Raw genomic sequence first — 72,089 nt, 5'->3', positions numbered from 1 at the left:
CCCACATCAAGCTCCAGCTGCAGAGAGGACATGCTTGTCAGAGTCTGTTGACCTGCTTAGTTCAGGGCATCAGGTCAGATCTGACAGCAGACCCCAGGGTTCTGCTTCCCTGATGGAGCTTGGTTGCTGTGGGATGGTCTTTCTGTGTGCTGTGAATATGTGTTGCTACCATTGGTTAATAAAGAGGATGCTATGGCCTATGGCAAGGCAGAACAGAGACAGGTGGGGAATCCAAGCAGAGAGACAAGGAGAAGGCGGAGTCGGACAAGACGCTGAGGGCTGCCAGGAGAGCAAGAAGTAATGGAACAGAGGTAATGCCACGTGGCAAAACATAGATGAATAGAAATGGGTTGAATTAAGTTGTAAGAGCTAGTTAATGATAAGCCTGAGCCATAGGACAAGCAGTTTGTAATTAACATAAGCCTCCGTGTGCTTATTTGGGACTGAACAGCTATGGGACCAGGTGGAACAGAAACTTCTGCCTACACTTGGTGGATGAGAACAGGGAGGCTCCAGCACAAACTTGTGTGGTGGCCTTGCAGATTAAAACTTTGAGCTGTGTGTATGTATTGGCCACATTGCTAACATGCCCTGCATGTCCCTCCTCCAGCCTAGGCAGAAGGAAATAGCCTATCACTAAGAACAGGAAATGTCCTGTTTCCACCATTTCCAGGAGAGGGGACACGCAGGTAGAATGGACAGACTGAATGGGACAGCCATGTGCCACTAAGCAGATTCTTAAGCATGACTCTCCTCGGCAACACACTTGGTTGTGTCCTGTTTCCCCGAACCTCTCTACTAGCTCCTGATCTTAAAACTATGTTAAAAAACCTCTTCTCAATAAACTCCAACCATGCTGCACACTGTTTTGTCCTGAAATTCTTTTCTGCACCAAAATCATGAATCTTGGATTCATCCGAGTGGAGTCTATGAAAAGAACTCTTCAGATAGGTGCAGGGAGGAGCTGAGTCTGCCAATGACAGAAAGACCACAGCATATGAACCTATCGGGTGGAACATGCCGGGGATTAAATGTGAGTTACTGGACATGATGCGTACTTAGCAAGTGCAACATCTGGGTTCAATCTCCCAGAATCCTCTGCCTCTCTCTACAGGCCCAATTTTGCTTCTGCAGCACTTCTGAGAGGCTGCAGGACATACCTAGTTCCTAATCACTTCTTAGGAAGCTAACCTCCTACCCAGAGGGTTCCAGCTTCAGGAAGAGGTAAGACATACTGTGAGTGGGTGTGTGCTGGTCTCTACCTTTTCGTTGTTTTTTTTTAGTTTTGTTTTGTTTTTTGTTTTTTGTTTTTACTAAATCCCAATCATTCAATTTTACCAATAAAGACTCAGGAGCCAGATTCTGGGATGAAAGTCTGCTAGCTCAGAGAGGCAGAGAAAGCACCCAGCTGACCTTCCTCTTCAGCCAATGTCCCAGAAGCCTCCTCCTTCTACGATGTCTCAAACTGAATGTCCCTCCCTTCTACTTCCTGTGCATCTCTCTATCCATCCTCCTGATTCCCTCTTACTCTCTATGGTTTGTTTTTTTTTTTATGTTCACATCCTGTCAACAGGATGCTTGCTCCACCTCTTGACCTATGGTTGACTTTATTTAACCTTGTTCTCAGTGTTCAAGCAGAAAGCTCTTGGATTAAAGGTGTGTGCTAGGGCTAAGCCACAACACAACTAGAAACAGATTTGTTTCTCCAGTAAATAACAAAGTCTCGGGGTTCACAGTGTGATCACATAGCCTACAACTCCTTTGCATAGACCATTTCTTTGACAGTCCATCACAGAATGAAAACTCTTACTAAGTAACTGTGTAGTGCGTTTGGTCACATCAAGGTTTTCAATTGTTCCTTGGAGCTTCTCTGACAGCACAGTGTTGAGGTTCTCATTTTCTGGAAGAAGAAAGAAAGTAGTGGGGGTGGTATTCGAACCCCTGTCCCCTTAATGACAAGAGCAATGTCTAAGAGTCTCTAAAGGGGGAGCCTATGGCACTATTATTGTTGGATAAAGGCCATTACAGGATTCCCCCAAGGGATCTCTGCTGGGGAATGTAGGTTTTGATGGCCTGGGTTTGAGCAGTGGCTCAGCAGCTTTCCAGCTATGTGCCCAATAAGTCAACCAACCTCTCTGAAGTAAGGGTCACCATTGGAGACTGTAACCCTGGTTGCTTTATATGGAGAGAAAGCTCTGGGTGCTCAGATTTGGTAATGCAATGGGCTGAGGATGTAGCTCAATGAAAGAGAAAGAGACTTGCCGAGCATATGTATGATCCTGGGGCTTGATTCTCAGCACTGCACTAACTAACTAACTAACTACTAACTAACTAACTAACTAACTAACTAACTAACTAAAACAAACAAACAAACAAAGTTACTTTGTAGGAACAGATCTCACCAGGAGTAGGGTAAACAAAGCATGACTCCAGGTGTTGAAAAGATTGGGGATGACTAGCCCACAGGTGCCAGCCAGAGCCTCTGGCTCACCTTGGGCTGAGAATGGTTACTCTCGGAGGAAAAATGGGATGATCCAAGGACTCCTCATGACAAGCACCCCTGGGAGGATTTCAGCATTCCTTCTGAGGCCCCTCTCTGCCTGTCCATGCACTTCCAGCCACTGAAGTGCCTCTCTTTGGGTCAAGTTTCACATTCTAGATGACACAAACTATTAGAAATCCCTTCTGCAGAGCAGGTTCAGCCTCCTGAGACCTTGCACCTTTGGTCTTGCTCTACTCACATGCTAAATCCAGGCCAATAAAAACCCTCTAGGTATTTGCACACAAGTACTGGAGTCCAGCCAGGGAAGTCTCACATTTGTTTTGAGTCCATGGCCCTGGCACCCATCACGTAACCCTGCTGTGGATATTGCTCTGTGTAAATAAAGTTCTGATTGGCCAGTGGTCAGGCAGGAAGTATAGGTGGGACAAGAGAGAAGAGAATTCTGGGAAGTAGAAGACTGGGGGGAGACACCGCCAGCCGCCGCCATGAGAAGCAACATGTAAAGACACTGGTAAGCCACAAGCCATGTGGCAAAGTATAGATTAACAGAAATAGGTTAATTTAAGATAGAAGAAGTAGATAACAAACAGCCTGCCACAGCCATACAGTTTGTAAGCAATATAAGTTTTTGTGTGCTTTCTTGGTTGGGTCTGAGCAACTGTGGGACTGGCAAGTAAGAGAGATTTGTCCTGACTGTGGGCCAGGCAGGAAAACTCTAACTACAAATGGCACCCAACGTGGGGCAAGAGTTTCCACCTAAAACCTGAGAAAAAAGATTCTAAAATGGAGCTAAAAACAGCTTCCTAGCTGTCCCTCTCAAGTTAGCGGCAGCCTGCCAGTTTGAGCTACTGTGGCGGGTTTCTGGCGTGTGCGTCTGATCTGCAGTGCAGCAGGAATGAGGAATCTACAAGCAGCACTTTACTCTGCTGCATGGTGGATTTAGCCTTTGCTAGTTAAAAAAAAAAAAAGGTTTCTGGGCTATGCACTGCTTTGATAGAACTGCTTCTGATAGTTGATGGTACACATGGCTCCAGACCCAGAGCTGGCGGTAAACTGTACCACCGCCATGTTAAGAAGCTGAGGTGGGCGGAGCCAGCAGCCACAGCGGCATTTCAGTCTTACAAAGATGGATATTACACAGAGAATCTGGTTTATGTTGTCTTTGGGATTTTTAACTAAAAAAAAAGATTTGATCGTAAAAACTGTTGAGTTAAATAAATATGTAAATTTTAAAGGTAACTTGACTTCAAAATTTGGATATAAGGATATGTTGCTTTGGAAAGGAGTCTCTGCTTTTGTTTCCACAGAAAGCCAGAGGCTGTGGATTTGTTCCAGATTAAGATACATCAGGTTTGATCAGCCAAGACCACCTGAAAGGTCTCCGATGACACCATGGCCCAGATGATCCAACATCCAGAATGGTTTCAAGGCAACTGGCTCAGAGGTTTACCCTCACGGACTACTTCATAATCCTAAAATTTTCTTTATGTCCCCATAAGATACAGCGCCCCCCTCCAGCAGAAAGTAGTAAGAGAAACTACGCCCAAATTCCCAGCTGGCTTTGGAGAAGGAATTGGCTCACTCCTTCTCTAAACCCAGACATATTGCTAAAGGAAAAGGTTAAGAGATTCTTGTGTCCCAAATCAGAAGAGCCCTCTGGTGTGGGACAGAGAAAAACCACTATTTTATTTAAAACAGGTTGATTATAAATGCAATCTTTTTCTAAAGATAAAAAGGGGATATGATATAGATATGATAGGATGAAAGGGTAGATTAATGAACTTATTTCTAAAGAGCAACAGCATGTTTAAAATGTTTTACATTGGTATAGATTTTAGTCTATTGATACAAACTTAAAGTTAATTTTGTTATACTGTGTGTATATTTCTACTCGTGTTTAAGGTATTATGCTTGTACAGCTCATTTAAAATTGTAATGGATAATTTAAAATAGATTAATAATTAGTCATCTATGATAATCATACTCATAGCCATGTTAGTTAAGTCTTCTAGGTATACACAGAAATATTTCAGATAGATAGGTAATCTTCAAATACTTCAAAGACCTACAGAATATGGCATTTAAAATATTTTTAAAATTTAGACTTTCTGGACAGTGAGACATGGCTGCTCCTGGCAGCACCAATTTACTTCAGAGAGGAGGATGGGAATCGAAGACACTTCATATGGAGTTTATCTTCACCTTGGCAAAAAGAGCCATTTGGGCAAGAAACTGTTCTTGCCTGGACTGCTCGATCAACTGGACATGCAGGACCCATAGAAAGATGACCACTGAACTTTGCTTGACAAAATGGTCCTCAGGCTCCTGCTTCACAGAGGAAACTGACAGACATTCTACAGGACACTAAGAGAAGTGACCGAGAGACTCTAGCCCTGTGGGCTGAAGACAAATGCCCCAACATTACAAAGGAACATTAGGTGACTGTTCAGGCTGCCAGCTGTCTCTGTCTACCCTGCAAGACTCCCGAAAGTTGCTTGCATCCTTCTCCCGGTTCTCAGGTAATATTATATCCTTCTGAGGTCTTTGATGATAGTTATATTAGATAGTTATAATTTCCTCAGTTATGATAAAAGATACATTAGATATAAAACCTTAGACTCATAAATATAAGATAGATAGAATATCTTCTTTAATATTGTAACTGTAATTCTTGCTTGATAATTGTTTTGTTATATGTAATTGTACTATGTAAAAGTTAAAACCTTCCTTAAAAAAAAAAAGAAAAGGGGAAGTGCTGTGGATATCGCTCTGTGTAAATAAAGTTCTGATTGGCCAGTGGTCAGGCAGGAAGTATAGGTGGGACAAGAGAGAAGAGAATTCTGGGATGTAGAAGGCTGGGGGGAGACACCGCCAGCCGCCGCCATGAGAAGCAACATGTAAAAACACTGGTAAGCCACAAGCCATGTGGCAAAGTATAGATTAACAGAAATAGGTTAATTTAAGATAGAAGAAGTAGATAACAAACAGCCTGCCACGGCCATACAGTTTATAAGCAATATAAGTTTTTGTGTGCTTTTTTGGTTGGGTCTGAGCAACTGTGGGACTGGCAGGAAAACTCTAACTACATAACCCTGCCCCCCCCCCCTTAGACCATGCTGGCAGGGTCTAAAAAAATAAAGTTAATTAATCACGGAGGGATTTCATAACCCCAACCATACTTAAATACCTAAGATGTACTACCTACTGACACCTATCCCCCTACCCGCACAGTATTTCACACTCTTCAATGTGTCCTCCTGTTGTTTAGTTCATGCGTCCTCCCAACACTCAAAGAAGGAGCCATGAGGGGCCGTTATCCCTATGGCACAGGTGGAGAAACAGGCAGGAAAGAGCAGATGATCTGTCCAAAGTCACCTGCAAATGATGGGTTGGGATTGTTAACTCGGGGACTCGTGAATTTCCAGTTCACCTTCTTTCTCATTATCAAAAGCAACACCAAGTTCTTCTTTTAAAAGAAAAAAATGTTTCTGCGCCAGGGACCACAGCTCAGTTGTTTGCCTAGCATACACAAATCCCTGGGTTCGATTCCTAGCAGTGCATAGTGGCTCATGCCCATAATCCCAGCACCCAGTAAATGCAGGAGGATCAGAAGTTCAAGGTTATACTCAACACAGCAAGTTGGAGGCCAGCTTGTGCTACACAAGACAAACAAATCTATTTCTAAGATTGTATGCTGTGGGAACATTTATAAAAGAATGCAGAGTTTTGTGTGTAGAGCAATTGTCTCACCATTGATTATGACTAAATAGCTTGCCAATGGTTGCTTAGATCTGACAGCCCATCAGTGGAGAATTGGTTCAAATGACAGACCAGCCATTAATAGGATTCTGCAGAGCTTTGAAAACAGGGTAGATGGTTCCACGTGAGCTCACAGGAGAAGTGTGCATGCTGTCTGGCTCATCCATGCAAAGTGGTGGAAGGATCCACTCCCTGGCTCCTGTGGTGGCTGGCAGCATTCAGTTCCTGGCAGGCTGTCAGATAAAGGGCTTTGGTTTTTGGCTGGCTGTCCTCTCAGGCTGCGTTCAGTCTCTCACCACCTGGGCCTCTTCCTAGGCCAGCTTGCAACACAGTGGCTGGCTTTGTCAATGCTGTGACAAGACAACCAATTATCAAAACAGAAATTGCAATCATATATAAAACAATCATACAAGTAAATGTTGTTCACTGGATTCTATGGGTCAGAAATCACAGTTTTCTCCACTCAAGGATGGAGATGAGTATCAGGGGTCATGGTGGTCATCTTGAGTTTGTCCCTGTGGGGCTCAGTCAACTTTTCCCATAGAAGATTAGAGAGTACGCAGTGGGGGCTCACAGATCCAAGGGAGTTTGTTCAAATTATTCTGCTCTGCTTTTGTGTTGAGAAAGCAACTGCCAACAGTAGGGGGAAAAGAAAGAAAAAAAAAGAGCCAGTATGGCCCTGTGTCCACCATGTGTGCTCCTGGAGGCCAGAGAACAACTTTTGGAAATTGGTATTCTTCTACCACATAGGCCTGGGGCTCAAACTCAGGTTGTCAGATGTGACGGCATGTGTCTTTATCCACTGAGCCATTTCACTGGCCCTTGATCTTTTTCTTTTCTTTTCTTTTCTTTTTTTAAGATTTATTTATTTATTATGTATACACATGTTTGACTGCAGGCCAGAAGAGGGCACCAGATCTCATTGCAGATGGTTGTGAGCCATCATGTGGTTGCTGGGAATTGAACTCAGGACCTCTGGAAGAGCAGTCAGTGCTCTTAACCTCTAAGCCATCTCTCCAGTCCTCTTTTCTTTTTTTAAACTAATCATTTAAAACCACACACACACACACAAAAAAAAAAAACATTTTTAGCTGGAAGACCACATAGAAGCAGTGAGCCATATCTGCTCCACACCCAGAGTTTACCAGGCCCCTACTCAGTTTCAATTTTTGCATATTGGGCATTCTTAACTGTAGTTACTGCAAAAGCACTGCTCTCTATGATCTATGATTGTTCAGGTGACAGACACGTTGTCTGCGTTAAAGGAGGGAGATTTCCTTTGCCTGAAGAGCTTCACGTCTCTCTTCATTTTCAGCATGGTAGGTGGAACATGAAGAAAGTTATGTCCTTAACTAACTTGTTCTGGGCTAGAAAGTGTCTTCTGGGAGACTGGGGAGATGGTTCAGTCGGTAAAGAGCTTGCCACGCAAGCACAGGGACCTGAGTTCAATCCCAGAATCCACCTTAAAAAAAAAAAGGCAGGAAGAGTGGGACCTGCCTATAATCGTGGCATGGAGACAGGTAGATTCCTGTGGCTTGGTGGCCAGCCAGGCTAGCCAAATTGATGAGTCTCAGATCACAAGAAACCTTGTCTCAAAAAACAAGGTGAAGCCAGTGATATGCTATCCTGATTAAAGGCACTTGTCTGCAAGCCTGATAACATGAGCTCTATCTCAGGGACCCTCGTGAGAGAAGGAGAGAATCAATTCCACAAGTTGTCAACATGCCTGGCCACGAATAGTGTTTAAAGTACTCATAAATGATTATTTCTGTTTTATGAAGAAAAAAAAAAAAACCTTTTTTTTGTTTAGGAAATGTGTGTATGTCTGTGGGTGTGGTGTTATATGTGTGGTGTATGTACGTGTGTGTGTGTGTGTGTGTGTGTGTGTGTGTGTGTGCCTATGCACATGAAGAGGTTGGACATTTCTCTGCTTTATTCCTTTGAGGCAGAGTCTCTCCTCAAACTTGCTGCTTGCCATTTTTAGCTAGGCTAGTGGTCAGTGAGTCCCATAAGTCATTGTGTCTCTCTGTTTCTCAGAAATGGGTTATAGGCACATGTGACCACACCCTGCTTCTTACCTGGGTGCTGGGGATCCAAACTCAGGTCTGTGTGCTTTCACGGTGTTGCAGAAGCATTGAGTGTGATGGGACACAGATGCTGGGTACTCACAGTCATCAAAAACTGACCCCATACAGTGGCTCCAGTTCATTGTCTCATGCCAAAGGGAATTAATGACACAGACCCTTCTGGGGGGTTTCAAAGCAGAACAGGCTCCATTAAAAATTATATAGAAGAGTGTGAAATTAGAGGCAGGCGGATCTCTGTGAGTTCCAGGCCAGCCTAGTCTACAGAGCGAGATCCAGGAAAAGCTCAAAGCTACACAAAGAAAACCCTGTCTCAAAAAACCAAAACCAAAAACAAAACCAAAAACAAAAACAAACAAAAAAACCAACAAAAAACCAAAAAACTGTGAAATTGTGGAAAAGTGTAAAATGTAGGGAAGGTGAAACTCCCATGAATGGCAGAGGTTTCCAAGAGAGGAAAGGACGAGTCTGGGTTTTATAGGGCCAAGGCAGAGACCGGACACAGGCTGAGGTCATCCCTGTTGAGATGGCTGATTCTCTGGTTAGCATAGGCTAAGCCCACACACTCTATCCTATCCCCTCGGGCCAACCAGCTGTGATGGTGTGCTTTTCAGACATTGTTCACCGAGTTAGGGGGTGGTTGAAGACCCACTCTGCTCATCTCTGCCTCTGGTTTCTTAGTTGTTGATCCTGATTACCTGTTGGCCATTAGCTACTAGCTAGTGTCCTTACCTTCACCCTTGCAAGGGTCCCCTGTGCTATCAGTTACATTAAGTTCTTTTTGTTTTCACAGCTACCAAATATCCATAGGATGGTCTGGGGTCTCTTTCCTAAAATGAAGGCCGTCCTTATGTACAACTTAGTCTATCATAATTAGAAACAATGCATTAAAAGCAAGGATATAGAACAGACGTGCCTAGCATGTGTTTCCCTCAGGGGGAAAGCTCTCGTGGAAGCTAGCCAGCCAGCCTGCCATCCCTGGCCTCGCTTCTTAGATCCTGTTTGTCTCTCCTCAGGTCTGCTTGGCTATCTCACACCTAGCTAGCTGCCAGAGTCTTTGTTTACCATCCATAGTGCTCCCGGCTTCAAGGTTTTGAGCTTACATTATCCTTTTGCCTTGCCATCCATTCCCAGTGTAGTGCCCACGGGAAACGTGTACCTTTACCGTGGGGTCTTCCCCCTTACTGCCCACTTAGAGCTAGCTTAGCTCCTCAACAGTAAGCCCTATCTATCTCTCCGGCTCCTGTTTTTCTTCTCTGTTCTTTTGAGCAAGGTCTCATGGAGGCCAGGCAGGCCTCAAATTCACTATGTATCAGAAGATGACTTGGAACTTCTGATGCTCCTGCCTCCACTTCTCAAATGCTGAGGTGACAGGTGTGCACCACGCCAAGTGTATGCACTATTAGGGATTGAATCAGATCTTTGTGCATACTAGGAAACACCCTGCCAACTGAGCAACAGCTACATCCCTTAATGTTTTTCTTTTATAAAGAATAATTGCAACCTAAGTGTCCCACAATGAGTGAATGGCTAAATCAACTGAGTTGCCTCCAGTACGTCAATACTGCTCAACAGTGAAAAGGTACAAGTTTTGATATACATGGTGGCGTGAAATCTCGAAGAAATGAAGCTCAGTGGGAAACACACCCCAAAAGCTTACACATGATGAGTCTACTTATGTAACAGTCATGTTGCCAGGGGCCACGGGTGGTGCTCTGGACCTTGACTGCTGCACAACTACATGCATGATTAAACTGCATAGTTCTGTGTACACAAATGAGTGATGGGATACAAGAAAGCTGAATGCACCCTGTGGCTTGTGTCAAAGTCCGTGTCTTGGTTTTGACGGCAGACTACAGCTAAGCAAGCTGTTCATCCTGGGGAGGTTGAGTGAAGGGAACTCAAGACCTCCCTGTACATCTTCCCAAAAATTACGTCTTTTTCAAAATAAATAGTTTAAATAGTCTGCACATCCCCAAATACAATTTTTTTGTTATTTATATGTGTGCATATGCCTGTGTACATAGATGTGTAACATATGCACATATGTGTGGATGTGCACACATGCCTTGAGTATATCAATTCCAGAGGAGAATGCCAGGTGTCCTGTCTTATCACTTTATACCTTGTTCTGGTTTTTGGTGAATTTTCTTTTGTTCGTTTGGTCTTCTGTCTATTTTTGCATTGCTGGGAACCAAACCCAGAGCCGTGTTCATGCTAGACCAGCACTTCACAACTGGGAAACATCCCCTCTTCATATTCCTCTGAGACAAGGTCTCTAACTGAACCTGGGGCTGGGCTGGCAGCCAGTAATGATCCTCCTGTCCTGTCCTCACCCCCCCCCACACACACACACATGCACAGGGCTAGGGTTACAGACCTGTGTGTGGCCATACCAAGGCTTTCTTCATTGGTGCTAGGGTCTGGGCTCGCCTCCACGTTTGCACAAGTGAGCACTCTTACCCACTAAGCAACACTTTCTTTTGCTTTTGTTTCATTATTCTTCTATAATAGGGGCCCAAACAGACCATGATGATGGTTTTTATTAATTTTTGTGCCCCGTTCTCTTCTTCTTCTCTTTTATTCTAATGCCTGGGGCCTATAACAAAATGCTATCTAAACCCTGAGGTTAAACATCATTGCCTTCTTCCACATAACCACAGTGCCAGATTTTTTTTAATGTGGGTTTTTTTTCCTGCTTCTTTTCTTCCAAAACTATTTCTAATATTACAACTATTTTTATAGGCAGTATTGTTATTGCCACTGTGATATAAAACGTATCTGGTTCTTTTTAAAGCCCCTTTTCAAAAACAATTGGGCTGGGTACGGAAGCACATTCTTATAATCCCAGCTCTTGGAGCCTGGTGCAGGAGGGTTTTAAGATTGAGACCAAGGGGATTTGGCTTAGAGTTAAGAGCCCTTGCTGTCTGGCAGAGGACCTGGGTTCGGTTCCTAGCACCCATCAGGCTGCTCACAAACACCTGCAACTGCAGTTCGGGGATCCAACACCTACTACCTGCCTGCAAGGGCACCTGCACTTGGCACCTAGGATGCAATACATACACTCAGGCGTGCGGGCACACACACACACACACACACACACACACACACACACACACACACATCAAACAGACAAACAAATATTTTTAAAAATTGAAAGATTGAAACCAGCCTCAGCTATGTAGCAAAATCCAGTCTCAAGGGGCAGGGGGGTGAAGGGAAGCGAGTAAACAAGCAAAATAATAATAAGGTTTGCCTCCAACATCAATGAGTGGTTCCTTAGTCTTATTTTGGAAGTGATCTTCCTCCTTGACTAGTTGCTGGTATGGACAGTGCATCATGGATTACACTGGTCGCCACAGGCATCTTTTCACCGGAGACTATTTGTACTGGGGCGGCGCTCCGCTTGACACGTGTTTAGCTTGGTAGAGCATGAATGGTTTCCTGGTTCCAAATTCCTCACCCTCTCCTTTTGCCCCAGTGCCACATGCTTGGGGTAGTTGTTTAGAAATCCTAACTGAAGTTCAATGTACTTCCACATTCAGAGCTGAGTCCCTCACACATTCTCCGGTGCGGTGCCGGAGGACCCAGCCAACCCTGAGACTAATTAGCAGCCCTTTGAAAAAACTCACGGTGGGCTAAGAGAGAAAAGAGGTTCTGTTGGGTGTTGCTCATTTGCGGATGTTTTTCCTGCGAAACCACATCAAAGCAGGGAAGCCCACCATGGATTTGGCTGGAAACCAAAGCTCGCTGGCCAATCTGAGCATCAGCAAGTCCTATCAGGCAGGAAACTATGTTATCTTCTGGGCCCAGATTTCCCGTGAAACGCTGTGGAGGTACAGCATCCTCCAAGCCCCATAGCTCTTCCTGAGAGACCCTCACCCCCACCCCAACTGCTGGGGGTGGGGTGGGGGGCTCACTCCAGGACTCACTTCCTGCAGAGACCTGGCTCCCTTGAGAGTGGAGGCCCAGGCATTGAGTCCTCAGTGGGGGCAGGACATGGTGAAGACTTCAAGGGGTTAGTCGATCGATCGTATACAGCCCAGAACACACTAAAGTGTTTTCCCATCTTGCCAAAAGGTGTCTGCCCTGGTTTACTTCTCTGTTGTTGTGATGAAACACTGACCACAGCCAGTTCAAGAAGGAAGGGGTTTATTTCATCTTACGATTCATCCTGAAGAAAAGTCAGGGCTTGCTCAGTTTGCTTTTATACCACCCAGGACCACCTGCTGAGGAGTGGTACCTCCCACAGTAGGCAGCATCCCATATCAATCGTTATGGGATTACTTATTATTCCAATCTGATGGGATCATTTTCTCAGTAGAGCATCTCTCTTTTCCCAGATGACCCTGGCTGTGTTAAGTTGACCAAATAAAGAAATAAATAAAAAGCCCTAGCCGGCACAGTGCCATCAAGCATGCTTTATAGAGAAACTAGAAGGGGCATCCCTTTTGCGAGTGTTCAGCAGGGCGCCAGAGACAAAACACTGGTCACCACGACCCTTTCCCTGTCTCAGCTTCTTCGGGGATTCCAGCGCTGGACACAGAGAAATATCTGAGTTCTCTCGGTCCAGGATTCTAAACTATGGTTAAAGGAAGCATAAGATATGGGCAAGGGAGTGGGTGGGTGGGGATGCAGTGCAATGGAGAGCCCTTCAACAAGAGGGACCCCAACACCCAGCTACACCTGTTGACGCTAGATGTATTGTGGTCATGGCCATCATACCCAGAATCCCTTGGGGGTAAGGCCCATGGCTGCTTTTCTCTCTCTCCCTCCCTCCCTCCCCCCCCCCCCCCTCTCTCTGTCTCAAGATTTATTTATTATGTATTCAGTGTTCTGCCTGCATGTATGTCTGCACACCAGAAGAGGGCACCAGATCTCATTACAGATGGTTGTGAGCCACCATGTGGTTGCTGGGAATTGAACTCAGGACCTCTGGAAGAGTAGCCCGTGCTACCTCTCCAGCACCATGGCTTGCTTCTTTATGGCCTGAGTGCCTGCCTCTTAACCTGGCATGTATAGGCAACTCATCCTTTGAGTGAGTGAACAAATGAGTGAATGGGTGGATGGATGGATGGCAGCTTGTTCTGATGGTAGTAGAGACTCCCCAGGATTTCTGAACTGTGGAGGCAGCATCACCTTGGCTGCCTTGCATAAGCCTCTGTAGCAGGATGCATCTGGGATTTCAGCTGGGTCTTCTGAATCTTCTCAAAGGTAAGGTAAGACCCATCAGTTCTTCCCCATGCCCCAAACAGACTCCAAACCAGTAATTACAGAACCCATTTACTACGGAGTGAGGATCGTGTTTCTCACACTACCACACCCAGGTTTATGTGGTGCTGAGGATCTAACCTCAGTCTTTGTGCTAGGCAACCACTGTACCAATTGAGCTATATCCCCAGCCCCCTTTCTGGATTTAAATTTAAAAAATTACACTTCTGTGTTGATACTCCATGCATGCATATGCGTGCCACTGCTCATATGTAGAAGTCCTAGGACAATTTGCAGGAGTCAGTGGGTAGGTCCCGGTGATCAAACTCAGGTCATCAGATTCGGTGGCAATTGCCTTCGCCAGCTGAGCCATCTCGATGGCTCTTGACGGACTTTAATGAGTCACCAATCACACCACTCTGCACCTCAGCCGTGAGTTTCCTATAGAGCAAGGGATATCCGGGTAAGGAAGGGATAAGACAGAAAGTAGCCAGTGACACCCAAGCCCACACTCTGTAGGTCCAAGGACTCCTTCCTCCTGTGCAGGATTTGAGTCTGACTCTACCTTTCTCAGCCCAGCTGTGCATGACCTAGTGTCGTCCTAAGCTGCCAGGCATTCAACTGTCACCAAAGGTCAGTCTGAGACAGTGGCTTCAACTTCATTGTCTCACATAGATGAAACCCCGAGGTACAGACCTTCCCAGGGGTGCGCAAAGCAGAAAGCATCAAGCGTTAGTGAAAAAGAATGACAGAAAGGCAAGAAGTTAAGGAAAAGAGAGAGAAACTCTCAAGACTGGGAGGATTTCCAAGAGAGGAAGAAGCTGTGGAACGCTTTGGTCTGGGGTTTTGTTTGTAGCACCATGGCAGACACCAGACGAAGGCTGAGGAAATTTCTGTAGAGATTGGTTCTCAGGGCTAGCAAGGGACAAGTCAATGGAGTCCCCACCCCCACTCTACACATACACCCCAGATCTCACCATGGAGCTAGTCATATCCCGTTTGAAGGGACTCTAGCCAAACATGGCCTGGCAGGCCATGCCCTTCTCCCCTATTCCCTTTGCCTTGCTAAAAATGGTTAGATTACCTTCCTAAAGATAGCCACCAAGCACTCACCAACCTAAGACAGAATGCCTGTGTGGCCTGGACAGGTGTCTCCATGACAGGTAAGGTGACCTGTTGACGTCCCATGCAACCTAAGTCAGAAGCTCATTTTTTTAGTAAAAGGGGGGACCTGTAGGTCCCTGGCCCCTGTATTGGGTAACTGTTGCCTTGCTTGCCGACCTTGACCTTGATATCCTCCCTATTCTAATTCCCTGCAAGATTCCACCCTCCTGAATGCTTAAGGGAATCTCCTTGTCTGTGTACCCAGCATATTGGGCATTAACAGCTTAGATGCAAGATTGTAAAACGTCAGAAGCGGGGCTGGGGATTTAGCTCAGTGGTAGAGCGCTTGCTTAGCAAGCACAAGGCCCTGGGTTTGATCCTCAGCTCCACCAAGTTCTATTCCCTTATTTGGCTACTTTTCCTCCTGATGCTGACTACCAGGGTCCAGCTATCAAAGTATTGAAGTCCAGCAGTCAAAAGCCCCCTTTGGTTCACCTAAATAACATGCCCAATTAAAACGAAACACCACATCCTAACACGGGTTTTCCCCTTTTATCTTTATAAATCACTATTTTCCTATGGGCCATGTCCGTCTCCTCTCTATCCAGAGGCAGTCCTCTGTCCCACTCCTGGACAAATACCCCTGCCCCTTCCTCCCTTCCCCCACTCCCTCAGCCTCTATCTCCTGTCTTTGTCTCTCTCTCTCTCTCTCTCTCTCTCTTTTTTTTTTTTTAGAGCTGAGGACCGAACCCAGGGCCTTGTGCTTGCTAGTCAAGCGTTCAACCACTGAGCTAAATCCCCAGCCCCCTGTCTTTGTCTCTTATTCCCTGACTTTGTCCCTCTGGGGCAAATAAATCTTCTTTGTGCTGAGAACTTGGTCTTGGGGTGTCCTGGGCCAAGACCAGGCCTTTCCCTGTTCATGTGCTAACCACCCAGTTAGGGGTGGTGAAAGCCCCCCTGTCCGTCTCTCACTCCGGCTTTTTTCGTTACAGACCTTGTGTCTGCAGGCTGTCAGTCATTCGGCTAGTGCGGCTTCCTCCTGACCTCTCAGGTGTCTCAAGTGCATTTAATTACACTAAGCTCTCTTCTGTCTCACACTTCCATGATCAGCTTGCAGCTGTACCACGGCAGTGTCTTAACTCTGTCACAGCCACCAAGTTGTAGCTGCCCTCTTCCTTGGTTACCTGTGTTTAGCTTCTCGTCCGTCTGTCGTGGTGTCTGAGATGTCTCTTAGGCAGAACTTCCTTACTTACAGTTTAATCTGTTACAATGACCTGCATTCCAAGTGGGACTATAGGAAAGGACAGTAATGCCTTTCATACATCCTGCAGGGGCATTGGGTGTGTGGTGAGGTGGAGGGAGAGGAGGGTTAGCCATCCAGCTGCCACTGTAGAGCCCTGTTCTCTGTCTAGCCTGCTAACTTCATCCACAATTACAAGCCCTCTTACTTGCCTTCCTCAGTGTTCCAGACCTTGCTGTGTTCTGTAACCTCCTTTTAACCCCAGCCTGTTTTAACTATGCGAGCAACTTGTAGTTTTTAGCATGGGCCTTTTCCTCCTACTACTTAAGGGGAGCTGGCCCCTGTACCAGTAGGTCACAGTAGCCACAGCTTTGCCATAAGGAGAAGCAGAGCAGAGGCAGAGCCTTTGACTGCCAAGGGCATGCCTTGAGTCAGATTTCTGGCTCTAGATGATGCTAGAGGGCAGTGGAGAGGCTATTTCCCCCTTTACCAGGTCCCCCCCCCCATGATCTCATCAGCTCGTTGTGGCCGTTTCCTCTAAGATAAGAGGTTAAAAATCATAACTCAGAAGCTAGAAATAGGAACCCCAGAATCTGACAAGCCGAGTTTGTTTTGGTTTTAAAACCCACTACGATGTGTGACTTGGGCACCTGGCACACAGTGAAATCAGTTCACGGTGTGTGGCTGCTGGTGTCGTCACCAGCTAGGAGACAACTTGAGAAAGAAGGATCATAAGAAAGTAGTGCGGACGGGCTGACTTGAGAACTGCCTCTTGCCTGCTGAGCTGGCCAAACATGGGGAACGGATTCAACATAACTCACAGGGCCCCTGGGGGCAGAGGAAGAAGTGATGGAAGTTTGAAGGTGACATGTTTGGCCTCCTCTGAGACTTTCTAATAATAATCTGAAGGCATGCCAGGGTTGCTCACCAGAGAATAAATCACCCACCCGTAAGGGAGGTGTTTAAGCCAAGGCTGGAGAAATGCATGGCAAGCTGTTAGCCACAGGATTAGACAGATGTAAACTTAAACAACAAAACCTCCTCCTCTTCCCATGAAATACTCTGTCAACCCCTGTCCGCGCTGAGAGGCCCAAAGGCATGCTACACACATGCTTAGAACACCAGCAAAATGGAGAGAGAGAGAGAGAGAGAGAGAGAGAGAGAGAGAGAGAGAGAGAGAGAACACTGTAATAGTTGCCTTGAGGGGAATAGTACGCCATGAACAAATGCCTGGAACAGTCTTCCATCCTACCCTGAAAAGTCATTTAAGAGAACGTAATTGGTCAACAATTCAAGCACAGCGTCAGGAATCACAGCCAGCACACAGAAATGAGGAAGGGTTCTATCACCTGCAGATATGAGGGCACCGAGCTCTTCCCAAACAAAGAAAGGGTGAGGAATTCATTAGGGAGGCCTTTGCACATTTATATGTGGGAGGCACTTTGGGATGGGTAGGTTCCTGCACATGCTCAATTTAAGACACACCTTTTCAACATGCTTGGTTAGGGACATGAGATTTGTCTGAGAATGGCCCTAACAGGCTCTTCTGTTTCAATGTTTGATTCCCAGTTGGTGGACTGATTAGGAAGAATTACGAGGAAGCGTTCTGTGATGGTTAAAGAAACGCCATTTTAGGCTAGGCATCCATCTTGGGACCCACTAGCTGTTGACTCTGACTCTAGTCCCTGGGAGATAAGTTCCCGGGAACTCTGACTCAGTGACCCCCACCCAGAAATGTACAGCAGTGACTATCTCCTGGTTATGATACGACTAACTGCTCTTTTGCTTCTGTAACTTGCTTGCGCAGATACCCAGAGTTTGTTTTGCCACTTAACTTGGCAGAAGAGACCAATTTTTGCTTGCTTGTATAGAAGGTCTTCCTGTGTTGGCCTTTAAAAGACCTTCCCCATACCTCTCTTCCCAACATGCCTGCAATTTGGCTTTAAGGCTGTCGTGCTGCTGGGCAGCTAATCAATACATCTTTTAATTATAATTGGATTGAGTCTATGGTCTTTCCCCAGGAATCACAAACTCCATAACTCACTAGACCTGTCATAGGGATGGGCTTTAAGGTTTCAAAAGCTCATGTTAGGCCCTGAAGCTGTAAGCAAGCCCCCAGTGAACTATTTCCTTTTATAAGTTGCCTTGGTCATAGTGTCTCCTTTTAGCAATAGAACAGTGATTAAGACAAGTCATAATCCAAGAAGAAATGTGGCAGAAAAAAACTCTCATATTCATTGGGGCTCTCCTGTAGAGACAGAGAGGCGATAGACGCCCAATGGGAATAGGAACTCGCCGGTCACTTCCGGCTTCCATAGTTAGTCCACAACCACCGTGGGCTGAGAGAGAAAGCAAAGGCAGACCCTTGGAAGAGACGAAACAAAAGCTGCAGCTGACTCATCCTTGGCTGTCCTCCCCAGCACTCTCAACCTGTAGATGAATTCTAAACGGTCTTATTAAATAAGAAACACAGAACCAAATAAAGACTTAAAAGCCCAGAGATCAGAGCAGTAGCCAAGGACTTCCTTATCACTGCCTGTCTATACAGACCTCTAGGTCTCTATGGTTCATAATGAGATTAAAGGTTTGGGTCACCACTTGGCTGTGTCCTTGAACACAGAATCTGCCTGCCATGTGATCGGATTAAGGACATGTGCCACCACCGCCGGACTTCTGCTAAATGGCTTACTCTTAGCTCTGATCCCCCAGACAACTTTATTTATTAACATACAAATAAAATCACATTTCATCACAAATAAAATATCACCATATCAGCCTGCTTGTGCTCCCCACACTCAGAAACAGTCCTCAAGCTTATTTATGAATTTATGAAAAGAGCGTCCTTGAGGAAGAGTTAACATAGATCGCCCAGATTCCCCATACTTCCATGGATAACAGCACACAAAGGAGCCCTGTGCAGGAAGCAGGCCACAGGCAAACCTCACGCTATAGGCTTTGGAGGCTCTTCATTTGGCTTGAATCAAGAAAGCTATTTTTAGAGAAACCAGGAGACCTGGGATCGATTCCCTGCCTTCCTTGACTCCAGGCCGCAGGAAGCCACAAAGCCCTACCTGAAGAGCCCCAGAGCTGATTCCATCAGGGGTGAGACGCTTTCCACCTTTATGCATTGGCACAAATCAAATCCAAGTGTTGATGCTATTGCAGTTTAATTTGCTCAGCAATTTTAGCATTTCAATTTTCCTTCCATAGCTGTTATTTTAATGTCATGATGCTCTGGGAGTCGGGAGGGGCCTGTTGAAGAGAGAGCCCTTTATTCTTAAGTGACAGATGAGGAAATAACATAAATACCACTTCTAAAAGCCTAGAAAGCTAGAAGGGTCATTAATTTCATAGTTTGGATAGTGAGGTCCAAATTCAGGTGTCCTATTGTTTTGGACTTCAGTGAGGGTGGGAGGTGGCCAATGTCCAGACCACATCACAAAAAGGCACTGATCACAGAGTCACACCGTGAGCCAGAGAGCACCGTGCGAGAGGGGAAAGGGCCACACACGCTTTCTCTTTTCTTTTTTGAAGTGGAGACTTGAATACAAAAAGATCACAAAACAGTATGACAGGTCTAGTGAGATGGCTCCTCAGGCAAAGGCCCCCACGCCAGGCCTGCACACCTGACCTCGATCCTTGGGACTCACAGGGTGGAAGGAGAAAACTGAGTCTTACAAGTTGTCTTCTGACCATGCAAGTGCCCCCCATAAGTTAAATAAATGTAAAACATAAGTAAGTAAATAAATATAAATTTGTATTAAAAAATCATGATCCCAGTAAGGATAACATTTAGAGATCAGTTGTTGTTTTTTTTTTTTTTTTTTTTTTTTTTTTTTTTTTTTTTTTTTTTATCCAAACTCTCTCTTCCTCATATTTATTTGTTGAAAAAACTCAGTAATTTGTCCCGTGCAGTTTTCCTTAATTGGGATTTTGATGATTGAATTCCTTGAGGGTGATTTTTTTGGTTGTGTTTTTGGTTTTTCAAGACAGGGTTTCTCTGTGTAACCCTGGCTGCCCTGAGCTCACTCTGTAGACCAGGCTGGCCTCAAACTCACAAGATCCACCTGCCTCTGCTTCCCTAGTGCTGGGATTAAAGGTGTGTAACACCACTCCACCACAAACTCTTGATCCTCCCAATTACAGGAATTACAGGAGTGTGTGATCACAAATGGCCTCTTCTGGAATATTTAATGTGTTCTTTCCTCCTTTCTTCTCTGTCAGTTAGTATTTGGTTCTAGAAGCTCACATCAGCCTTAGATCACATCATTATTTAAGGAAAATGTGGTGCGGCACGGTGGAGGACAAGCTGTTGGGACCATGCATGACTTCCATCTCTAATGCAGGGCTGTTCTGTTCCTGGGCCATCGCACAACACAAGGAGGTCAAGAGCACACAGAACGCTAGCTTGTAAATTGCACAGGCGTTACAGGTTGAATGTGGAATGTGCCCCACAGGCTCACATATTGGAACACTGGCTCTCTAAACGTGGTGCTGTTGGGGGAGGTTGTGAAGCTCCTAGGAGATAAGACCTACCTGAATGATCTGGGTCAGTGTCAGACAGCTCTTAATGTTTTATATCATAAGCCCTCTTCCTATTCATTCTCTGCTCTCCTGCTCCACTAAGACGTGAAGAGGTGAGGAATCCCAGTCACACACTCTTGCTACTGAGGAGTCACCTGCCTCCATGCCTTGCTCATCATGACGCATCCCTTCAACTGTGAGCTAATGTTTCTTGCTTTGTCGGATGTCATCAGTCAGTCACAGTATTGAGGAAAGTAACTAACCCAGGTGTTGATCCCCATATCCCTAAGTCAGTGTTCCTTTGTGGACCTCAGTGGAGTCAACACAAACACACTCCCTCTGGATCCCTTCACATGGGTCCATCCTCAAGCCTCTTCTCCAAACTGGACTGTGATTTAATCTCACTCTTTCCATGCCACCAAGCAGCCAGCAAAGCCACCCAACACAACCCATTAGTCTCCATTTACTCTTCTCTGGGGTCAGTTTTTCTGTAGCAAGGTGGACTAGGTATAGGAGATACAGGGGGAAAACATGTTCTTACCTTGTCAATATGAAAGGCTTCACCTGTGTGGGAGGTCATCAAAATGTGTGCAGATGTTCTCTTCCCAACACACTAGCCAAGCAATTTTCTTGCTGATACAGTGGGTGTTTTATGATTCGGTTCAGTCCAGTTCTAACACTATCTACTTAGAGGTCAAATCAGATCCCCGTGGAGCAAGTGCTCATTCTCATCACTATTCCCAACTTGAGGTGCTAATCACAAGACCTGGGTTGCTTTATCCGTGTTTCTGACAGAATGTCTTGCGGCACCACATCTTCCTCCTCTTCACATTCAATTGATTTGCTAGAAGGCAGTCCACATATTTCAGGGAGACACTTTCTTCAGTAGCTTGCTGTTTGGTTTGGTTTCATAAACAGATATATGCTGTTTTAGTCAGTGTTCTTCTATTGCTGTGAAGAGACACCATGACCACGGCAATTCTTACAAAAAGAAAGCATTTAATTGGAGCTTGCTTACAGATTCAGAGGGTTAGTCCATTATCCTCATGGCGGGGAGCATGGAGACAGGCAGGCAGACATGATGCTGGAGAAGTAGCTGATAGTTCTACATCTGGACCTGAAGTCAGCAGGAAGTGAAAGCTTACTAAGCCTGGCTTGCCTGCCTTGGGCTTTTGAAAGCCAAAGCCTACCTCCAGTGACACACTTCCTCCAGCAAGGCCACACCTACTCCACAGGACTGCACATCCTAATCCTTTCAAATAGTTCTACCCCCAATAGGCTTATGGAAGCCTGTTTCATTCAAACCACTACACATGTAAACAACCAAATGCAGGAGGTATGTAGTACAAGGTGTCAAGGGAGAGGAGTTTCCATGTCCTTTCCAGCATTTGTAGCGATCCCACCATCCAAGCACACCCACTTCTTCAGCTATCAGGAGTTCTCGAAGCCCTGATCGTTTTGAGTTTTCATGTATGTGCATCTTGAATGGCCCTTGAAGGCCTGCATGTTGAAGATTTGGTCTCCAGCCTGTGACACTTTGGGGGAAGCAATAAAGCCTTCTGAATGTGGCTCTTGACATAAGAAGGCACCTTTCTAAAGAAGCCTATGGGGACGCACACTTGCTATTGGGACTTTGGTCCCTATTCTTCCACCGTCGCTTCCTGGCCACCTTAAGATAAGGAGCTTGCTCATGACGTGCTCCCTCCATGATGTGCTGCCCCACCACAGGCCCAAGGACAATGGAGCCAAGTGCCTGTGGGTTGAAACTATCGGCCAAAATTAACCTGTCTTCCTTGTAAGTGGACCGCTCAGGCAGTCACTGTAGTAACAGCTGCCGAAACGCATACGTGAGATGGACGTATACTGTGCAACGAGGCACCTCGGCATTATCATTTATGTCATAGGCCATGGGTGATCAACCCAACCTTCAGCCCCTCTGCTTTTCTCAGACTTCGGAGAGGAAGGGAGGACTGAAAATCATCTGGTGACCAACTCATTCTGAAGCCACAGGGGAGCCACAGGGGACATGGCTCAGTCAGGAAAGAGTGTGCTGCACAAGCATGAATTTGGTCACCAGAACACACGTAAAAACACCAGGCATTGTGCACACCTGTAATCCCAGTGCTGGAGTGACAGAGGCAGGAGGCTCCCTGGGGCTTGCCGGCCAGGCAGCTGAGCCTACTTGGTGAGTCTCCAGCTAGGGAGAGCCCTTATAAAAACTAAGGTGGATGGTACTTTAGAGGAATACCTGAGGTGGATCCCTGGCCTCCACATGCACCTATGTGTGCACTGCACACACACACACACACACACACACACACACACACACACACATGTGTGCACTGCTCCCCACACAAACTCCACATGCACCTATGTGTGCACTGCCCCCCCCTCCAAAAAAAAACTTGCCAAAGGGAACATTACAGAAAAGGAGCAGAAAAAACTTAAGAGCCAGACGCTGGGGAGGAGAACCATGAACTGATGCCACCCAGGTGTGAGACGACCATCGTAGTAACGAACACACAACAGCTATGGCCACCGGCCCAGACTCAGCCTTCAACAGCCTTCAAGGAGAGACGCTCACGTGACCTCTGCCTTCCTGAGAGCTGTAGTAACTGCGAAGGGTTTTAGGGGGAGGTGGTGCCAGGTTTTTAAAAATGACGTGGCCACTGGGTGGATGAGCCATAACCCCATTCCAAAGCTTAAGGATGGCCAAGAGCAGCGGTTCCGACTTGGAAGGTTTGGGGCTTCCGTCTGTTCTCTTGGATACAGATCCTTATGTAGCCCAGGCTGGCTTAGCCTCCTTGTGCAGCTGAGCGTGATCATGACCTCCTGACTGTCACCTCCCAAGGGCTGGGATTTCAGGTGTGAGGGTCCATGCCTGGTTTATGCTGTGCTGGGCATGAACCCCTGGGCTTCCTGCACGCTAGGCAAACACTTCTACCAGCTGAGCTGTGTCTCCATGCTCATGGTATGGGTTTTAAAGCAAAGTTATTTTATAGATATTGCGAACATGTCTCCAAACCAGTAGACCAGTGGTTGTCAACCTTCCTGGTGCTGTGACCCTTTAATACAGTTCTTCATGTTTTGGTAACTCCCAACCCCCACCCCACAACCATAAAATTATTTCATTGCTACTTCATAACTGTAATTTTGCTACTGTTATTAAAACATAATATAAATATCTGCTATGTGACCCCAAGGGGGTCGTGACCCACAGGTTGGGAACCACTGCAGTCCACCCTTAAAACTTTTATCAATGTAGCCAGTCCTTGAACCTTTTATGGGTTTTCTCCTAGTCTCTAGATGGTATATTTTTGTTTTTTAGATTTGTTTTAGTTTAAAGTATGCATATGAGAGTTATGTACATGTGAATGTTCATGCCCAAAGAGGCAAGAGGCATCAGATTCCCCCTGGAGCTAGAGTTACAGGCAGTTGTGAGCCACCTGACACAGGTACTGGAAACTAAACCTGGGTCCTCTGCAAGAGCAGTAGGTGCTCTTAACTGTTGAGACATCACTACAGCCTGTTTGATTTTTAACAAAGATATCCAAAAATTTTGCTACATTTTTGCATATCAGGCCAAAGTGTAATTATTTTACCAATTCATCATGAAGGCTAAGTATAAGCCCCTCAAGGCACAGGAGTGGCCAGGCCCTGCCCCTGAGGACTTCTGTATGTGTATAGAGTTTGCCCAGCATATGTGAAGCCCTGGGTTCAGTTCACAGAGCCACATAAACAAGGAATGGTGGTTAGTGCCTGTAAGCCCAGACTCTGTAAGTGGAGGCAGAAGGATCAGAGGCCTAAGGTCATCCTTAGCTACATATCAAGCTTGATGCTGGCCTGAATGTTATATGGCAAAACTTTCCCTGGAGAGATACAACACATGTCTACTCACCCCAGATAGGAACCCCACAATAGACCAAAGCATGGATACCACCAAAGTTCAGCTTGGTGAACCAGTAAGTTTCACTGGGGTTACTAACAGGAGTATGGGTGAGGGGTCACTTACAGGAGCAGAAATGACTCAAATACAGCTGCACTACAAAGGCCACCCCGGCATGGGTGACAAAGCTGGGGAAACAAGGATCCCATGGCACAGCATGCAGGAAGCTCAACAGGTTGGAGAGCGGAGAGCGTCCTTTCCAAGTGACTCTGGTCTAAACCTCTGGCAGGCAGCTGGGCTGGTTCCTGTTCTCCCAGGCATCTGGTCTGGTCTTGGAGCGGTCTTTGCAGCTAAACTGATCTGAGAGTCTTCTCAGTAACCTCACTTTGTCTGAGAAGGATGCTCGGCTTTTACTTGCTTACTCTAGTAGACAGGGGCCTAGTGATTCTGTTCGGTTTCAGGGATTTCCTGAAGATATTTTGAGTTGTTTGCTTGACTTCCTGCTTAAGGAACCTTCCCTGCAGAATGGATGTTTCAATATTTGAGGAAACTGTTACCTAACACTGGGATCCATAAGATTCTATCTCAAAACAAAATAAAAAGAAGTGGGGAGAAGGGGTTAGCAATGCAGGCTGTAGCAGAAGGTTTACCTAGAAAGCTCAAAGTCTTTGTCTCCCTCCATTACCAGTAAATATATTTTTTTTAAAAAAAGGAAAGAAGGAAAAAAAGAAAAGGTGAGAAGAACTGCCCTCGATGAAATAAGCTTCTGTGACCACAACAAAGCACTCACAAATGCTGTAAACAGCTGCTGCTCTTCCTTTGTTACTGTGCATTGGAGACCGCATTAAAAATCCACAAATAGACTTGATGTTGAACCTGACAGCAGAGATTAAACCTTCCCCCATTAGGCAAGGAGATAGATTTGAAACAATGTTGAAATAATTACTTCAAAGAGCTGGGGAGATGGATTCTCAACAAAGCACTTCCCCATGGAGATGAAGCCTGGAGTTCAAGTCCCAGCCCCACCAAGATGAGGACTGGAGTTCAAGCACCAGCCCCACCAAGATGAGGACTGGAGTTCAGGCCCCAGTACCCACAGCAAAGAGCCTAGTGTTGGCAGCAGGTGCTTGTAGCACCAGAGCAGAGGAAGCGGGGAAAGGGTGTGTGTGTGGGTGGGGGTGGAACCCATGGCCAGCAGATCTTGCTGAACTGGTAAACACTAGGTAAAAGGCTCTATCCCAGAAATAGTGTGTGCAGGGCTCCAAACCTAGACAAAGAACTACTGGCCACTGGGGAATGTTGGGAGCAGAAGAAATTGTCTTTCCCAGGGAAGAGCTCCCTGACACCAAATAGTTGGCCATGACATCATATACATACAGGTGACATACAAACCGGACAGGTTGTATTTGTATATTTATAATACATATAGATACATATATATGGACAACAATTAAAGAAAGGAGGGCATGGATCTGAAGGAAAGCAAGGAGAGTGCATGGGAGGGATTGGACGAGGAAAGGGAAGGGAAGTTATGTGATCATGTTATAATTTTCAAAAAACAAAAATTATTATTCAAAATACATTGTAGGTATTACGATAGTCTCAAATAATTAAAAAGGTTCATAACTTGAAAAAAATAATGTGGAGGGGCTGGGGAGAAATGGCTCAGTGGTTAAGAGCACTGACTGCTCACACAGAGAAACCAGGTTCGATTCCTGGAACCTACACTGTGGCTCAGAACCATCTGTAACTCCAGTTCTAGGGGATCCAACATCCTTTCTGGCCTCTTTAGGCACCGGAAACACATGTACACAGACATGCATGCAGGGAAACATGCATACACATAAAACAAAATAAACGTCCCAAACAGTAATGTAGAGAACTGAAGAAGAGACCCAATGTTGACCTTCATGTGCAGGAACACAGGCATATGTACACACACATACAGAAAAACAAATATATAAAAATAAAATTTTAATTAAAATGATTTATTATTGCAGGAAGCACATGTAGAGGTCAGAAGACTAAATTATTTTTTTAAGATTTATTTATTTATTATGTATATAGAAGATGACGGGCCACCATGTGTTTGCTGGGAATTGAACTCAGGACCTCTGGAAGAGCAGTCAGTGCTCTTAACCTCTGAGCCATCTCTCCAGGCCCTATTTTTTTTTTCAAAATTACTTATCAAAATGGGCACACACCTATGACCCCAACATTAAGGAGGCTAAAGCAGTTTGAGTTTGAGGCCAGCGTGGGGTACACAGCAAGAGCTGGTCTCTAGATAATGACTTTCGCTATGATTTGAATGTGGATGGCTTTCACAAGCTAGTGAGTAGAACATAGATCCCCAAGAATTGGCCTTATTTTAAGAGGTTCTGGAAATTCTAGATTGTAGAGCCTAATGGGGGAATGGGTCACTGGGGCTGCTCTTAGCCGCATCATTCCCCGGCTCCTTCTAATCTAGGTTTCCTACGTTATTGGTGAAATTATTAAGGCCACTCCACATAGTTAAAAGGAAGGTTTATTTTGTGGGGTAACTTACAAATGAAGGGATAGGTAGGTTGTAGGGTCTGGAAAGGTATGGCGCAGTCCGGCGGTGTTCTCTGGAGAACTCTGCTCGGTCTACCTCCAGTGTCTAGGGTCCTGGCACCAAGAGCTCCCTCTCATTTGGATCCTGGTTCTTCAGTGTCTTCTCTCAGCCCTGCCTTGTAGGCATGACCATTACCAAAGCCTCAATAGGGGTTGGAACTCCCAGGCCAAGGCTGGAATGGCCATCCACTACACTACGTTCTTGGTCAACACTATAAACCACTCTTGTGCATGTCCACCCCGCTCCACCCCCGGCATATGGATTGCCACTTCTGAAACTGCAAGACAAAATAAATAAGAAAATAAAATCCATGTGATTTCAGATATGGCCCACAGCCACAAAACAGGTAGCAGATAGTTTCTCCTTGCGACAGCAAGCAGTACAGGCCTGTTACGTCATTTTCTTAGCAGGCTGAGGCGGGAGATAGCAGGTTGAAGGCAGTATGAGACATGTGAGGTCAAAGGCAGCCTGAGGAACTCAAAGAGTAAAGAGAGGGCTGGGAGTCCAAGGAAAGTGGTTCAGTACGTGGTGGTTTGAAAATGGCCCCCAGAGGTGTGGTCTTGCCGGAGGAAATGTGCCACTGGGGGTGTGGGGGCTTTGAAGTCTCAGAAACTCAAGCCAGGCCTCACAGTCTCTTCCTGCTGCCTGTGGATCCAGATGTAGATCTCTTAGCTACCTCCCCAGCACCATGTCTGCCTGCACGCCACCATGCTTCCCACCATGACGATAATAGATGAAACCTTTCAACTGTAAGCCAGCCCCAACTAATTGCTTTCCTTTATAAGAGTTGCCATGGTCATAGTGTCTATTCACAGAAATAAAACCCTAACTAAGACACAATATTTACCTTGCTTGAGGTCCTAGGTTCAATTCCCAGTGCTACACACATACCCCAGGACTGAGACCACCACAGTCCTTCCACTGTTGGTAATTCTGCCACAGACCCTTCTCCCTCATCCCTTCCTTTTTAAAAATTGCCTCACTGAGCAACATCAGCTGACCCTCACCTCGGTCCCTTGCCTGGGGCCAGCAAACATCCCTGGCATGTCCACATGTCCATCTTCTTCCCGCTCCTTCCCATGGGGCCAGGTATATTCAGTCTCCCTTCCTGTGCTCACTCCACACACACTCAAGACTCTTCCTCTGAGCCCTCCCCCCCACCCCCCTACTCTTCAGCAACACTGGACCTCCACTCAGACCTTTGTGTTTTGTTCTGCCCCCCAAATGTGGTGAAAGAGGAGGCTCCCAGAAGAGAGAAGGGTAAGTTGAGAGGGTGAGAATAATAAAAGTGTGTGTGTGAGTGTGTGTGTGTGTGTGTGTGTGTGTGTGTGTGTGTGTGTGTAGCCCTATCCAGCTGGCAAAGGGATTTTAGCCACACTGTCACAGGAAAGAGGCAGAGATCCTTCTACTATCAGCCCAGAAAACTACAGGTGATCTTTGTTTCTTCTTGTTATTTTGCTGCCTTGTGCTTTCAGAATTTTAATTTTTCAAAATATTTATTTATTTATTTTGTGTGTATAAGTACATGCACTTGATAACACACATTCAGATGTCAGAGGACAACTCACAGGCATTTGCTACTTCCCATCATAATGTGGGTTCCAAGGATTGAACTCAAGTCCTCAGGTTTGGTGGCAAGCACCTTGCCCACTGAGCCATCTCCCTGGCCCATGAATATGCTGGGCTGCTTTCTTTCTTTCTTTCTTTCTTTTTTAATTTACATTTATTTATTTATTCTATGTGCATGTATTTTCAGAACTTTCAAATTTAAATAATAAATTGCAAAAAGCAAATAGTGGGCAGGGGAGATAGTTATTTTTTAAAAGGAAGTGAGGCCCCAGGGCCGGAGAGCTCAGCTATGCTCCGCCCCACCTCCCCACCCCCAGCATCCAGGTCCCAGGGTAGCTGGAGGCAGAGGAAGTGAGGCCAGGGAGCTCCGAGGGAGCTCAAAGCCGGATTTCTGGCCAAACAGATCCTCCCATTCTTTTCTTCCAGCCCCAAATCCCACGCTTACTCACTTCACAGCCCCGACTTTTAACCTGCCAAATGCGCTAAATCTGCAAATTAAACCTCTGATTGCAGAATTCCTTTTGAAGTTTAAAAAAAAAAAGTGGGGATTTTTAAAACGTAATTATTCATACACTAAGATTTTAATTGTACTGCTTTCTCCCTCTCTCGCCTAGTTTTTTTTTCAGGGCAGGGTGATTCCCCTCTGCAGGGCTTGCCCAGGCAACAATGGTCCTGGCTACAGGAAGGAGTCTGCTGCTGCAGATCTAGGCGCTCCATCCTGGAGGAAGCAAGGGTCTGAACAGCAGCTGGTGGTCTGCAGTGCTCCCTGTAACATGTGACTTGAGTACAAGGCCATGGAGCTAGCTGTGTTGGCGGAGGTCTTTGATCTGAAACCCTGGGCGAGCCAGATGTAACAGAAACAGCTGAAATACAGCTCATCTGCTCACTCTTCTAGCCTGCTCCTCCCTGCCCTCTCCAAAGCACACCAAGATTGGTCCTTTTTTTTTTTGGTTTTTTGAGACAGGGTTTCTCCTCTAGTTTTGGTGCCTGTCCTAGATCTCGCTCTGTAGACCAGGCTGGCCTCGAACTCACAGAGATCCGCCTGGCTCTGCCTCCCAAGTGCTGGGATCAAAGCCGTGCACCACCACAGTCCTTTTGGTTTTTAAGTTATGGTATAAGGCTCGAAGGAGTGCATCTTAGTCACTGTTCTATTGTGGTGAAGAGACACCATGACCACAGCAACTCTGATAAAGAATAGTATTTGACTGGGAGCTTGCTTACAGTTACATTATCATGGTGGGGAGCATGGCTTCAGACATGGTGCTGGAGAAGTAGTTCAGACAGACAGAGAGACTGGGCCCAGCATGGACTTTTGAAATCCCAAAGTCCACCCCAGTGACACACTTCCTCCAACAAGGCCACACCTCCTAATCTTTCTAAGGCTATGAAAGAGTTCCACTCCCTGGTGTCTAGGAATCCCAATATTAACTTATTTGGGAGCCATTCTTATTCAAATCACCATAGAGTACTTGCCTAGATATAGGAGGCCCTGGGTTCCATCTCATCCCTGAATAAAATGCGGCGAGATGGAACATGTTTGTAACCCTCATAGACCTGATTGTTATAAATGAATAAATAAACAAGTAGTACTTTCTATGTTGTTGTTTGAGACAAGGTCTCTTCCTGTGTAGTTCTGTTGGCCTGGATCTCTGTATGTAGCCCAGGCTGGCCTCAAACTCATCTTCCTCCTGACTGTATTACTCAAGTGCTGAGATTACAATCATGTGCCAAAACACCCAGATAAAATATACTTCCCTATTTTTTTTTAAAGACACAGTTATGTAGTCCAGGCTATACTCAGCTCCGTATGTAGCTGAGAATGACCTTGAACTCTTTTTTTTGACTTTTTGAGACAGGGTTTCTTTGTGCAGCCCTGGCTGTCCTGGAACTCTGTAGACCAGGCTGGCCTCAAACTCACAAAGATCCAGCCGCCTCTGCCTCTTGACTGCTGGGATTAGAGGTGTGTGCCACCACTATCTGGCTGACCTTGAACTCTTGATCTTCCTGCCTCCATATCCAGAGTGCAGGGATTACAGGTCTGTGCCACTGCGCCTGACTTTTGTGGTGCTGTTGAACCAGGAAGGGAAGCAGAGAGCGTGGTGTCTCCCCGACATTTCATAGCCAAGTGCACTGCGATGCTGAGAGGAGATGAGGCGTGCGGGGGAGAGTCCAGAAAGATAAAGAACCAGGACTGGGAATGGGGCTTCTTGACCCCCAGAACATGCCCTCCATAGGTCCCATCTCTATCATAAGAATAGGCCTCCATTTCTAGAGCTTTCTGCCAGTGCCCAGACTAATGATAGCACAGACTCATGAGCCACAGAACAGCAAACTTCCATTCTTTGTTTCTTTTAAAAATATCTATTTATGGTTGGGGATTTAGCTCGGTGGTAGAGTGCTCGCCTAGCAAGGGCAAGGCCCTGGGTTCGATCCCCAACTCAAAAAAAAAATTAAAAATATCTATTTATTTATTGTATGCCTATGGATGCATGCCTGAGTGTATTCATGTGTACCATGTCTGCGGGTACCTGAGGAGGCCCCAGACGAGAGAGGTGGGTCCTCTGGGATTGGAATTACAGGTGATTGTGAGCCACCTAATGTAGGTGCTGGGACCTGAACCTGGGTCCTCTGCAAGAGCAGCAAGTGCTCTTAACTGCTGTCGTCTCTCCAGCTCAGCAAGCTTTCTTTATCTCGGAGGGGTGTGCGGAAATAGGGTTTTGTTTTAATTTTTAAATTATTTTTACATTTATTTGCACCGGGGAGGGGTATGGGTGTATATGTGTATAGTTACGAATGATCATACAGGAGCTGTAGCACCCATGAGGAAGTCAGAGGACAACTTTGGGGGTTGATTTTGTCCTTCTCCTTCTGCCTTGTGGATCTGGGGACTGGGACGCAGGTCGTCAGTCTTGGCAGTGAGCACCTTTACTCGCTAAGCCATCTTGCTGACCTCCAAAACCAGGGTTTTGAGGAGCGAGTTCAAGAGATCTACAGGAGGACTGCAATTAAGAACCACGCACTCACTGCTGGAGAACTGCCGAGAGCAACTACTTGAACATAGAAGGATTACCGATTTGGGAGAAAAGGCAGAGGCTGAGAGCGGATCCCTGGACTAGAATGGCTCCAAGGAGACCGAGGTTCTCCTTAGAGATGACGAGGACAGACCTGAGCATGGGCGGCACTGGCCTGTCTCCTGTGAAGTCAGACACATTGCATCTGCTTGAAGGGGGTCCCCGAAGTTCAGTTTTACAGTTACTCTTACCCACTAGCTGAGGCCCACATAAGGCCCTGCCACACACTTACCATGTGTCCTGGGTTCCCCATTGCCATGACCTACACCATGACCACAAGCAACCTGGAGAGGAAAGGGTTTATTTCACCTCACAGTTCATCACTAAGGGAAGCTGAAGTGGGAACTAAAGCAAAGGTTGTAGAGAACAGTCTGCTCAGCTTGCTTTTTATACAAACCAGGACCAGCTGCCAAGGGGGGTCCCTCCCACTCCAATATCTGCTCCACCCACCTAGGCTCACAGGTCTAACCCTAAACTCAGAATGACCTCTGTGTCTTTTCTGATATGACCCCTGCCCCCCTCTTTTAGATGTCTGTCTGTCTGTCTGTCTCTCTCTCTGTCTCTCTCTCTCTCTCTCTCTCTCTCTCGTGTGTGTGTGTGTGTGTGTGTGTGTGTGTGTGTGTGTGTGTGTGCAATATTTCTGGTCATGTGTGGTGGTCAGAGGACAATTTTCAGGAGTTGGTTCTCTCCTTCCATCGTGTGGGTTCCAAGGGTTGAACACAGGTCATCTGGGTCAGCTGAAAGCATCTCTACGCACTTAGCTTTCTCATCCCACCTGACCTCCCTCTCCACATGCAACTCAACTGGGCTTAAATACAACAAGTATTGGTGAAATTATTAAGGCCACTCCACGTAGTTAAAAGGGAGGTTTATTTTGTGAGGTAACTTACAAATGAAGGGATAGGTTGCAGGGTCTGGGAAAGGTATGGCGCAGTCCGGCGGTGTTCTCTGGAGAACTCTGCTCGGTCTACCTCCAGGGTCCAGGGTCCTGGAACCAAGAGAGGCCTCTCCTCTCGATCCTGGGTCTTCAACATCCTCCCTCAGGCCCGCTTTGTGGGCGTGACCATTACCAAAGCCTCAATGGGGGTTGGCACTTCCAAGCCAAGGCTGGAATGGCTACCTACTACATCTCCCCCCTTTGTCTAAATAAGAAGGTTCTAACCTAATACAAGACTATATACAAAGAAATGGTTATCAAATATTGTCCAGGAGTAATGAGGGATAATGACTTAGATAAGTTGGAATTACAATAAATGCAAACAATATCAAGCAAAAAACATACTAAAATCCAGGGAAGTCTAGAGTGTGGGTAGGTGGCATGTTACTACAGGAAAAGATTTGATCATAAAAGCTGTTGAGTTAAACAAATATGTAAATTTTAAAGGTACCTTGACTTCAAAATTTGGATATAAGGATATGTTGCTTTGGAAAAGAGTCTTTGCTTTTGTTTCCACAGAAAGCCAGAGACTGCGGATTTGTTCCAGATTAAGATACATCAGGTTTGATCAGCCAAGACCACCTAAAAGGTCTCCGATGACACCATGGCCCAGATGATCCAACATCCAGAATGGTTTCAAGGCAGCTAGCTCAGAGGTTCACCCTAATGGACTACTCCATAATCCTAAAATTTTCTTTATGTCCCCATAACATACAGCGCCCCCTCCAGCAGGAAGTAGTAAGAGAAACTATGCCCAATTTCTCAAAATTATCAAGCTGGCTTTGGAGATGGAACTAGCTCACTCCTTCTCTAAACCCAAACATATTGCTAAAAGAAAATGTTAAGAGATTTTTGTGTCCCAAATCAGAAGAGCCCTCTGGTGTGGGACAGAAAAAAAACATTTTTATTTAAAACAGGTTGGTTATTAATGTGGTCTCTTTCTAAAGGAAAAAAGGGGATATGATACAGATATAATAGGATGAAAGGGTAGATTAAGGAACTTACTTATGAAGAACAACAACTTGTTTAAAATGTTTTACATTGGTATAGATTTTAGTCTATTGATAAAACTTAAAGTTAATTTTGTTATACTGTGTGTATATTTCTACTCGTGTTTAAGGTATTATGTTTGTATAGCTCATTTAAAATTGTAATGGATAATTAAAAATAGATTAATAATTAGTCATCTATGATAATCATACTCATAGTCATGTTAGTTAAGTCTTCTAGGTATACATAGATATATTTCAGATAGATAGGTAATCTTCAAATACTTCAAAGACCTACAGAATGTGGCATTTAAAATATTTTTAAAATTTAGACTTTCTGGACAGTGAGACATGTCTGCTCCTGGTAGCACCAATTTACTTCAAAGAGGAGAATGGGCATTGAAGACACTTCATATGGAGTTTATTTTCACCTTGGCAAAAATAGCCATTTGGGCAAGAAACTGTTCTTGCCTGGACTGCTTGATCAACTGGATATACAGGACCCATAGAAAGATGACCACTAAACTTTGCTTGACAAAATGGTCCTTCAGGTTCCTGCTTCGCAGAGGAAACTGCCAGACATTCTACAGGACACTGAAAAAAGTGACCGAGAGACTCTAGCCCTGTGGGCTGAAGACAAATGCCCCAACTTTACAAAGGAACATTAGGTGACTGTCCAGGCTGCCAGCTGTCTCTGTCTACTCTTGCAAGACTCCCGAAAGTTGCTTGTATCCTTCTCCCAGTTCTCAGGTAATATTATATCCTTCTGAAGTCTTTGATGTGGTTGAAGACTAGATAGTTATAATTTCCTCAGTTATGATAAAAGATAAGTTAGATATAAAACCTTAGACTCACAAATATAAGATAGATAGGATATCTTCTTTAATATTGTAACTGTAATTCTTGCTTGATAATTGTTTTGTTATCTGAAATTTTACTATATAAAAGTTAAAACCTTGCTTTTTGAAAAAAAAGAAAAGGGGAAATGCTGTGGGATGTTCTGTATGTCAAATGTGTTGCTCTGATTGGTTAAAATAAATAAAGTGCTGATTGGCCAGTAGCCAGGCAGGAAGGATAGGGTAGGTGGGACAAGGAGAAGAGAATTCTGGGAAGTGAAGGCTGGGACAGGGAGACACTGCCAGCCGCCGCCATGACAAGTGAAATGTAAGGTACTGGTAAGCCACAAGCCAGGTGGCAAAGTATAGATTAATAGAAATGGGTTAATTTAAGATAGAATAAATAGATAACAAGAAGCCTGCCATGGCCATACAGTTTATAAGTAATATAAACATCTGAGTAATTATTTTATAGGTGGGTTGTGGGGCCGTGGGTGCTTGGTGGCACCTGGAGAGAAGCTCTCCAACTACAAACAAGTCTTGTTATCTTCTTTGACAAGAATTCTAGCGATGAGCCCCCATAGGACGTCTCAGCTCAGGGGACAAAGGTGCCATCCCCTCTGCTCTGCCATCCTTTTGGGGACAAAGTATTTGTATCTGCTCCATGTTTCTCCATCTCATTTTATTTATTTATTTTTATTTTGTGCGCACTGGTGTTTTGCCTGCATGTATGTCTCTGTGAGGGTGTCAGATCTTGGAGTTACAGACAGATGTGAGCTGCCATGTGGGTGCTGGGAACTGAACCCGGGTCCTTTGGAAAAACAGCCAGTGCTCTTAACTGCTAAGCCATCTCTCCAGCCCCTGTTTCTCCATCTCTTGCTCCTATGTTATGAGGCAAAGCCAGTCGGGGTGAGCTTTCTCTGGTAGCACAATGGCCAGAACCAGGTGACAAGAGCTTTCTGGAACTGCCATAGGAGCGGGGGACATGGCCTTTGGACCGCCACACTTACTGAATCTAGAGGCCCAGGCACGAGGACCTGAGTTGGAATCCCCAGCATCCACATGAAAAGCTCCAGGTGGCTGTGGGGGAACATCTGAAACCCCAAGTCCATGATGGAGGAGATAGAGGATGGCTGTGGCTTGCTGCCTGCCAGCCTAGTTCCGGGTTCACAGAGAGAGGCTGCCTCAAGGGAGTGTGATAAGGTAGGACACCTGCCTCCTCCTCTGACCTTTGCACATGCTTGAGTTTGCATACTGCCCCCCACTACTGCCCCCCAAAACACACACAGGCATGTGTGAACTTTTTAGAAGGAGGGAGGCATCAATAGTAATTTAAGATGTAATAAATTTAAAATATAAACAAAAGAGTCATCTTTGGTGGAATCCAGGACTTGTTGACCAATCAGCTTAGCTACTTAAAGAACTCCAGGACAATGAAAGACCCTAAAAGAAAAGGAAGAAGGAGCAACACCTGAGAAACAACACCTGAGGTGGTGCTCTGGGCCAAGCCTGAGGTGTGACTTGGTAGCAGAGCACCTGCCTACCATGTGCAAGGTCCTAGGTTCAATCCTGCAACCTTCAGGGCTCTGAGTTCTCTTAAAACAAAGTCAGGCAGGTTGCTTGCCTGTATTGGGAGGAGCTTGAAGCGGCCTGGTCCACCTTTGGAGAGAGGACTTTGGGTGTGTTCTGCTGCCCTCTGCTGGCTATGAGAATTATTGACCGGGCTATCCAACAAATCTGAAGGGCTCGTTTTCTCTGAGGAAGGCAGTCACAGCTCGCCTTTGCTTGCAGGAGCATTATGTGGAGCTGGGTCTCACTCCATCTAAACCCTCATACCTAAACTGAGTCAGTTTTCCAAGCAAACATGATCCCTGATTAGGGGAGAGCATAGAGACAGTACAAGATAGTAGATGAGGAGAGAGCTGACCCTCCCTAGGTGTCCCTAGCAGCCTAGCCAAAGGAGAGGCTCCTGCAGTTCCTCCTTGATCCGAAGGACCCAAGCCCTGCATTAATTCTTGACACTGCACCGGTTACAGGGCCTTGGCTCTGCTTAACCAGCGCCCAGCACCCATTCAGAAAGCAGGTGGCACACGCCTTCAATGCGCTCTTCTGTCTGTAACAGTAGGCCCTGCCAGTGCAACAAAATCACTGCAATTACCAAATCATCGAGGAGGAAAAGAAAATAGACTTGAACCCGGGGGGGGGGGGTACAGTATCCTGTACGACCCAGCTCAGCCTTTGCCACACATGCCTGGTTTCCAGCACAGCCATCTCTCTTGGTTCTGCAGCATCTCCTACCAGAGCAGCTCCAGTCCGACATTCTCAGAGGAGGCAATGGTTGGAGCCAGGTCCTTATCTTATGATACTTCTTTTCTTTTTCTTTTTTAAAAAGATTTATTTATTATGTATACAACATTCTGCCTGCATGTATCCTTGCACACCAGAAGAAGGCACCAGATCTCATTATAGATGGCTGTGAGCCACCATGTGGGTGCCAGGAATTGAACTCAAGACCTCTGGAAGAGCAGTCAGTGCTCTTAACCTCTGAGCCATCTCTCCAGCCCCCTTATGATATTTCTACAGTGGCCTTTGAAAAATGCTTCAGGAGTGGAGAGCAGGCCCCCCGAAGCAACCCCTGCGACATCTGTCAGTGGTAGAGTACAGGGATCCAGGGTGGCTGCTTGGGCATCTTCACTGGAGAACCATCACTGACAGCCTTGGACAGCTCCTGGACTTTGATGATACAGCTTTTATGCTGCTATGTAAATTGTGGGTGGAATGGAGTTCTGTCGGTAGAGTTGATAGAATGCTTTCCTAGCATACATGAAGCCCGTTTGATCCCTGGCACTGCATAAACCAGGCAATAATCCTTAAAAGATAGTGGTAAAAGAATTAGGAGCTCAAGATCATCCTTGGCCGCATATCAAGTTCAAGACCATCCTGAGCTACATGACACACACACACACACACACACACACACACACACACACACACAACCTCCAGTCAAATCTTTTCCTGCTCTCCCTAGGTACCCAGTGCTGCCTAGCATGTGATAAGAAGTCACCCCATCCCTGAGCATTGGCTGAGCCCTGTGAGAACACAGGCTGTAGAATGGAGGACTGGCGGGTGGAGCCAGAAAGATAGGTCTAGGAGGAAGGAAGATACTTTGCAGGTAGGTGCAGCAAGCTCTAGGCACAGAGGTTGGCTCTGTCCTCTTTCCAGGAGGCAAGTGGCCCCATCCCCCCTGAGTTGCTCACCCCATGTTTATTTTAGCTGGGAAAATCCAACAAAGGCTCCCAAGGCCTCACTCATCGCTTCCTTAAACCAATAGCTAGCCTTTCTGGTGGAGCTCACCAGTTAGACCTCCCTGCCTGCCCCTGAAAATCTCCCAGAACCACTGTCACCCCCTTCTCAGCAACACCCATTTCACTGAGTATAAACCCATGCCCAGCCATCCCCACCATGAGGAGATAAGCTCCGTACGTCAGGAGAAAGGATTCTCTTTTAAAGTCTCTGCTCTATGGCCCCTTCCCAGAACAGCTGTCCGTCTCCTAATGATGAGCCCTCTCCTTCCATCCTCAGACACCAGATTCTCCTCCTCTGATCTTCAGGTCACCACATCCGCTGATGTAAAGGGGACCGGATCCGGGTCTGCAGACCCAAAGATCCCTTTCTCCTCACATCCCCACCATTGTGCAAGTTACCTAAGCCCTCTAGACTTCAAGTTTTCATCTCTAAAATGAATTTCCTGGGCCGCTGAAACAGTTCGGTGGGTAAAGGCACTTTCTACCTTAGTTCCACCCTGTCTTAGTCAATGCTCTGTTGCTGTGAAAAGACACCATGACCACAGCAACTCTTAGGAAGGAAAGAATTTCATTAGGGTTGGCTTAGAGTTTCAGGGTTTTAGTCCATCGTCATCATGGCATGGGGCATGGTGGCATGCAAGCAGATATGGTGCTGGAGAAGCAGCTGAGAGTTCTACATCTGGATCCACAGGCAGCAGGAAGAGAGGAAGCCACTGGACCTGGCTAGGGCCCTTGAAACCTTGAAGCCCAACCCCCAGTGACATACTTCCTCCAACAAGGCCACACCTCCTAATCCTTCAAATAGTGCCACTCCCTGATGGCCAAGTTTTCTAATCTATGAGCCGATGGGGGCCGCTCTCGTTTAAACCACCACACGTTCCCTAGACCCACATGATGGAAGGAGAAAACCAACTCCCACAGGTTGTCCTTTGACCACCACGTGTGCACTGTGGCATGCACTCCCTCACTCAGACACAGTGCCTGTTCATATACTCCCTGCAATGACCAGCAAAATCATACCTGGAGGTACTCCGTTCATCATTGGAAACCAGCAGGATTTAGTGGGCTTGCAATAGCACTGCTGGCTATTCTGTGCCATTCAGCCCCCAAACTTCCAGAGCAGATCCTGTGACCAGGCATCAGCCGGGTCAGGTCATCTTCTAACCGTGGCCCGAGCTGAACCAGCAGAGCCTCAGGAGACTTTATCCTCGAGGGATAGACCATCTCTCAGGCAAGACAAGACTAATTCACAAAGCAATTAGTAAAAATCACAAAATAACTTAAAAGTACTGGCTTGTTGGGTGTAGGCTGTCTGTGTACTAATAAGAAGATGGGTTTGTATGGCACTGAGAATGTACTTCGCACTTAGAAAGCAATCTGCTATTTCATGGAATCCTCAAAACAAACCTGCACACAAGTGTTCTGAGCAGCAAGCAGAAGAGGAAACTGAGGACCACACAGATGAAATGGATGCTTCATGTTCCTGCTACCAGCAGACACACGACTTAGAAAGATTTCTACCTGCTCCTAACGTCATCTGAAATAGACTGACTCCTGCCTTTTCCTGTTAAGTGGTACCTGTGCACATGAGGTGGTGTGTGTGTGTGTGTGTGTGTGTGTGTGTGTGTGTGTGTGTGTTTGCATGCACGCATGCACGCTTGCCCTGGCTGGCATTGTGGCACATCACAGACCATGTGGCTTCTCTCTCTGGTTTGTAGATTGACTTTCCCCTCAAACATCATCATCTTCCCTTTGTGTACATGTCTGGGTCCTTTCCTCTTCTTACAAGGACACCACCCTCACTGGATTAGGTCCTCTCCCAAAGACTTTATTTTAACTGAATTGCTATTCATTCCTTTGCTTGTTTGTTTGAGACAGGGTCTTAATGTGCAGCCTTAGCTGGCCTAAAACTCAAGGGACCAGCCTACAGCATCTGCCTACAGAGTGCTGGGACCAAAGGTGTGTGCGATCACTCTCAGCCTGAATTGCCATTTTAAAGACCCCATCTCCAACTGCAGTGATATTCAAAGGCATTGTGGCTTACAGCATCTGCAGACTAATTGGAAGAGACACAGTTCAGCCCAGAATGGTGTTAGACAGGGGTCAGTGTACCTTGAACTTATCTCTCAACCTTTCTTCCCCATCCTCTCTCCATTTGCACCCCATGTAGACTCTCACCTAGAGCTGCTGTGTCCTTTGCCTTTAGTCTAGGCTCCCACACAGCTGCGGTGGCTTCTCCATGATGGATAGGTCTCCAGGCAACCAAGGCTGCAGCAGGCCCTGGTGGGCCTTCTGGGAAAACACAGCCAGGTTCCCTCGGAAAGCAAAGAAGGGGGAAAGGGCCAGGAAGCAGAGTGGGGGGGGGGCAAAGAGGAGGGAAGAAAAGGACGTTGAACACAGCAAGGGGACCCCACAGGAATGGAACTGGCTCTCCAGAGGAGCTGTGATGAACACTTCACACCAAATCCAAAGCCATACTGAGGTGAGGCCCGTCTTCACAGCATGTTACCTCACATCCCAGAACCCCAGTCAGCTCCTTTGTAACATGGGGGCATGAGGAGCCAACAATGTCACGCCGCCATCAAGATCCTGTGAACTAATTTTTGTAAAGCAGTGACTGACACATTGTAGGTGCTATCAGGAACACATTATGACTTTCTTCAATTTACTTATTTGAAGTTATCGTTATTGTGTGTATATGATGTGAGTAGATTCTCTCCTTCTACCTGTATGTGGGTTCTGAGAACCAAACTCCAGTCACTAGGCTCACACAGCAAGGGCTTTGCCTGCTGAACCATCTCACTGGCCCCCTATGAGGCTCTTGCTCTACAAAAGTATTTGAAAACTGTTGAACAATCATCCAGTAACCCACGCTGGACTGGGCTGAGGGCTGGACTGATCCAGAGCTTTCTCAGAGGCTCTGATGAAGGGACAAAAGGAACTTAAGTCTTGTGTCCTTGCTGGGGCATAGACTTGGCAAGGCCAGGCTGGGGCTGAGACCAAGGTCTCAAAGAAGTTAGTTTCAGTTCCTGGGAATTTGGCTTTCCCCCTGTAACAAACACTTGTTGTTAGTTCCAAGACTGCGACTATGTGCCCAGTCCGTGATGCTCTGGAGATGCCTTGTACTCTCCTTGTCCAAGGCTGCTTGCTTAGCCTCGGGCTGATTCTGTCCTACTGTTGACTCTGTCCCCTTTCTCCCCTGAAGACAGTATATAAGACCCTGTACTTCTTTATAGTTTGCTTAGCTTAAGACACAGCTCGTGCAAGACGTCCTGATCAAACACTTTATTATCTTCTCTATCTTCTATCTTTATCTTCTGATCTGCTCCTCTCTCTCAGGACCTTGTCATTGAAGAATGACCTCCTGGTCCAGGTCAGGACTGTACTGTTTTCTTTTGGTTTTACAAATGTTAAAGGCTGGGGAGATGGCTCTGTGGATGAAGGGCTTGCCCTACAAGTCTGAGTTCCTAAATTTAGATCTCCAGATCTCATGTAAAATTCAGATGAGGCAGTGTGCAATGCCAGCACTCCCGCAGCAAGAAGGGAGGCAGAGACAAGGGATCCCAGGAAGTCTGCAGGCCAGACAGTCTGCCATATGCGGCAGTGAGCAACAATACATGCATAAATGAGAAACAAAATTTAAAACACAGTCATGGATCTCAAGCAGTATGGTGACTCCTGTGCACTGAGTCAGTCCTAGCCAATAGGTAAGTGTCCCTAGAAGTTCCATGTGTCTGATACTGTGTGTGGTGGTTTGAATAGGAACGGCCCCATAGACTCATATGTTTGTATGCTTGGCCCATAGGGAGTGGCGCTATTTGGAGGTGTGGCCTTGTTGGAGGAAGTGTGTCACCGTGGAGGCGGGCTTTGAGGTCTTATATGCTCAAGCCAGGCCTGGTGTGGCAGTCTTCACTTCTGCTGTCTGCTGATCCAGATGCAGAACTCTCCAATTCCTCTCCACCACCACGTCTGCCTGCACGCTGCCATGTCCCAACCATGATGATAATGGACTAAACCTCTGAAACTGTAAGCCAGCCCCGATTAAATGTTTTCCTTTATAAGAGTTGCCATGGTCCTAGTGTCTGTTCACAGCAATAAAACCCTAACGAAGACACTGTAGATGGTAGTGTCCCAGAAACTGTGATGTGCCTGTAAGGGGGTCACTGTCATTCCTTTAGAGTGGCCCTGCCCTTGCTGCCCCCCATGGGTCCAGCATCCCTACTAAACGCTGGTTCTCAATGGCTACCTTTCCAGTAGTGGGCTTCCTCCAGCACTCCCTCTGTGGTACCCAGGTACCACAGAAGTGTGGATCTGGCATGTTCTGATGGGACAAACCAATCAGACTGGTTCTGGGTGGTGAGCATTCTCAGTCCTGGATGAGGAAGTACCCAAGGCCCGAGTAGACGAGGGCAGAGCAGCCGTAAGGGTAGGGCAATAGCGTCCTGTAGTGCTAACAATTTCCCTCTACTCACCGCCATCTCTGTCTTCCTGGAGTGAAGTCCACCTTCCAAGGACTGCCACTGCCAGTTGTGGACTTGTGCTTGCCTGAAATTTCTCCTGCTGCCCATAAGATCTGAACCCAGTAACACAAATAACTGAGAAGCTAGATGACTTGGTTGGGACGCGGATGCCACCATGGCTTTCTGTCCCACACGACCTTCAGTTTTGTGATCAATTACTTCTATCCACACCACCAGCCCAGGCTTCCCAGCCCTCTGCCTGCTCTGCTGAGCTAACCTGGTGCAGCAGGTGGATGTGGCGAGTGCCTCAGCATCACCTCAGGCTAGTGGGGCTGCCCTCAACCCTGCAGCTCTGCTCTGCCCAACAGCCATTCGGAGCCCCATCCAGCTACCAGAGCTTTTATTCCGGGGTTCCCCAATGTTTCAGCAGGTTGGAAGCAAATGTCAAGGAGGGCCAAGGCTCTGAACTTGGTTTGGTGGCTGAATAAGCAGAGAGCCAGAGACCAAAAGACCCAGACCACTATGTAGGTGAGTAGCTTCATGTCACAGGTCTGGAATCCTGACCCCTTCAAGGCTCATTATGTGCAGTCCCTGAAACTTGCATATTAAGAATGATACTGCCAAGCCTTTCAACATCGGCCACCCTCTACCCCAGCTGCTCATTCTTCCCCTCACAGAACAAAGGCAAGCAAGCAGATTCCCAGGAAACACCTGCAGCTTTCCCCAGAAGCAGGGACACAAGCTGCTTAAGGGCAAATCTCCTTGGGACGAGAATATATATACTTTTAAAGACACAAACTTACCATGTAGATCAGGCTGCCCTGGAATTTTCTATGTAAACCACATTGGTTCAGAGCTCACAGAGACCTGCTATCTCTTCCTCCTAAAGGCTGGAATTAAATGTGCTGCCACACCCAGCTGGAACAAGGAAGTTTAAAAAAGGATTTATTTTTATTATTTTAAATGATATATAGGTATGTGTGTCTGATTGTGTTTATGTGCACATGAGTTCATTGCCCACAGAGGTCAGAAGTGTCAGAACTCCTGCAGCTGGAGTTATACATGGTTGTGAGCCACCTGACATGGGTGCTGGGAACTAATCTTGGGTCCTCTGGAAGAGCAGCAAGAGTTCTTAACTACTGAGCCATCTTGTCCTAGTGAGTCCCAGGACAAGTGTCTTCAAACCAGTTCCGGCCTGGCTATTCTGAGGGGTTCACAGCACCACCTTGCCAGCGCTGGGACACGCTCTCAATGGTGTCTCGCAGCATCTGCATCCAGTCATCTCCTCTCCTCATCGGGAAGCAGCGCGTCTCCTTGTGCTCCAGGGCTAGGATCTCTGCAGGAGTCTGGGGAGTCAGCCCAGCAGCCTGGACTGCTTCTGGGAATTTGACAGCAGAGGCGGATGCCAGGCAGCACCGGGAGATGCTCCTGAAGATGGGGCAGGACAGGAGAGAAAAGGGAGAAGATGGAGGAAGAAGGACCGAGGAAAGTTTAGGGGCGGGGTGGGGGGTGTGGGGCAGAGAGCAGAGACAGAGGAAGACATGATTAGTATCTTGAACTTACCTATCTAAGAACCCTACAAAGTTTCCCAATGAAGACCCAGCTCAGCCTTCACCTCCCCTCCTGGCCTGGGAAATAATTCACTCCTCTTCTAAGAACAGTTGTAGTTCTTGGGCGCAGAACCCACCATGCTCCCAACATCACTATCCTTAGTCTTGCATGCCCTGCTTGGAGAAGAGCGGTGCCTGCAGTGCCCCAGAGCTCGCTGCTGGTACCTGGACTGCCCACTGTCGGTCTGCTGGTAATGGTAGTTCACCGCTGTGGCTGAGTGGGGGCACAGCAGGTACTGGTTCTCTTCCCAGCAGCGGCCCATGGTCTGGGTGATGGCCTCATCAGACACTGACTCGGATGTCACTGCCTCTGAAAGCTGAAGGAAGGGTCAGGGGTGAATGCTTGGACTAGTGAACGATATGAGGACTAAAACCCTGCGATAAACACAGCCACACCAACACCAGGAGCTAAGATGAATGCTCCAGACTGAATGCCGACCCAGCTCAGAGTGAAAGCAATCTCTGAGTTTTGAGCCAATGACAGTTTTGAGGCTACTTCGCAGAAGGATTTATACAAGTTTTGGGTACATCTCAATGTGTTTAGATCATGAATCAAACTGTCACACAGTCCTGTTCTCTAGCCAGACACAACACAAGTCATGGGTGTTCAAACCACCTGTGGGGTGAAAACTACCCTGTCAGTTCCCACCCTGTGTTGGAGCACCTCCCCTGGGAAACCTTCTAGTACTCACAGGCAGAGGAATACTCCCTTCTCAGTGCTCCATGAGTGTGTGGTTTCCAGATAATTTCCTGAAGATGTTCTGCATGCTTACAACATAGCAAACACCCTACAAACAGCACCCTCAATGGCATCAGAGACCAAGTGGTTCATAGGTTGTTTATACAGATAGGGTATTTCCTGGGTAGGGTCAGAGATGGCAACCAATATTTCCCCTCTTCTCCTCCTGCTCTTCCTCCTCTTTTTCCCAGTTCTGGGGATTGAATGCAGGGCCTAATGCATATTAAGCATGTGCTATACCACTTATATGCATCACTCAGTATGATAGCTGTATTTTCTCTTTGTATTTCCAGCACCTAACATAGTTCTTGAACCATAGCAGATAGATAATATGGACAGATGGGTGGGTGGGTGGGTGGATGGATGGATGGATGGATGGATGGATGGATGGATGGATTCCCTTCCAGGAAATAATGCATCCTTTGAGTACAGCCAGGGAGAAAAATGAAGAAACAGAGGATATGGTATCTCCAGGGTTTTTTTGTTTTTTGTTTTTTAAATTTTCCAAGACAGGGTTTCTTTGTGTAACTGTCCTGGAACTCACTCTGTAGACCAGGCTGGCCTTGAACTCACAGAGATCTGCCTACCTCTGCCTCCCAAGTGTTGGGATCAAAGGCACATGCCATCACTGCCCAGCTGATGTCTCCAGTTTTAATGGGGGATCTCACTGACATAAGGAGAAGGAGTATGTTTGGCTATGTCAAGAGTAGCATAGGCCTAGAGAGATGGCTCAGCTATTGAGAGCACTGGCTGCTCTTGGAGAGGACCCAGGCTTGGTTCTCAGCACCCACATGGTGGCTCACAACCATCTGTAACTACTGTTCCAGGGATATGAGCCCTCTTCTGACCTCCATAGGCATTGCATGCATAAAGTACACACACATACATACAGGCAAATACTCATACACATTAAATAAAAACAATGAAAACTTTTTAAAAATAAAAAGCAGTATAGATCAAGGGCATAACTCAGCTCAGATGAATGTGTCCAGTTTTGAGAAGAACCCTTCAAGAGAGATATTAACCATGGACAATTTTGTCATATAAGAGACTGTTAAAGAACTGGGAAGGCCAAGTTGGTAAATAAGGATTCTCTTCAAGCGGAGGACACCGAGATGAAATCAGACTGCACAATCTAGAAGAAGCAATTCTAGAACTTTGTGGTGATAAGAGCTGCAGTAAGGGAGCTTGCTCCAGTCGCCCTGTGGAGGGGTACAGAGCCAGCATGACCACTGACTGGGAACGAGGTACAGAAATTAAGATACCCTACAAAATAAGAACCTATCACCATGCCGCATTCAAATAAAAGCAACACTTTCTAACTAGTTCCCTAAAATACATAAAACGTATTTACTAACTAAATAAAGTCTCTCCTCTTCTAGTAGAGTGACAGAGACATGGAGGACAAAGGAGAGAGATAAGGTCAGCAAGAGCTACAGTCTCTGTCCATGTCGGAAGGGCACAATGACTTTGCCCTTGTACTGTTGTCGCTGTTATTGGACATTAACAACAATAATAAATAAAAGTAGAAACAATAACTGTGTGGAACTATATATTTCCAGCAGAATGTAAAGTGCCTCCCATGTATCTTTTGACCCAAATCTCACAGCAACCCTATGAGACAGGCATTCCTATTATCCTCGCTGTACAGATGGGGAAACTGAGGTGCCGAATCTATACAGCTAGCTTAGTGTTTCACAACTCTCCTTATTCAATCAGTGTTAGCTGTGAAAGTTCCTGGCTCACAGATGCTCAAAAAAACCAGGTGTGCCCTTCTCTTGTTCAGACTTCCAAACCCCAGCTCTATCCTGTGGCTGCATCCTTTCCATCCTCCGTGGGATGCTGTAGGAGGCATAGAGGTCTTTGTGCTCACAGATAAACACTAGGGGAGCCTAGAACGTTAAACACACAGGGCTGTTCCTTTAAGGGTAGGAATGTAATAACCGCTATCTATCCAGAAGGCTGGATGTAGATGTGTTTACTAACCTGGTGACCTTTGCTCTGTGTGGTAGAGACTTTTCCAGCACTGGATCCTCCCCCGAGACCCTTATCAGTAAATCTACAGAACCGATCTTTATGGACTTTACAAAGAGTTTTGATGTAGTCACACCTGATCTATATTTAGCTTATTTTGTTCCTCAAGGAGACACGTATGCTTTGTTGTGCACATGGGACTGAGTTAATCATCGCAAGAATGACGTTCACCATATTGTGCTGTGCTTAAACATGCCTAAAATAAACCAATAGAGGTCAGACTCCAGACGTTTGAACCATCACTGTCTACTGAGTCCTATTGAACGGCCTTCTTGCTTCCCTCAGAACCTTACTCTGCTGCCTCTGGAGGCTGCAGAGACACCCCATCCCCACCCCCCAGGCTGTGGCCAGTGACCAACCTTGCTATGTAGTTCCTTGGGGAGGCGCACACTTTGGGTTCTTTCAAACTGCTCCATGAGCGCTCTTGTTGCCTGGCTGTCAGAGTCAGAGAGCAGCCAGAAGATCCTCTCCATGTTGTAGGGCACCTGAGTTGAGAGACAGGGTCCTAGGCCACCTCATTCCAACCCTTACCCAGTCCTGCTCCACCAGCGGCTGGCCAGACCTGCTCTTCTCCCCACAGGCCCACCTGAATGTCCATAGCGGATGCCAGGGTTGGCTTGACAACCTCACACAGAGAGAAGTCTCCCTTCTGGATAGTCCTGTGGATGATGTCATTGTGGTTCACGGCCACAACCAGGCGGATGGGCAGGCCCATCTTCTGAGCAATGCACCCAGCTTGGGACAAGACGAGAAGACACCAGGATTTTTGGACAAAGGCAAAGAATTATTTTTAAATTGAGCTTAATAAAAACAAACTTTTGTTGTTGTTGATGGAGCTGAGGACCGAACCCAGGGCCTTGTGCTTGCTAGGCAAGTGCTCTACCACTGAGCTAAATCCCCAGCCCCTGAAAACAAACTTTTGTGCTGTTTGAAAATGAAAATAGAGAGAGGAGATGGGCAGAGACACAGGAGGCGGGAGAGGGAGACAAAGAGGAGGGTCACTGTGCCCGGCCTACCAGGGATGAATGCACATATAAAGTTTTGTGAGGCAACCCACTCACTGCAAATGAAGAAATGAAGTCACCACAGGCCAAATGTCTTGCCCGGATCCTACCAATCTGCAGAGTTTAGGTCTCTGCATTCCACCTTGCCTTAGGGAGGGTGTCTAACTGTTCACTGCTGACACACCAGGCTAGCGACACAGCTTCGGGGTTTCTCCTGTCTGTCCTCTTGCTGTGGGAGCACGGAGATCACAGATGTATGCTACCACGTCCAGTTGTATGTCGGAAGACCCAAACTCAGACTTGTGTAGCAAGCACGCCACCTACTGGGTTCTCTTTCCAGGCCCTTACTTCATGGAGAGGGCGGGGATGTTCACCAACATCACCTTTAGTTTTGTAAAGCCCACTCACACTCTTACATCACTTGATCCGTTCAGCTAGTAAAGGGCAGGCCCAGGGCCAGACTGCTGAGGCCAGAGTCCTTTCCGCTTCACATGGCCCCAGGGTGGTGAGAACAGTGTGCCACAGCACAAAATGGGGTCCCTCAGCAGACAGTGGGCGGAGCTGGGGATAAAGTGCAGAATTTGGGAAAGGACACTGAGCTATGTTTGGTGGTTGAGCCTTGATGTCTGTCTATTAGCCTCTGTGCAAGTAAGCACAGGCTAGGCTGTTGAAACTCCCAGGCTTGAGTCCTCAATCTCCCTCCTCTGCAGGATCCTGGAAAGTTCTGTCCCCAGGCTCTCCAAGTTAGAAGAAATCTAGGGCATCCAATGTGGTTTTCTATCATCTTTAGAATAAAACACAACCTTCTTTTGTTCCATGTTTGTAGGCAAAAGATAGCTTTTGAAAGACCCGGTACTTTCTAGAAAGTCCATTTGCATGCCAGGGTCTCCTTACCTGCAAGGTTGCCCCCAGCCCCTGTTGGCACGACCACCTCCACAGCGGGCAGGGGGTGTGTGTCCAAGGAGGGTGCACACTGGAAGTATGCGAAGAAGTGGTGTGCCATCTGCACCAGGACCCGAGACCAGTTGATGGAGTTCAAGCTCATGAGGTTGTGCTTCTGGACAAAAGGCACATCCGCAAACACGGCCTTGATGGGCTCATCAAGTTCATCACTGTTCCCTTCCACTGCCAAGGAGAGAGAAGAAGGCAGCTCTCAGGAGCAGGAGAAGCCCCTGTAGTCGCTCTAGGTTCTACCAAGGCCCTCCCAGTCGGGGCTCATCCTCTCCCATCTGGTCCAGCCTTTGCTTCCCTCACTTTCACGTGGCTTGGCCTGGCTTCCCAGGCTCCGTGTAAGCTGCTTGAAGATAGCATGCAGGTCACTTCTTCTTGTGACCATGAGTATTTGTCCTCACTTGGGAGAAAAGAAAATGCGATCAGAAGCATTTCCAGTGGTTCTGCATTCTATAACATAAGACATAAAATGTCAGCCTTCTGGGCTATTGGGAAAAGAATTCCCCTTGTATTCCAAGCCTTCACTGTTCCAAAAAGGGTATGTCTTCACTCTTCTGGAAAGAAGGAGAGAGTGTTTACCCAACTGAAAGATGTGACCTCCATTGGGGCTGGGGGAATGGTCACTTCTCTCCTGTGGGTGAAGTGTAGGTGTCCTGACTCTGCTCCTATGTGCTAGGTAAGCTTGTTGGGCAGAACTTGGCCCTGAAGCTGAGTTTGTACAGTGGTTTAATCTATTTGACAAATTATTGGGTAAATTATCCATTAGTCTAACATAGCAACACCCCAACTGAGCTGCCCCAGTAACTGTACTAGATTGACCCTTACTGTTATTGTTTTTTTTATTCTTTGGTCTTTGGCTGTTATTCTTTGGGGGCCCTCCACTCAGCTCCCAAATAAATAACATGGAATCTTATTCTTTCTTATGAATGCCCAGCCTTAGCTTGGCTTGTTTCTAGCCAGCCTTCCTTAACTTAAATTATCCTGTCTACCTTTTGCCTCTGGGCTTTTACCTTTCTCTATTTCTTTATTTCTTTCTTTACTTCTTACTCCATGGTTTGCTGTCTAGCTGGATGTCTGGCCCCTGATGTCCTCTTCTCCTCCTTTTCTCACTCCTTGATCTTCTCTTCCTAGATTTCTCCTCCTATTTATTCTCTCTGCCTGCCAGCCCCACCAATCCTTTCTCCTGCCTAGCTATCAGCTCTTTACTGGAACAATCAGGTGTTTTAGACAGGCAAAATGACATAGTTGAACAAATGCAACATAAAAGAATGCAACACATCTTTGCATCATTAAACAAATATGCCATAGCATAAACGAATGTAACACGCCTTAAAATAATATTTCACAACACCTTACCTGATACCTGTATCTAATTCTCCATTTGGATCCATACCTCAAGGTGGGTGGGTGTGAAGCTTACTGGGGGAAGTACCAGGACAGCCATTCAGTATGGCTCATCCCTGTATAGCAGCAACGAAGAGGGGAACCATCTGTAGTCCGTGTGGAAACCCCAAACAGCCTGATCCAGTGGCCAAGCCAATCTGTGCCTGGAATGCCATGGGGTCAGGAGTTGGGTCCAAGATGGATATACGAGAAGTTCAGGTCACTGAGACCCAGAAGGACATTTGCTGGGGTGCTAGAGAAACAACCCCTGGTTTTAAGGAAGAGCCACAGAAAAAGGGAGACTTGGTTACCTCAAGTCTCCATACTGTGACCTCAAGAGGAAGAAGCCTAGGACTATGGAAGACAGAACAGAGACTGGGAAGTACTTGGGTTCCTGATGGTAATGCTGAGTCTCAGAATCAACCAAGTGAGAGCCTACTTCACCCCTGGACATCCCAGTTACAGAAGCTGGAAACTGTTCCTTCAGATAGTCTGGGTTGGATGTTCTGTTACTTCCCATAAACACACACACACACACACACACACACACACACACACACACACACACATACTATAATCAATGAACATCTAGTGTCCACCAGGTACTTGGTGCTCAGGAATCACACAATGTACATGGGCATTGTCACCGTTATAAACCAGTGGCTGGGTAAGACGCTTGCCGTGTGTCTTTGTTATTGTTCTATTGCTGTTAGAAGACACTGTCACCAAAGCAACTTGTAGAAGAACGGGATTTGGGGGGCTTGCAGTTTCAGAGGGTCAGAGTCCATGACCATTAAGGCTGCAGCACTGGAGGCAGGCATGGTGCTGGAGCAGCCGCTGAGAGTTTACATCCTTGTCAAGCACGAGGGAGAGAGGGAGAGAGGGAGAGAGGGACGGAGGGAGAAAGGGAGGGAGGGAGAGAGGGAGGGAGGGAGGGAGGGAGGGAGGGAGGGAGGGAGAGAGGGACGGAGGGAGGGACAGAGAGCGAGAGAGCGCTAACTGGGAACAGCTGTGGGCTTCTGAAACCTCAAAGCCCACTCCAATGAACACTCTATCAAGGCCATACCCAGTCCTTCCCAAGCAGTTCCACTAACTGGGGACCAGGCACTCAAACATAAGAGCCTATGGACCAATCTCACTCAAACCACCACAGTCCACTCCCTGGACCCCATGACCTTGTAGCCACATCACAATGCAAAATGCACTTAGTCCAACTTCAAAGTCCCCACAATCTCTCAGTCTCAACACTGTTGAAAAAATCCAAAGCCCAACTCTCTTCTGAGACTCAAGGCACTCTCTTAACTGTAACACCCTGTAAAGTCAATGGCATAGAGTATATGGCACATAAATATGTCAGCTTCAGTTTGATCTCTGGTGCCCATTTAAAGGTAGAAAAAAAAAATAGAGATGACTCCACAAAGCTGTCCTCTGACCTTCATGGGGTCACTGTGTCATGTGTATCCTTCTCACCACACACAATAATGATGATGATGATGAATTAATAAAGTTTAAACCCAGTGCCCATGTGGTCCAGCTCTACTGTTTGAGCTTACAAAGGGAAAACACATCTTTCCTATTAGCCCCTGAATCCATACACATCCTCTTGATAGTCAAACCAGAATCTTGGAAGAAGTAAAAGAACATGAACAGCACTGCTTACCAACAAACTTGATGTCTTTAAAGCCTACAGAACTATTTCCTTGATGCACAGAACAGAAATACCTTAGCCCTAGTGATAATTATGACTTGCTACACTTATTATCAACCACACATCTTCCTTCCACTATCTCACAGATGGGCAGTGTCCTCCAGCCCCCACGGGAAGAGTTCTCTAATGTATCTGTACAAGGCAAGAGAGAAGGACTGTAGTACAAAAATCAATCCTTTGCTTACCTGGGAAAAGACAGCCCTAGACCCATGACCAGAAAGCTTGGCATGTGGGGAATAGCAGGGGCCCTCGGGAGCCCAAACATTGTTATTTAAAGTCTCACAATGACCATAAAAAAATGCAGCCAGGTATGGGCAATTACCAAGGCTGATATGTATGAGTTTGCCAACAATGGATTAGCTAAACCACAGACTTTGCACTGGAATGCACATGTGCTTGCCAAAGAAAGCACAGAGGGCCTTTTCCCTGCACTTGTGCAACTGGACAAAGGATATTCTTGCTACTCTTATGGTAAGACTTCTTTCCAGTGTCTGAGCTCCTTGTCAATGTTTGTATATTAACATCCAATCATGCTCTATGGATGACCTTAGTTACTGTTCTTTTGTTGTGAAGAGACACCATGGCCAAGGCAATTTATAAAAGGAAGCCTTTAACTGGGGGCTTGTTTATACTCTCAGAGGATTTGTTCTAGATCATCATGGCAACAAGCAAGCAGGCATGGGGCTGGAGCAGTGGCTGAGAGTTTACATCTGATCACAGGCAGAAGTCAGACAGAAAAAGAGGGAGAGGGAAAGGGGAGAGGGGAGAGGGGAGAGGGGAGAGGGGAGAGGAGAGGGGAGAGGGAGAGGAGAGGGGAGAGGAGAGGGAGAGGGGAGAGGGGAGAGGGGAGAGGGGAGAGGGGAGAGGGGAGAGGGGAGAGGGGAGAGGGAGAGAGAGAGAGAGAGAGAGAGAGAGAGAGAGAGAGAGACTGGACCTGGCCTGGCCTTTTGAAACCTTGAAATCCATCCCCAGTGACACACTTCATCTAACAAGGCCACACCTCCTAGCCCTTCCCAAACAGTTCCACTAACTGAGGACCAAGCATGCAAACATGTGAGCCTATGGTGGCCGTTTTCATTCAAACCACTCAGGATTGTACCAGGACCCAGGCAAGTTATAGAAGGAATTTTATTTTTATTTACTTTATCTTATGTGTATGGGTGTTTTGCCTGCATGTATGTCTGTACCATGTGCATACAGTGCCCAGAAGGGGACATTGGATCTCACTGGCACTGCTGTTACAGATGATAATGAGTTGCCATGTGGGTGGTGAGAACTGAACCCTGTCCTCTAGAAGAGTAGTCAGTGCTCTTAACTGCTGAGCCATCTCTCCAGCCCCTTTTATTGATTGATTGATTGACTGATAGAACATTTCCTGTGTATCAAGTGAATGATCAAACAACCATGCCAGCCTGCATGGCCAGAGTGTGTAAAACCCCAACAAAGACCCCTAAAGCTACTCTTGCCATGATAAAGGTCTTCATTATATGACAGCTATATGGAACCGGTAGGAGGCAGCCCAGGACAGCTTCCTATTTTAACAGGCATGGCCTAGTAGTCTGTCCTTTATAGAATGACATGGACTACCCACATGTACTGACACATTCTCTCAACTATGAAACACAACACTGGAAGAGAGAAAGTTGCTTAGCTTGAGTTATGGTTCTACATGGCTCCCGTACATGTGACATTGGCAAGTGGGATCTGCACAGAGGCAGCACTGACAGGCACCTGAACCAGCTGCAATAGTTCAACACAGTGAGTGAAAGTCTAAAGCCGTGCCAGCTAGTGTGGAAAACCGTGAAGTCAGGAACCTGCCCAGAGCTAAGCCGCAGCACCTCCGAACATGACCGCACGGCCCCTCACCTACCTCCAAACACATGGACATTCTCCTCCAGCACTGTTGTCATCTGGAGCTCCTGAATCTTTGTGCAATGGCCTTTGGGCAACAGAACAATGATGTCCATGTTCTTGGATCCCTGAACACTCTCAATGGCAGCACTTCCCGTGTCCCCAGCAGTTCCTAGGAAGGAGACCGACCCCTCCCTTTAGCACAAGGGGAGTAGATGAATGAAATTGACCTTAGAATACTGGTGCCCGCTGGGCGGTGGTGGTGCTCACCTTTAGCCCCAGCACTCAGGAGGCAGAGCCAGGCAGATCTCTGTGAGTTAAAGGCCAGCCTGGTCTACAGAGCGAGATCCAGGACAGGCACCAAAACTACACAGAGAAACCCTGTTTTGAAAAACCAAAAATACTGGTGCGCAATGCAGCAACAGTGGCTTTCAAATACTTGAAAGATGGGTGCTTAGTACTCAGCCCAGGGTCTGTGGATATGCTGATAAAACTCAGGGTATCAATGAGTATTCTGTACACCTAAAAATATCATTCTGAGAAGGATCCGTGTGAACTGTACTCTCAGGCTCAGCTGTGAGCACTTTGCTGTGGTGTGAACTGTACTCTCAGGCTCAGCTGTGAGCACTTTGCTGTGGTGTGAACTGTACTCTCAGGCTCAGCTGTGAGCACTTTGCTGTGGTGTGAACTGTACTCTCAGACTCAGCTGTGAGCACTTTGCTGTGGTGTGAACTGTACTCAGACTCAGCTGTGAGCACTTTGCTGTGGTGTGAACTGTACTCAGACTCAGCTGTGAGCACTTTGCTGTGGTGTGAACTGTACTCTCAGACTCAGCTGTGAGCACTTTGCTGTGGTGTGAACTATACTCTCGGACTCAGCTGTGAGCAACAAACCTTCCTTCCTTACATTGCTTTTCTCAGGTATTTTGTTACAGCAATGAGAAAAATAATGATACAGAATCCATGGTATAAAAATACATTAGAAATCCTCTAAAAACTGGCTCTCATCCTTAATGCTATGACCATTTTAATACACTTCCTCATGCTGTGCTGACCCCCAGCCATAAAATTATTTTTGTTGCTACCTCGTAACTATAATTTTGCTACTGTTGTGAGTTGCAATGTAAAATGTGTCTTCTCATGGCCCTAGGTGACCCCTGGGAAAGAGTCATTTGACCCCCAAAGGGGTCACGAGCACACAGGTTGAGAATCACTGATCTAGAAGAACTGATAGCATAAGCATTGAAAGCTTCAATCAAGGGCGTCCTGTGCATGGGCACACTCCAGCTGGGATGCTAAAGGCCCCTGCCTTTTCCTAACACCCACCTACAACAATGGTGACATGCTTCTTCCTCTTCTGCAGGAAGTACTGCAGGAACTGAGCAGTGCAGGACAGTGACAGGTCCTTGAAGGCGTATGTGACCCCATGCCACAGCTCCAGTATGTTCAGCCCATTCCTCAGTCTGCACAGATGGACCACATCTCTGTGGCGGAATCTGCTGAAGGCTTGGTCAATCAGATCTGTGAGGGTAGAGATGGACAGCAGGTGAAGGCATTAGCTCTTCAAGTTCTCTTTCTGCCTCTTTAAAGTGTTTATTTCCCATTGCCAGCTAAAAAGTCCAGAAAATCTGATCTAAATGACATGTTTAGGAACAGAATTGTATAGGTCTAGAAAAACCTGGGGGACATGTATTAAACTGCTCATACATTCCTCTTTAGAATTCCCAGAGACTAGAACTGGCTCTAAAAAGTGTCTTGTTTTCATTTTGTATACTTCTTCATTGCGTCTTTTTATTTTTATTTATCTTATGTGAATGGGTGTTTTGGCTACATGTATGGATATGTACCATGTGTGTATAGTGCCTGAAGAGGCCAGAAGAGGGAGTCAGATCCCCTGGAGATAGAGTTACAGATGGTTGCGAGTCACCATGTGGATTCTGGGAACTGAATCCAGATCCTCTGGAAAAGCAGCCAGTGCTCTTAACTATTGAACCATCTCTCCAGCTCATTTGAGTCTTTTTATAAGCACATATTTCAATAGAAGATCAAATCATGGACCAAATAAGTCAGTTTCAGCCTCCTAATTTTCTTCCCTAAAGATGGAAGTTTTGTTAGTCTATTTTTGTAATACTAAATCTCACATCTGTGGTGCCGGGACCTGGGCATGGCTGATATACAAACTTAGCCACAGTTTAGAACCTAGCTTCCTGTACTTCTGTTGTGCACCACACCTAAGACCTTATGAAAATGTGGAGTCTGGGTCAACCAGTCTGATCTGACTTTGAAATGTCTACCCACTGCCAAGGTAATGCCATCACTGCTGGTCATGGGAACAATGTAGTCCTTTTTCCTTCCCAACTACAACACCCACCATTACTGTGCAGGTTGTTTACAAACCTAGACACATTTGGGAAGAAAGAATGTCAACTGTGGCACTGCTGCCATCAAATTAGCCTATAGGCAAATCTGTGGACATTTTCTTGTTTAATGACTGATGTGGGAAGTGCCCAGCTCCCTGGGGGTGGTGTTACCCCTGGTCAGGTGGTTCAGGGTGTATAAGAAGGAAGGATAAGCAAGCCATGAGGGTCAAGCCAGTAAGCAGTGGTCCTCCATGTCTTCTGCTTCAGTTCCTACCTCCAGGTTCCTGTCCCTGACTTCCCTCAGCAATAGAGCATGACCTGAGAGTTGTATGCTGAAAGAAACCTTTTCCTCCCCAAATTGCTTTGGTCATGGTGTTTAATCACAGCAACAGAAAATATTGATTAAAAATGCTACCCTGTGGATTTTCTTCTTGTCACTCAAAATGTTGCCTGAGAACCAACAGCTGTAGTCCTAAATAGGCACTTAATAGAAGGGCAGAATCCTTATACCCACCCTGTGGTTTTCAAATGAGAATGACTCCCACAGACTCATACGTTTGAATGCTTGGTCCTCAATAGGTGGAACTGTTTGGGAAGGATTAGGAGGTGTGGCCTTGTTGGAGGAGGTGTGTCCCTGGGATGGACTGGGTGGACTTGGAGGTTTCAAAAGCTCACACCATTCCCAGTTAGCTCTCTCTGCCTCGTGCTTATAGATCAAGATGTAAGCCCTCAGTCACTGCTTCAGTGCTATGACTGTAGACATGCTCCCTACCATGATGGTCATGGACTCTAACCATCCCAAAGTGTAAGTCTCAAATAGACTCTTTTTTCTCTAAGTTGTCTTGATCATGGTGACTTACCACAGCACAGAAAAATAACACACACATACACACACACACCCCTACTGAAGTAGAGTCTGCTTTTAAAATTGAGATCCTTGAGGAAAATTAATTACACTCTACAGCTTGAGACAACCTGTCCCAGGACACTCAACAAGACAAAATAGTAATCTAGGTGTCCAGATGAATGAGAGAGACAATCATCAACACTCAAGAATTCTGGACGACTTAAAAATCCTTAATAATCTTGACGTATTTTTTTAAAATAATAATCAATCTTCAATGGCACATTTTGACATTCATCTCACTGGAGGCGGAACAGAGGAATGAGGAGTCCTGGATAGTCTAATTGTGAAATTCTAGAATCAGGAAAAAGTTCGCAAGGTTTGAGAAAGGCACCTGGGGATTCTCCAGTGGTTGGGCGATGAGCACAATTCAGGGAGGGCATGTAAGGTGCTGAGCTGGGGCAGGGGTGCTGCAGGGGGGCTCCTCACCATTTAGGTCATGTCTTGGGATGAGCTCCAGGCCAATGAAGAGGGCACACAGCTCCTTCACCAGGTTGCAATAGGAAAGCGTGCTCCAGTGACGCAGGGTCTCTCTGTCCAGCTGTGGGAACTCCTCTGGCACATACAGGCCCCCATCTGGTGCATAGCCAGAGAAGAGGGCCCCCTCAAAGTTGACCCGTGGGGCCATTCCCCGGGTGCTAGTGTACCGCATGATCCGGGAAGCCTGCAGAGGAAGAGTCCCAGAGGCAGCTGGTCTTCAAGCTCCTTGCACCCCATAGGGTGAAGCTGAGTTCCACAGTCCTCTGATGTGATCCCTGAGCCCCCACTCACTGGGATATGTATCTCAGACATGACTGTGGCAGCCCTAATTTGAATCTCATCTCAGCTTTGCCAAATCTTGTGTCAATTATAACCCTTCTGATCAAAACAGGAAATTCCACTGAGCCCACTACCTTGAGGTGTAGGTACTGGAGCATGCTAGGAAAAGAGAATTACAGCCCTTACCAGTGACCAAGAAAACCTTGGCATGGAGAAAGATCATAGCAATAGCAGCTAGCTGCCATTTTTGACAGGCTTCTTAGTAGGGAAAAGACCAGAAGATCCAATTGGCAAATGCTGGTGTGGATATGGGGAAAGAGGCACATTTAGTCATTATTGGTGGGAGTGCAAACCTGTGCAGCCACTATAGAAATTGGTGTGGTGATTCCTCAAAAAGCTAACAATGGATCTACCATATGATCCAGATGTACCACTCCTGGACACATTCCCAAAGGAGTCTACATCCTATTACAAAGCCATCCATGATCCTTGTTGTTCTATTCACAATAGCCAGGAGATAGAAACAGCCTAGAGGAATGGGAAATTGGGAGTCAGTCTTCTTCAAGGATGCAGGCTCTGAGAGGCTACCCATGCTCCAGTAGACGGTTCCACACCCATGTACTGAATGGGCTCAGTGGGGTTTTTTGTTTGCTTGCTTGTTTTTTAAGAGAGGGAGAACATGAAGGTGGGAGGGAAAAGTGGTGTGTGTGTGGGGGGAACCAGAGGGGAAAGAATGGGGACAGATGTTTGATCAAACCACATTCTAAGCATTATGAATACTAAATAAAGCCGGGCAGTGGTGGTGCAGGCCTTTAATCCTAGCCCTCAGGAGGCAGAGGCAGGTGGAACTCTGTGAGTTCGAGGCCAACCTGGTCTCCAAAGTGAGTTCCAGGAAAGGCACAAAGCTACGCAGAGAAACCCTGTCTCGAAAAAACCAAAAACCAAACAACAACAACAACAACAAAAAAACCAAAACCAAAACAAAACAAAAAACTAAATAAAATACAGATTTTTTTAAAAACTGCAAGTCCCATGTCCCAGGAAACCCTTAGTCCCAGGCAAGTCAGGATGGTTGGGCATTATTACCAATAACCTGTGCCCTACCTCGGAGCCTAATTCTAGAAGGCCAGCAGCAGACCTTACGTACTGCCTTTGAAGCTCTCTAGCCATGGCTAATTGGCTCTGGCTCCTGGTATGGATTCAGGGCCTTATGGTCCTTAGAATGAGACAGAGATCACAGAAGAACTTAGGGGTTTCAATGTTAAGGCCCCACAGTAACGGGGGTCATTTGACCATGCATAACTCAATACCACTTAGGTGTTTCTACACACTGTCCATAGAAATCTGCTCTCCTTTCCTTCCCCTTGGCCTCTGCCTGGCCCTGGAGACAGAGCCCGGGCTTTCTGCAATTGCTCTGCCACTGAGCTCCACCTCTAGTCCTGAAGTCAAGGGTCTCTGACACCTGTGGGTCCACTCCGAGTTCTACATTATCTGCCATGTGCCACTCTTGCTGCCTACAAATGCATGTACATTCACTTTAGGGACAGGGGTGTGCTAAATTACCTAGCACGCAAGTCCGTACTTTCGCCATTGCGACATGACTTTGCTATCTACAAAGTTCAAGCCTCAGAATGGTGACATCAAGTTACAAGAGTAAGCAGATAAATGAAATCACATAATGTTTTAAAATCCCGATTTCATTTGGGGCCTCATTCATAGCTATCCTCAGCCGTGTGCATTAGCCGGGCCTGAAACCAAGAATATTCTTAAATAGAACTGGGGTGGATACTGTCACGCTGGGGCAATGGGCACAAACAGAAATGACTTTAGGAATCGGGGATATACAGTCGCCCCACGCAGGAGTCCATGACAAAGAACAAAATCCAGGCAACCCGAAAGCCCAGTGCAGTGGGTAACGAACGCAGGCACAGCATCTCAGAAGGCAGAAGCAGGGTCAGGAGGCCAGTGGCTCAGCAGTGCCTTCAGTAACCACGGGGAATTCCGAAATGCTGTGGACAGGGTTAGCTGGCCTGAAATCCTCGCTGCATAACCGGACCAGAGTAAAGGAAATGCTACAAGTTAGTACTACCCAATACCCCAATCAAACCAACTGCTGCGTGTGCTGGACAGGACAGAAGCAGGTCGGGCTACCGGAACAGCCAAAAGGATCATTTCCCCCAAAGCCCCGTTCTCAGTGGAATGGACCCTAGGGTACCCGGGCACGGAAATGGGCTCCAGATTCTGTAACTCAAGAAAAGACATGAACAAGGCACAGAGCAAGGGCCTGGCTTGAACTCAGCTCGTGCCAGTGAATTCTCTATGAGCAATAAGAAGCTGGCCCATTTAGCACAGAGACCCAAGCTCCTTACAGGGGTAAGGGCCGTGTTGGTTCTGACCAATCACGTCAAGGGACAGCGTTCCCAGCCTAACAACTACAAGAAACACCCCTGCTGGTTCCAAAACATAATAAATTTTTTTTTAAAAAAATCAGTTGCACTTTCGTTAGACTGTTGTGTGACGATTCTGGACTCAGACCTCCGCAGTACATTACTGTGATAATTACTTCTTGAGACTTTTCTGGGTTTTATTCCAGAAAGGAGACAGGGCAATAAGCACGATAAATAATAATAACAGCGATACCCGCCTTTGGGCCGGGATTCCGCGTCTGGGACGGTTCGGAGACTCGGCCCCTTGCGGCAGATGGCTACCCTCGGGGTTGGCGTTTAAGGCAGGGCCTGGGCCTGGGAGTGGGGTCTAGAACCGCGGGCGAGTTCGCAGAGGCCTCTGAGCCCAGCTCACAGCCCTGGGTTTCGGGGTTCTCCCGGCACTGCTGAACCCCGGCTGCAGGTGGGAAATCCTCCCTCGCCCCGCCCCCTGCACGACCCGCTGCCACCCCAAAGCCCCTGCTGGTGCGTTAAGACGCTGGCCGCAAACCAAGCTGAGCTGCCGTGGCCAGGACAGCAGCCGGGACTCAGACACGTCGCCGCGGAGAGCGCGGGGGACGTTACCGTGGGGGCGCCGAGCTGCCAGGCTACCCGAGTCCAGTGGGCGACACGCACGGCCCTGCTGTCCCGCTGCCCAAGGTACCGAGAGAGTAGGAGCGCAGGGTTGGGGAGGAGCTCCTCCCGAGGGCGGAGGCAGGGGCGTGGATCCAGGAGGGACGTGGAGAAGGGGTGGAAGAAGGGGGCGTGGAAGACAGGGGAGAGCTACTGGCCTTGGTGCTGGTCCAGCGCCTCTCAGGCCCGGGACTTCCTTTTACTCAAGATCTTCACTGCGACTTAGTAGAATAAAAGCTGCTAAAGTTATGCTTTTTTTTTTTAATTGTTTATTTACTTATTTATTTTGAGACAGGGTCTCTCTGTATAGCTCTGGCCTCCTGGAACTTTCTATGCCCCCATTCTCTCTCCTCCCTTACCCTTCCCCCCCCCCCAATGCTGAGATTAAAAGCTTTGTTTTGCTTTTAGATGAGAAAGCAGAGGGCAATGTGGGAAGAAGGAAGGCCCTTTTTTTTGGCCCTTGGCTTTCATGGCTCTGGCCTGTGCTAAAATCCACTAGATGGATGTATCGATTTAGCTTTAAAAAACAATCTTAATAAGGTAATACTTTTTATCAGACATAATTCTAGTCTAGGATAAAATCTGACTCTTCCCTCTCCCCTTTCTTTTCTCTACCGCCGACCCGCTTAGTGGAACTTGATTACCTTGAAATCCTGATCTTTGGACTCCATTTCCTGAATGCTGAGATCAGAGGACCTGTGGCACCAACCCTTTATGCAGGGAATCAAACCAGAGCTTTGGGCTTGCTAGCAGAGCACTTTACCAGCTGAGCTGCAGTCCCAGGCTCCAATTTATTTTTCAGAGTGGAAAAAAGCAAGAACGTGGGGAAATTTTTCTACAAATATGCCCCTATGTCCTTAGATTCACATTCACACTCCTGTGTAAGCATCTGTTTGAAGACAGGTACACATTGAGATTTATTTACTCTTGGCCCTGGGCTTGGCCTGGTCCTTTGCCCCAGCTGGGTCTCAAGGAGATTCTGGGACTTGTAAGGCATAGACATGCCCCCTGGTGTTGCTTGACTCATTTTTCCTCCCCGGGGTCTCTGTTTCCCCAAGCTGCCTGCTGGGGAAACTTCCAGCACACATGCTTGTCCTCCACAGCCTCAGAAGGTCTCACCCAGCTGCTACTGACTGGACTGGGTGGGTCTCCGATTCTCCTGAGTAGCAGGCACTAAGAGACTGTGTCCCTGCTCAGGGTATGGGAGAGGTCTTCCAAACACAAGATGGGGCCAGAGGCTTGTTATAGAGCTGACACAGGGGTCAGAGGGGCCAGCCCACTGAGGGGTATAGGTCAGTCAAGGACCTCCTCCAAAGTGTTTCTGTGCTTCCCATGAGGTGCATTTAATCAGGGAAACTGGGAGTCAGGAAATGTCATAAAAGTCAGCGCCGTTTGTTACAGTCTTCATAGGAAGACTTCATAAGCATCCAAGGACAGACAGCAATGCCATCCACGGGGCTCTTCCACCAGGCTGTCTGCCTCGCTGGTCAGGCCTCCAGGACAGCACAACGCTGGGGCCAGAGGGCAGCCAGAATATTCTGTGAAGCCTACTTTGCTCACCAGGGAGAGGACAAGGCTGGAGGAACATCTAAGTTAATCATTAGGACCTGTACCTGGGGCACTCAGCACAGGAGCCCCAGAAGGCCTAGGAGGAAGTCTGAACTCAGAGCAGTCAGCACAGTAGAACTGTGGAGTTCATTTCTAGTTTGGATGCACATAAGAGTTTCTTCCATCTTCTTAACAGTCTTCTATTTTAATATATATATGTGGATTTTAAAACTATACAGCAATTAGTTCTATTAAATGATCAGACTGGAGCTGGAGAGATGAGTTAGCTATTCAAAGCATTGGCTGCTCTTCTGGAGTTCAGTTCCCACCCCACCCCCCATGGCAGCTCATAACCATCTGTAAGTCTAGATGTTGGAGTAAGGGGGAAATGACCTGACTCCACCTTTTGACTTCCACTGGTACCAGGCATGCAAGTGGTACACAGGCATACATGCAGGCAAAACATTCACACACATAAAATAATAAAAAATAAAAATAAAAAACAGACCAAGGCATTCTTATTGGCAATCTTGCCCCAAACAGATCAGGTAAAATTAGATGTAGCATTTCACAGGCTGTCAAAATCAATTTCAGTTCTGAGGCCACACACATAATTAACAAAAATACATTAATCACATTAAGACTACCGAAGAGAGCTGAAAGAAACCACAGGATCTGAATAACTAGGCAGTGTGTTCTGCTTGCATTCACAATGTGAATAGCAAATCTGCGCAATCTCAGAGCTGCTTTGATGTGGTGGGAGGAGACTGGACATCTAAGTGAACCCAGTGGGAACACGAAGCTGCTCTGACTGGCTAGAGCTGTGTGCAGGGCTCACTGCTCCTCCATCTCTCCTTCCATGGACTCCCTTTCAGTTTCTAATCAGCCATACTGGCCTTGATTGTGTTATCAGCCAGCAGAACTCCTTGGTGAGATCTGCGGTTTGGAAGGTCAAAGCTAACTCCACCATCTTCCCCTCCACACAGTGGGTGGCTGGAAGCCACAGCTGAACCTCAGCCCAAAGTTTTAAACACAAGCCGCAACCTTCTCCTGCTCATCCACCTGAATCTATAACTTCAAAACATCATGAGGTGCCCCACCCACCAATCAAGTTCCAACCCCAAGTTTCATAAGGATCCCCACCTTCTTCTGATAGAGCCAGGCTAGAACTAATGGGAGGGCATCACAGACTCCAAAGCGGTGGACTCTACCAGCTTCAGAAGGTCTCACCCAGGCTGGCCACCAACTCACTATGTCTTCAGGGAAGATGACCTGAATTTCTGGTCTTCCTGCCCCCACTCCCATGTGTTAATGAGTCTAGTGGTTTTGGGGGGCAAGTTTCTGGAGTTAGATGGTGATAATGGTTGTACACATTTGTAAATTTATAAAGAACTATGAGGTTGCATGTGCTAAAGAAGTGAAGCTTATGCTATATAAATTATAATTATAATTATATATAAATATATATATATATATATAGGAAAAGTGTCCAAAGCCCCAAGTGATAGACTGAGTCCCAGAAAGAATGCTGTTACTATAGCCAGAGACTCTGTCTCAGCCCTGACAGGGGTCCCATATCAGATATTTACATTACAATTCATAACACTAGCAAATTTGCAGTTATGAAGTAGCAATGAAATAATTTTATGATTGGGGTTGCCACAGCATGAGAACTGTATTAAAGGGTCTCAGCATTAGGAAGGTTGAGAACCACTGACATAGAAGGTCATTCTGGAACTCAGTCTTGCCCTTCAGGTCAGGAGTCAGCCCACCCCTAAGACTTGTGATGTCTGAGTCTCTCTCCTTATCGCCCCCCCTCCCACCACTCCTGCCTCCTTCTGTGGATGTGTGGGCACAGGCACTTTTTGAAAGGCAGAGCCAATTAATTCTGCTGGTATCAACCTTGTACTCCTCAGGGCTGTGAGGAGAAAATAAACCTTCACAGCGTGTACAGTACCAAGGTAGTGTGATAACAGCACATGCTGATTTCCTTTATAGTATAAATGTGTCTCTTTATTGCAGAATATGGGAACACCCCCAGTCCGTCCCTGTGTCCCTTATCAATGCCGCCGAGAGAACAAAATAGCCAGAGGAGGGTTTTGACTCCATCATGGTCTAATTCACTAGTAGCCATTTCTAAACCTCTGGAGAGAAAGTCTCTTTTTCTCATGTTTCTTTTCCTTTTTTACATTAAAAAGGTTTTATTTTAAATTATGTGTCTCTTTGTGTGAATGTGTGGAGGTATGTTCACATGAGTTCAAGTGCCCATGGAAGCCAGGAGGAGGTTTTAGATTCCCCTGGAACTGTAGTTACAGATGGTTGTGAGCCAGTCCATATGGGTGTTAGGAAGTGAAGTTAGGGTCCCCGGAAGAGCAGCCAGTGCTCCGAACCACTGAGCCATCCCTCCAGCCCCAGAATATTTCTTATACATATTAATTGTGTGCTCTTTCCTACCTCTCCAAATAAATTCTTCCAATGCTGAATTTAATTAGAACAGCATTTATACAAGTCAGGAGATAGATACCTTTTATATTTTTGATACCTGGTTTAACTCACTGACTTTTGAGATGGCAACATAATGTATTTGAGAATGACACAGCTAGTCTTGCTTGTACTTATTTCTACATCCTGGTTGTTCCTTTACTATCTGAGGAGTGTGTGTGTGTGTGTGTGTGTGTGTGTGTGTGTGTGTGTGTGTGTTAGTCTTTTTAAAAATAGTTTTAAACATTTTATTGTTTTTGTGTATGTGTATGAGCATTTGCTTGTATGTATGTCTGTGTACCATGTGCATGCCTGATGCCATGGAGGCCAAAAGAGGGCATCAGATCCCCTGGAACTGAAGCTACAGATATTTATGAGACAACATATGGATGCTGGGAATCAAGCCTGGGTTCTCTGCAAGAACAGCCAATGGTCTTAACTGCTGAGCTCCATCCCAAATGTGTGTGTCTAGAGATATTTGCTATGAGGGCCGGAACTGATTTCTCACATCTCTTCCCTTCTCCTGGTCCACGTTAAGCACCATTCTGTGTACACGAAAGTGAGCCAAATTCAAAGGTATATTTGTTCATACAAGAGGAAAAATACACTTCCCCAGTTACCCCCTCGTGCAGAATGAAGTTAGTACTGAAATTGGGTGTCTTACAGGCCATGTTTTCCTCTTGTCTCCTGAGATTATTCACAAAGCAAATCTCTCGGGGAGGGGGCAGGCCAGGCTGACTTCCTTAGTGTTAGGAATGTCTCTGCCTTGAGGAAGATACTCTCTCCAGTTTCCAGTGTAGTGGTATTGTGTTCCCCAAAATATTGTGCACTCTAATAAACTTATCTGGGGTCAGAGACAGAACAGCCACAATATTAAACATAGAAGTTAGGCAGTGGTAGCACACGCCTTTAATCCTAGCATTCCAGAGGCAGAGATCTACCTGGATCTCTGTGTGTTCAAGGATACAGCCAAGCATGGTGACTCACGCCTTTAATCCTAGGCAGTGATGGTAGAAAGCAGAAAGGTATATAAGTCATGAAGACCAGAAACTAGAAGCTTTTGGCTGGTTGAGTTTTCAGGCTTTGAGCAGCACAGTTCAGCTGAGACCCATTCTGGATGAGGACTCAGAGGCTTCCAGTCTGAGGAAACAGGATCAGCTAAGGAACTGGCGAGGTGAGGTAGCTGTGGCTTATTCTGCTTCTCTGATCTTCCAGCGTTCACCCCAATAACTGGCTGGAGTTGGAGAACTTTATTTACACAGAGCGATATCCACAGAACTTCCCCTTTTCTTTTTTTTTAAAGGAAGGTTTTAATTTTTACATAGTACAATTACATATAACAAAACAATTATCAAGCAAGAATTACAGTTACAATATTAAAGAAGATATCCTATCTATCTTATATTTGTGAGTTAGGGTTTTATATCTAACTTATCTTTTATCATAACTGAGGAAATTATAACTATCTAGTCTTTAACCACATCAAAAACTTCAGAAGGATATAATATTACCTGAGAACTGGGAGAAGGATGTAAGCATTTTTCAGGAGTCTTGTAAGAGTAGACAGAGACAGCTGGCAGCCTGGACAGTCACCTAATGTTCCTTTGTAAAGTTGGGGCATTCTTCAGCCCACAGGGCTAGAATCTCTTGGTCACTTCTCTCAGTGTCCTGTAGAATGTCTGGCAGTTTCCTCTGTGAAGCAGGAACCTGAAGGACAATTTTGAAAGCAAAGTTCAGTGGTCACCTTTCTATGGGTCCTGCATGTCCAGTCGATCAAGCAGTCTAGGCAAGGACAGTTTCTTGTCCGAATGGCTATTTTTGCCAAGGTGAAGATAAACTCCATATGAAGTGCCTTTAATGCCCATCTTCCTCTCTGAAGTAAAATGGTGCTGCCAGGAGCAGACATGCCTCACTGTCCAGAAAGTCTAAATTTTAAAAATATTTTAAATGCCATATTCTGTAGGTCTTTGAAGTATTTGAAGATATCTATCTGAAATATCTCTATGTATATGTAGAAGACTTAACTAACATGGTTACAAGTATGATTATCATAGATGACTAATTATTAATCTATTTTTAATTATCCATTACAATTTAAAATGAGCTACACAAACATAATACCTTAAACATGAGTAGAAATATGCACATAGTATAACAAAATTAACTTTAAGTTTGTATCAATAGACTAAAGTCTATACCAATGTAAAACATTTTAAACAAGTTGTTGCTCTTTAGAAGTAAGTTCCTTAATCTACCCTTTTATCCTATTATATCTATATCATATCCCCTTTTCCTCTTTAGAAAGAGATCGCATTTATAATCAACCTGTTTTAAGTAAAATAGTGGTTTTTCTCTGTCCCACACCAGAGGGCTCTTCTGATTTGGGACACAAGAATTTCTTAACCTTTTTTTTTTTTTAGCAATATGTCTGGGTTTAGAGAAGGAGTGAGCCAATTCCATCTCCAAAGCCAGCTGGGAATTTGGGCGTAGTTTCTCTTACTACTTCCTGCTGGAGGGGGGCACTGTATCTTATGGGGACATAAAGAAAATTTTAGGATTATGGAGTAGTCCGTGAGGACAAACCTCTGAGCCAGTTGCCTTGAAACCATTCTGGATGTTGGATCATCTGGGCCATGGTGTCATCGGAGACCTTTCAGGTGGTCTTGGCTGATCAAACCTGATGTATCTTATTCTGGAACAAATCCACAGCCTCTGGCTTTCTGTGGAAACAAAAGCAGAGACTCCTTTCCAAAGCAACATATCCTTATATCCAAATTTTGAAGTCAAGGTGTCTTTAAAATTTACATATTTGTTTAACTCATCAGCTTTTATGATCAAATCTTTTTTTGTAGTTAAAAATCCCAAAGACAAGACAAACCAGATTTCTCTGTGTAATATCCATCTTTGTAAGACTGAAATGCCCCTGTGGCTGCTGGCTCCACCCACCTCAGCTTCCCAACATGGCGGTGGTACAGTTTACCACCAGCTCTGGGTCTGGAGCCATGTGTACCATCAACTATCAGAAGCAGTTCTATCAAAGCAGTGCATAGCGCAGAAACCTTTTTTTTTTTAACTAGCAAAGGCTAAACCTACCACGCAGCAGAGTAAAGTGCCACTTGTAGACTCCTCATTCCTGCCATACTGCAGGTCAGACGCACACGCCAGGAACCCCCCATAGTAGCTCAAACCGGCAGGCTGCCACTAACTTGAGAGAGACAATTAGGAAGCTGTTTTTAGCTCTGTCTTAGAATCTTTTTTCTCAGGTTTTAGGTGGAAACTCTTGCCCCACGTTGGGCGCCATTTGTAGTTGGAGAGCTTCTCTCCAGGTTCCACCAAGCTCCCGCAGTCCCACAACCCACATATAAAATAATCATACTGGCACTTATATTATTTAAATTGTTTGGCCATTAGCTCAGGTCTACCATTATCTAGCTCTTACTCTTAAATTAACCCATTTCTGTTAGTCTATACTTTGCCACGTGGCTTGTGGCTTACCAGTGTCTTTACATGTTGTTTCTCATGGCGGAGGCTGGTGGTGTCTCCTCCCACCCAGCCTTCCACCTCCCAGAATTCTCTTCTCTCTTGTCCTGCCTATACTTCCTGCCTGGCCACTGGCCAATCAGAACTTTATTTACACAGGGCGATATCCACAGCAACTGGCCTTGGGTTTGATTTTATTAATAAGAACTTTTTAAGATTCCAAGGACTTAGCAACTCAGACCTCCCCTCTGTTCTGAAACCTTGAATTGTATAGAACATTTGCTGGGGGGAGGGCTCAGTGTGTAAAACACTTACCATACAAGTGTGAGGACATGAGTTCCAATCCCTAGAGCCCAGAAGAAAGCCAGATGTAGTAGCAGGAATGTTTGAATCCCAAAGTTGAGATGAACCTCAGGGTGAGAGGTAGAGACAAGAGACTCTTTGGAAGCTTGGGGTAGTTGTCTGGCTTATGCATTGTTGACAGGACCCTGTCTCAAATAATGGTATCTACATGGATACTAGAACACACAAGTATGGAGTCTTATTGCAGACTCTCCCCCCACCCCAATACCTGAAGGTAGAGTGGCCAACGTGAGAGAGAAAGCCATCAGGTAATGGAGACACCATGACTGGGAAAGCCATCAAGTGATGGAGGAAGAGAAGCCACAGAAGATGGATGTGTGAGGTGTTGGTGGCTTCCTTGAGCAAAACCTATACTCGCCTATTTAACCCTGTTCTCTCTTCCTGAATGACAGACAAAACCTTAACTACCACATCATATTGTTGTAGTTGCCGTGGTTGTTTCACTTGTTTTAATCTTTATTTATTGTTTTGTTTGTTTGTTGTTTGTTTTCTTTTTTTTTTTGAGACAGGGTTTCTTTGTGTAGTTTTGCACCTTTCCTGGAATTCCCTCTGTAGTCCAGTCTGGCCTCGAACTCACAGAGATCTGCCTGCCTCTACCTCCCCAGTGCTGGATTAAAGGCGTGCGCCACCACTACCTGGCCACTTATTTATTTTTGTGTGTGTGTGCGCGTGTGCATGAGCATACTTGCATGCACAGCACATTCGTATGGGTCAGAAGACAACACTCGGAAGTCCCATGTGATCACAGGGATCCAACATCGGGCAAGTGTGTTTACCCTCAAAGTTGTATTGCTGGCTCCAACCACGAAACTTTAGTTCCTTGGAAATTGACAGATAGTATGAAAGAGAAGGAAAAATGAGAAAAGTCTGAGAGGCATAAACAATCATTCTAAACGTGGACTCTGAGAGGAGATGCCATGCCAATGCAAATGTCCTCCCAGGCATGGCACTGCCCTTGGCACAGTTGCTTAAGCCCTGCGTAAGCATTCTTCACCCATTACGTAGTCAAGGATGGCCTTGGACTCTGATTCTCCTATGTCCACCTCCTGAGTTCTGGTATTCAAAGTGTTTACCATTACACCTGGTTTATGTAGCGCTGTGGAGTAAAGTATCTAGGCTGCACCTTTCTTTCCCAGGAGACAACAGATGTTCTTTTGCTACATCAGAGAGCCTTAGCACACCCTAGAAATCCTTACGTTGTCACCCTATGTTCTGTGTCACTAAGACTAGAAGACATGAACAATTTTTTTTTTTTGCTTATTGTTTTAGTTTTATTACATTTATATATTTGTGTGTGTATAAGCACGCAAGTATAGCTCAGAAGTGTGTTCTCTCCTTCTACCATGAGGGTCCCAGGGATCAAACATCAGGTCAATACCCCAGGCATCTTCTACCTTCATCCTTATGGCTTTCCTGGTCATGTGGCTTCCCTTTACCTGATGGTTTTCTCCCTCATGGTGGCCACTCTACCTTCAGGTATTGGGGGAGGGAGGAGGGATGTGCAGCAAGATTTCATCACTGAGCCATCAGCCCCAAACTTCCGCATTCCTGCTCATTGGACACTGACGAACAGAATGAAAGGACAGAAAAAAATGAGAAAAGTGTGAATGGGACAAACAACAACACTCATCCCCGACTGGGGGTTGTTTTAGAGTTACACTCCTCTTTCCTGTATGGTATGAACTGTGCCCACGTGAATGAAGAGCGTTACATTAACTGCCACTAGATGGCAGTATGTGGTCAAAGGGGCTTGGGACAGACAAGAATTAATAGGCAAAAATGGTCAGCTCATTTTGGTTTTGGTGTGTGTTGACAGATGGGGTGGGATCTTTAAAGGAGGGAGACAGAATTTTTTACACTAAAAGGAAATTTTAACCAGTCTTCCAAAAGGGCTTAAAAATCAAAGAAATCCTCAAGTTTTCCAAGAAGCAGAAAGAGAATTGGCAATGGTGGCATTTTCCCATGAGAACTCTCTCCTTTCTAGGCCCCTCTCTCCTAGTCAAGTCCCAGGCATGCACTCACATGCACACAATACACGTCATGCTTTTCTTGCTCTCCAAGTGCAGTGTCTCCTATCACTCTCCTGTCTCCACTGTCCGTTGTTAAGTAGTGATGGTAAGGGCACAACTGTCTGAAGTGTTTGCAGTCCGTTATCACCTGCGCAGTGAACTTTCCACACTGAGCTGACTTTACAAGCAGAGCTTGGGGTCTCCTCTCCAGGGCTGTCTGCTCCTTGCCTTTCCTTGAATCAGAGGACACAGTCAGCAACTGGCTGACCAGAATTAGCCATAGAGATGTTGGAGGACCGAGAGAGTCGGGTAGAGAGGTACAGGAAGAGATGAGGATGGGCTTGGAGAGATTGCATGGGCTTTTTGATCTGGGAAATGTGGAGAGTCGGGTAACTGATCGTTCCTCTGCTGTTCTTTGGATTTACCAGGTTTTTATCTCAATTTCTGACTCCTAAGTTTTTATTAATACTAGAACAATTAAGGTAAACAAATTGCACACACACACACACACACACACACACACATACACACACACACCTATACACACACATGCCTCTCCATTCCCTAGGCTGTCTCCTTGTTAGGGCAATGGCTTCCTTTGCTGTGCTGAAGCTTTTTAATTCCATGAAGTCCCATTTGCTGTTCTCCCCTGAGTGACAGGAAGAATGTTCAGAATATTATTGTTTATGCCTATAAGTGAATTAAAAAAAAAAAAACTAATGTTTTCCTCTAGCAGCTTCCTAGTTTCAGATCTTACAGGAGGGTCTTTGATCCTATGTGAAATGAAAGTAAGTTAGGGTCACTTGATCTCTGTTTGGTTAACTCTACACTCGGCATTAAAGCTGTGCATTCTGCAACCTCCTGTTCCCACATCTTCATCTTCTGCCTGGCAACCCTGGGGGCTAAGAGGCTTCCCATGGCCTCTAAGGACCATGCAATTGATCTTCATGAACCCCCTCAGGAACTGTAGAGGGCACACAGGACTGACTCCGCATTGGAGCTCTGGAAATTTCCCCGGGATTACAACTTGCTAAACCCTGGATAGTAAAAGTGACGAGCAAAGTGCTGGCTGGTATCAATTCAATGCTTAATGAATCTTGGCAGTATGGGTAGAAAAACAGGTAGATTGTACATAGCTAGGAAGAATACGGTGAAGGATACCAACCCATGCACCCCAGGACTGTATACAGAGGAATCCATGATGTATAAATGTCGCTACAATCCTTGACTTTTCAGTTTGGAAAAGTGACTATTTTTATGTGTGTTAAGGAAAGTTGGAGTGCAGGTGATGGTAGAGAATGGAGACTGTAGATGAGGAGAGAATGGAGACTGTAGATGAGGAGAGAATGGAGACTGTAGGTGAGGAGAGAATGGAGACTGTAGGTGAGGAGAGAATGGAGACTGTAGGTGAGGAGAGAATGGAGACTGTAGGTGAGGAGAGAATGGAGACTGTAGGTGAGGAGAGAATGGAGACTGTAGGTGAGGAGAGAATGGAGACTACTGGCTAGCGTTATGTCAGCTTGACACAGCTACCGTCATTTTGGAAAAGGAAGCCTTAATTGAGGAAATGCCAAGCCTGTGGTGTGTTTTCTTGATTGATGTGAGAGGGTCTATCTCACTGTGGGTGACGCCACCCCTTAGATGGTTGTCCTGGGTTCTATAAGAAAGTAGGCTGAGCAAGCCATGGCCAGCAAGTCAGTAAGCAGCACCTTCCCAGGCCTCTGCTTTAGTTCCTGCCTACAGGTTCCTGCCCTGCTTGAGTGCCTGTCCTGACTTCCT

General features: G+C 46.3%; 1 protein-coding gene across 1 annotated transcript; it reads right to left on the bottom strand.

The window, feature by feature from the left end:
• Window positions 1-43,195: 43,195 nt before the first annotated feature.
• On the bottom strand, window positions 43,196-60,502 carry Thnsl2 (threonine synthase like 2). Its single transcript, XM_036182346.1, has 9 exons — window positions 60,382-60,502; window positions 57,044-57,278; window positions 54,677-54,871; window positions 53,371-53,523; window positions 48,353-48,583; window positions 47,041-47,189; window positions 46,814-46,939; window positions 43,847-43,998; window positions 43,196-43,499 (listed from the first exon to the last, which is right to left on the bottom strand). Exons 2-9 carry the CDS (start codon window positions 57,264-57,266, stop codon window positions 43,271-43,273), a joined length of 1,458 nt encoding a protein of 485 aa, XP_036038239.1. The 5' UTR covers window positions 57,267-57,278; window positions 60,382-60,502; the 3' UTR covers window positions 43,196-43,270.
• Window positions 60,503-72,089: the final 11,587 nt, after the last annotated feature.

Source organism: Onychomys torridus, chromosome 3 (assembly GCF_903995425.1).
Source record: "Onychomys torridus chromosome 3, mOncTor1.1, whole genome shotgun sequence".
Classification (NCBI taxonomy): domain Eukaryota; kingdom Metazoa; phylum Chordata; class Mammalia; order Rodentia; family Cricetidae; genus Onychomys; species Onychomys torridus.
This window is presented reverse-complemented; position numbering and strand designations above follow the sequence as displayed.

Bases quoted from the DNA above. Each gene is read 5' to 3' on its own strand.
- Thnsl2 (XM_036182346.1), bottom strand. From the start codon at position 57,266: ATGCGGTACACTAGCACCCGGGGAATGGCCCCACGGGTCAACTTTGAG. The intron at 47,190-48,352 runs GTAAGGAGACCC...TCTTGTCCCAAG, and splicing joins GGCTGGGGGCAACCTTGCAG to CTGGGTGCATTGCTCAGAAG. The intron at 43,500-43,846 runs GTACCAGCAGCG...CCCCATCTTCAG, and splicing joins ACCGACAGTGGGCAGTCCAG to GAGCATCTCCCGGTGCTGCC.